General features: G+C 29.0%; 2 protein-coding genes across 3 annotated transcripts; one reads left to right on the top strand and one right to left on the bottom strand.

Annotated features, from left to right (window-relative positions):
- Nucleotides 1-16,376: 16,376 nt before the first annotated feature.
- Nucleotides 16,377-16,916, bottom strand: LOC136086135 (uncharacterized). Its single transcript, XM_065808410.1, has one exon. It carries the CDS (start codon nt 16,914-16,916, stop codon nt 16,377-16,379), a length of 540 nt encoding a protein of 179 aa, XP_065664482.1.
- Nucleotides 16,917-19,831: 2,915 nt separating this feature from the next.
- On the top strand, nt 19,832-48,147 carry LOC136085788 (uncharacterized). 2 transcript variants are annotated; one of them, XM_065807249.1, is made up of 2 exons: nt 19,832-20,004; nt 42,992-48,147. In XM_065807249.1, exon 2 carries the CDS (start codon nt 44,351-44,353, stop codon nt 48,086-48,088), a length of 3,738 nt encoding a protein of 1,245 aa, XP_065663321.1. In that variant the 5' UTR covers nt 19,832-20,004; nt 42,992-44,350; the 3' UTR covers nt 48,089-48,147. The 2 variants fall into 2 exon arrangements, 1 of the variants encoding a protein (XP_065663321.1); XR_010641177.1 differs by lacking the exon at nt 42,992-48,147 and adding an exon at nt 30,307-30,933 and having other exon boundaries at nt 19,838-20,004.
- The last annotated feature ends 23,942 nt before the right edge of the window (nt 48,148-72,089 follow it).

Here is a 72,089-nt window from a genome sequence, read left to right as displayed (position 1 = left end):
TGGGTACGAGATGTAAAAGGGCGTTTTTTAACTTCTTTTGAGAAACGTTCAAAAAACGTCTTTTTAATTACCGTGCCCGCTTGAACAAAATAATTAAAAAGTATCTGTGACTTATATTAATTCAAAGAGGTATATTTGACGAGCTGGAGTAAGTACAAATACGAAGACGAAGTAGTTTTAAATAGTGTTGCAATTATAACAGTAGGAAGTAGTTTTAAATAGTGTTACAATACCAAATATCTAGTATGATTATTATAGTATAAAATATCTAGTATAATTATTCCAACTATTTCTAGTGTTTCTATTATAATTATTCTCACAATTTCCTGGCAGTTAATTAATTGTTTGAGTATTTTTGCAAATTAACTAACAGATTATCTTCTTTTTGCTATCTGTCGCAGCTATATTTTAAATTTAAGAATATAAAATACCTGCTTATAAATCCGGGAAAAATACTAAAAATTCTATTTATTTATTTACTTTTTATTTACTATTTATTTATTACATTTATTAATTCAATTCTAATTTAGACATTTAATGACAGTTAACTCAACAAAAAAAAAAAAAAAAAAAAATAAAAACTATAAACAAACTATAAATATTGTTTATTGATATTTCTGAACATTTTTTTTCTATTTGCAATGCTTCGATTGCTTATGACGATTTTGAAAAAATACCGCTAGATTGGATAACATTTAGTTAAGAAAATAATGCAGTATTTCATTAAAAACTATGTTCTCCTGTTTAGTGGGCTCTAATCCCGTTTGTTTTCTAAACTAATTTTTGTTTTCTAATCTAATAATTTTTTTTCTAATCTCGCACAGCTCTTAAGCAATTTAAATTATGGCATAAATTGGATTAGGGTTGCTGGCAGACTTTCTGACTGCGATTGCAGTCAAATGACAAGATCTTTTAGATTTCTTCAAGGTAATCAAAAGAAAGTACAAAAAAAATTTTGTACCCTTATAATTTGTGCGCTTGGAGCATTCACTCCAACTGCTCCACGGTAGTTAGGCCTCTGGTGATAACAATGTCGATGTCTTACAGAGGCCATCACACCCCATCACACTGACGAAGAAGTTAGAGAACCTTTGATGCCGCTTCCTCTGATCCGTGACTTGTACGCTATCATCAACCAAGTTCCACTGTTTGAGCTTGGATATCAAAAGCTCAGCATTTAATTTCGTAAGCCTGAGATCCCTAATTAAATTGTTTAAGTCTTTCTGGTTAGAGAAGTACGGCTTTCTATCCCCTACTTCATCTACGGAATCGTAGTCCATATCTCCAGTATCTTGAGTGGTCCGTCAGCTCTTGCCAAATTCACAGGATAGCAAACTTCATGGCTCGCTTCTCTCCTCTGCATCAACCTGTAACATATTAATAGATAAGAATTATAATAATTTGAGGACAGAAAATTTCAAAGTATGGAACGATTTCAAGATAAAACGTATTTGTCTACAGTACACAACTCATGAAAAAACTTTGAAGTGAATTGGATCTAGAGCATTTTAAATTTTATGATAAAAAAATTAAAATACAACGATCTTGAAGCAACTGTTCAGTTTACCTTTAAGTCTTTCCTTGCAATATTCGCATGTGAAATGCGGTGCCTAAGATTTGTCTTGGTCCCCGATCGGCATGCCAAAGTATGCCTTGTAGGCCTTGCACATTATACAACGAGATTCCACAGAATACTTTTTTGCTCTTGTCTTTATGAATTATCCGCACACGTATCAGAATGAATCAGCTGGGTGCAAACAACCTCTTGATAGTGAACGGAAACTTTCGGCTTCGGCCGAAACCGAAACCGAAATTTCTGCTTCAATAATTTTTTTACTTTTCCTGTTTCGGCCGAAACTTCGGTTCAAACCGCAACCGAAATGAGCCAAAACTTTTATAAGATTTTTTTTTAAGTTTTAATTTAGAGTGGGATTATGATGGTTTCCTAATTGTAATCGTTTGTTAGTAAATCAATTTTTAATTATAACAGTTCTAGAAATTTTAATTGAAATCACGTTACATAATAGTTTTAAATTACTATTCTCAAAATCATTCTTAAAATGAATTAAGATTTAAGTAAAGTAACCCAAACCAATAGTTTCATCAAAAGTTTCTCAGTACTAAATTTTACAATGGAAAATAATCGATAAAAAACTGGTTTATGGAATCATTTTACCGTGAAAGGTAGTGATTTCAAACACGGAACTTGCAATATCTGCAATTTGAAAGTATCTCGTGAATCGCACAATCCAAAACTTCAATCACTTAGCGGACTTTCATCACATTTAAGAAGTGGTTTACTCTAAAAAATCTCTTAACTGAAAAAGCAATACAACTACCGGCAGTCCTATAAATCTCAAAAATTGATTCAAACTTCAAAGAAGGTCTGAAGTTTCTTGTGCGACCGTGGCGCTTGCCTTTTAAGCAGGAGATCCAGGCTCAAAACGAGCTTCACATATATTTTTGCGTCACGGTAATGAAGGAGGCGTGAACTTCCTGGTTAAATGCACTTCCGCGGTGCTCTGTGACAAGACCTATAGGTCTTCTTGGGGCACCTAAATAACAACAAAAAAAAAAGTTTTATAGATTTATATTAGAAAACAACATTAAAAGCAAAGTTTGATTTGGCAAAAGTAGCAAAGAGATTCCTTAGACCTCCACCAACATCTGCCGAAGTTAAAAGGTTGTTTTTAACTGCTGGAGAAATTCTTTCAAATGAAAGAAACAGACTTTTGCCAGAAAACATGAAAAAATATGTATTTCGCAGAGAAAATACTTTAATTATTACCTTTAATTATTGAAATGTCTTGACATATTAGAGTTTTTATCAAACTATGTTACATGGTAATTGGCTAGATATATGTAAAATAGTTTTTTTTTGCTTTAATTCGGTGATCTTAAAAGGTTCAGGGATTTTAAACATTCATTTTCAAATTTCGGCCGAAATTTCGGTTTCGGTTTCGGCCGAAATTTCGGTTTCGGTTTCGGCCGAAATTTCGGTTTCGGTTTCGGCCGAAATTTCGGTTTCGGTTTCGGCCGAAATTTCGATTTCGGTTTCGGCTACGGCTTCACTGAACCGAAATTTCGGTACTTTCGGTTTCGGCTGAAATTTCGGTTTCGGTCGATCACTACCTCTTGATGCCATTTCAAATAAATAACTTTTCTTCAACTACGAATCGTTTTCTTTTCAGTCTACAATAACACGAATTGGAATCTTGGATTGAGACACCTGTGCTTTTATACTTGTACAACTACTTTAAAAAACGTTTAAGAACGTTCTAGAAAGTTCTGAGAGTTTCTCGAAAATTCTGGAAGTTTTTTGAACGTTCAATAGTGTTTAGGAGAATTGTAGAAACATCTGGACAACTCTAGCAGTTCAGGAATATTATAGGAGGAAGCTCGGCAATAAAAGCGAATTGAGAATTTTTTCGAAAACTTTCTCTAATTATGAAATACTGCAACCGGACATTGGCAGCGCTCTAAATTGGTTGCACAACTGTTTCATGAATATCAATTTTGAGAAGTGCAAAGTAATGTAAGTTGGTTGTTGCAAAAACTAATTAAAAATACCATGTATTGCGCTAATCAAATCGTCATAAACGTAAATCGTTTGGATTGGCTGCTTATATAAAACAATTAAATGTAAATTGTTTGGATTGGCAGCTTATATAAAACAATTAATGTCCCCCTTAGGAATATTTATAAATAGCGTGCTTATCAGGGCCACGCTTTCTTGGAGTAACTTATCAAAAACAACGGACTCGAGCAACTCTTTTACTGTTAGCTGTGATCTACGATATCTTATTTGTGTTTATTGCATAATTGTAAACACTGATTAATTATAATAAGTTGAACTCGTTTTGCAATACGGCTCTTTACGTAAAACAACACCATGGCTGACATTGATGGTCGAGTTGACAATTAAATGCTTGGTTTTCTCAACTATGGAAAAAACTGTACCAGCTGTATATTAAATGCTTGGTCCACATCTAGATTTTTGTGCGCATGCCTGGTAATCCCTTCTTAAACCAGAATTTGCTCTTTATTATACTAGAACAATTTAAACGATATTGAACAATATTACGCGTTGTCCAAAAACGCGCAATATTGTTCAATATCGTTCAAATTATTCTACAACTACGTCTTTTCTTTTTTTACGCTTTTTTATCAAACTTAGCATATAATTTTAAAAAATGACCTGTTAAAAATAGAGTCAGCCGTATCAGTAGCGAATAGAGTGCTAGGGCGATTTAAAAAAACATTTCGCAGTCGCAGTTTTTATTTATGGCGCACTCTGTATCTCACTTACATTCGCCCCCATCTTGAGTTTGCTGTACAAGCCTGGTCACCGCATTTAAAATCAGACATTGCCATTCTCGAGCAAGTCCAACATCGAGCAACAAAAACAATATCGACTATTAAACACATGACCTATGAAGATCGACTCCAACGGCTCGGTTTAACAACTCTTGAAGAACGCCGCAAAAGAGCAGATCTTATCGAGCAATTCAAAATCACTCGTAAACTCGAGCTTGTTAGTTTTGTTGTCCCGCAAAAAATTTCAAAAAGTAAAGATAAGTATATTCTAAGAGGCCATAACCATAAACTAGAACGTCAGATGGTAAAAAACTGCGAGGAGCGGTATAACTTTTTTTCAAATAGAATTGTCGCCCCATGGAATGCGCTTTCGCAAGAAGCAGTGAACGCTCAATCCATCAACGCTTTCAAAAACAACATAAGAAAGTAACTTTATAGATACAATTGCTGCTTTGTCTGTAGCTTCTGTATCTCCATGTTCGTCAGCATAGGGGGGCCTGGTGTAGCACCTTTCATCAAATTATAAATAGATTATTGTATTTGTATTTGATCACTGAATAATAATAATAATAATAATAATAATAATAATAATAATAATAATAATAATATAAAAACCCAACTAATCAAAAGTTATCCTGAACTTCAGTACTTTATTAAAAACCATGTTGCAAGCCGTTGGAGGTGCAGGATATAGTTGATGAATCTACAGTAAACTCTTTTCAAAGTATTTTTATAATACTTATTCGGCTGCTTTTCCTTCATCAATATTAAACTTTTTATGTGTAAGTTAGATTATTGTATTAAATAAATAAAAATCTAAAACTTTTTTGTTTTAGATTTTTATTATTAAAGATCTTACAAAAGATCTTTCATCTAGCGGGACTGCAGATGAAAGATCTTTCATCTGCAGTCCCGCTAGATGAAAGATCTTACTTTACACGTTTTTGGACACCAGACCTTTAGCTCAGATTGCCGCTATAAAACCAATTGCAAAACGATCACGGAAAATTACTGCTGCTCTTAAGCCATAGTTTTAGCTTCAACCAAAATATCGACATATGATGAGCTGATGGCTTGTGTTGGCAATGAAACAAAACTTTTTGAAAAGTGATATATATATATATATATATATATATATATATATATATATATATATATATATATATATACAGTGGACAGTGGCATAGGAAGTTAAATGTTTGAAAGAACCAACTTTTAAACAAAAAGAATATTCCAAATTTTTTTACGTTCATACGTATGACAAAAAGTTTCTTTTCAACTAGACTTATATTCATTGATAAATCTTAAATTTTAAAGTAAAATATTTTAGTGTTCAAAAATTATGAACATAAAAAGTTTAAACCTCCCTAAATTTGAGGGGATTGCAAATTTTATATGGTCATAATTTTTGAACGCTTAGAAATTATATTATGAATATAAGTCAAGGTGAAAATAGTAAAAAAAATATTTCATCAGCTTGTTGCTCTCACGTTTGGGGCAGGAAGGGGGATGAGACTTTAGGGTTTCTTGTTTTCATTCTCCTTTCACAGTAATTTTTATGTGTGAAGAACCTTTCGTCATACATATAAACGTTAAAAAATTTAGAACATTCCGTTTAAAGGCCTGAAATCGCAGTGGTTTTAATTGCTTTTTGAATTAAAGCAAAACGTAGTAACAAATTTTAATATTTTAACAATACTAAATACCTTTCTACAATTTAAATTCAAAAATGTTTTTTGATACACCTAGTCCATTCACCAGAGAGAATATAAGAGCATAAGTTCTTAGAAGCATACAACTTCTTTATTTCTGGGCATGTTCATTATGTTTTTTATTGTAAAATCAAAAGCACTAATTGCTGTTACTTAAAAATTAAGGTAATGTAGTGTGTAAAAAAAACTATTTACTTTTTTTTAAAATTATGGTTGTTTATAGGTACTGCCAAGTCAGCGGCAAAGACAAAGACACGAGCAATACAGCGTTTGGGTTGCACTGCATAAAAAAGGCTGGATTTTGACAGGTAACTGCTCCTGTATGGCCAGACTTAGATCAGCCTGCAGCCATCTTGCTGCTCTATTGTTTAAATTAAAAGCTTGTGTTCAACTGGAACTAAACAAGGAAGCAGCATGCACAAGTAAATTGAGCAATTGGAACATATCAAGAACTAAGGCTGAACCAGTCCCATTGAAGCATATGAACCTCAAGCGGCTTAAACATAATGCAAAAGTACCATGTATAGAGTCTCCTGTCAATTAGATGCTTAAAGAATTCACAACACACCATGGTGCCCCTCTTTCACAAGAAGATAAAAAAATTTTAGAATCTCTTTTGAAAATTTTACCAAAAGCAGCAGTTTTTACATGTATAAACTGGTTATCAAGTAATAGTTATAATTGTGAAACAAATTCAGCTGATGAAGACGATCGCACAAATTTGCCAGAGCCCTTTACTTATTTATACAATCCATTCATTGTTAATAATTCTTTAGATAAAGTTAAAAATATTTCAAAACAGCGTTTTATGGATTATAAATAATTTAGTTATCAAAAGCAATTTGAACAACTTGCTATGGTTACCATGACACAAAGTGATAATAAAATTTGCTACTTATGTAGAGCAGGTCGTACTACAGTTTTCATAGCTAACAAGTTTTTTGCACTGATATTGAAAACCCATCATTAAACTTTATTTATGAATTAATGGAGTGTAAACAAATCACAAATGTACCTGGTTTAAATTGTGGTAAAAGAAACGAAGAACACGCCAGGATGTGCTAAAACACTTTATTAGCAGTAGAGCACAAAGATTTTTGCTTGACTGGTGCTGGATTGTACATTAATACTGAAAATCTATTTTTTGAAGCAAGTCCTTATGGGTGTTTGATTGTAAATGCCATGGCGGTGGAGTTTTAGAAACTAAATGCCCATTTAAATTTAGGAATGGTCTTGATGGATGGAAAGATGATAAAGGTGATTTGATAGTAATATTTATGTTCTTTTTTTATTTTGCCATAAATATAAAGTTAAATTTATATTTATGGCAAAATAAAAAAAGAACATAAATATTACTATCAAATGCAGCATTATGTATGCAACAGGTAAAACTTATTGTGACTTTTTTGTATAGAGTAATCCACTTACAAGAGGAGATTTTTATTGAGCCTAAATAGATGACAATTTTTGGAAGACATTACTGGAAATATGTTTTCATGGAAACGGTATTTCCAGAACGGAAATACCGTAACTATTATGCAGAAAAAATGACCCAAAAAATGAATTAGAAGAGAAAAAATACTGTCTTTACCAGAAACCAAGTTTTTATCCAATGATTGCATGTGATAGTCCAAATTGCAAGATTGAATGGTATAAAACATGCACACAAAAAATCATAGGTTTGCCCAACTTGCAAGGATACAAAACAAGGAGCAAAAACAATAATAAATAAGCTTTAGCTTCTCAGTTAAATAACAACACTATTACTCATGTTTACAAGTTCACAAATAGTAAAAATAATGTTACCTAATAAATCAATTTGACTTATAAGTAATTTAACATTCAAAATATCAAATTTTTTCAAGCGTCCAATAACTTGCTCCACGTGAATCCTTATATTGGCAAGCTGCCTAGTTTTGTCTACTTCTTTGTAAAAAGTAAAATTAAGTGAAAAAATAATATCTAAATATTTTACTGTTTTTGTTTTCTGTTTTTGTAAGACGTTTGTTAGGGCGTTTTTCGGGTGTTTGTTCCACAACCAAAGTTGATACAAGTCGAAGAAAAAAGTAGATGAGAATACAACAAAAATAAAAACATTTTTTGAAATACAATTTTTTGCGATTTTTTTCAGTCAGTATAATAAGGAAATACTTAACAATTTGCACTAGAAACATTGACAATTTTTAAATTACTTTTTTAAATGTATTTGCTAAACTTTACTGTTTGTATCAATATACAGTAAAGCGAGAAAACTAATTGTTATTTTTTGAAAAAAAAATTTGTTTTTTTTAAACAAGTTTTTATGTATAAAAAATAAAAAGTCATTAATATTAATATTTAAATATAAAATGCTTGGTTGTTTTCACTAACCCCATTGAAATAGTCTGCACTTTTGTTAGATTATCCAAATTTAAACCATATGTTTCCTGATGAACCATTGTTATTGACTTTGATCCAAAAGCTTGTCGGCTAGTGTAGGGTTGCCAGACGTCTGGCATTTACGGAAGAGAAAACAGCGCCAAACCTGTCAAAAATAAATTTCTTTACTGTGTTCACTTTCGTAAAAGCCGGACATCTGGCAACCCAAGGCTAGTGCATTGTTAATTTACTGAATTTCTTAACGAAATTTTTAGGACCCTATTAAAAAAAATTTTTTAAGTTTTAAAATACATTTTTTCAAACAGAGCAATCGTTACGTTTATTATCTCTAGTAATTTGTATTAAAGTTGGAAATTATGCAATATAAAAGAAACAAATTCAGACATGCATCAAATGCGGTAAATACTTTTATAAAAGAAACAATGTTATTCTTTTATTGAATTTATTCCCTCATTACAAAATTTATTAATCAAATAATATATATTCAGAGCCGCCGAGAGCTGTCACACCGCCTGGGACAGCAACCCTGATTGACGTCCTTATTTATCAAAATTTCCCTACATTATAGATTTTATTTAGGTACTTTCTTTTCATTTGGTGCCCCTTGGATATCTGCCGCCCAGGACAAACTGTCCCTTTTACCCCCCCCCCCCTTCTTGGCGGCCCTGTATATTTTACAAATAAATAATAATTTACTTTGTTATTTTGCGAAGTATTTAGAATAACTCTCAAATATAGCAAAAACATTTTTAAAAGCGAAAAGACGTTAAAATAAGATTTGTTAACAAGGCCGAAAGTAGCAAGGCCAAGGCTACATGTTACATGGCTAAGTCCAAGATCAAGGTTAAAAGTTACAAGGCCAAGGACAAGGCCAAGATTAAGAATTTCAAGACCTACGCAAGCATTTTCAAGACCAAAGACCTAAATTTTTGCCTTACGTTAAGATAAATTATTAACAAAACTGTAGGTAACAATTGCTGTGACAATAAAACCAAATTTTTTAAAAATAAACCAAGGTTATGCGCAGAATTCAGCGAAGTCAATAAAAAAATATACTAGTAGATATATAATATATGAAAGCCGAAAACAAAAATACATAAAAATAAATAAAGAAAACTGTTAATTCTTTAATTTTATATATTTAATTTTAAAGGCCAAGGCCAAAACAATCAAGGCTAAGGCCAAAATTTTCAAGGCCAAGGCAAACAGTTTCAAGGCAAAGACCAAGGTCAAGGTTTTTTTTTTGTTATAAAAGGTTATCTGTTTTTTTCATCAACTTGTATAAAATTATGTAGCTAAAACAACAACCACTCTAAAAAAAAAGAATACAAAAATTGTTTAAAAATTTAAAAATAATTGAAAAATTTTGAATTTTTTTTTTTTTAATTATAAGGGGAGAGTGGGGAGAAGTGGGACACGTAAATTTTTATTAAGGGTAATTGCAATACCTTTTTTATTTGATGTATAAACTAAACCAAACAAGTTTTTATGAAGCTTCTTTTTTTTTTTTTAATTTTATTTAGGTGCTCCAAGAAATCCTCACGACCTTATCACACCGTACCGCGGATGAGCATTGGATTGAAAGTTCACGCCTCCTTTCTAACCGATGTCGCAAGACTTACCCAGAGGTGGGGTTTGAACCACGGATCCTTTATTTCTGATGCAAGTGCGCTACCACAACGCCACGGCCACCTTCTTTTTAGACACCGATTCAATCCCCTAATGTTTCCAGCCAATTATAACTAAGTATATAAATTTTTGCTTTTAGAGAAACCGTGTTATTGAGGTAAAGTAGGACAAGTGTGAGTAGAAGTGGGGCAAATAAATTTAAAACAACATTTTAACAGAAATTATTAATTAGAAACTGATAAACTCATAAAATCGCCTGATCGACATTAAAATGTTCAAGAGCTTTCACCAATTGAAATAATCAAATGGTGACGAGAAGAAGCGGGGCATAAATATTTCTTTTTTCTGTCCCACTTCATCCAAATGTAAATATTTTTATGGTACTTTTCAAAATTAGTGCTTCTATCGCACGCAGGGAAACAAAGCAATTTCTGCTAAATAGAAGGGAAGAAATTTAACTGTCTACATTAAGTAACAATATTTAGGCACCACTTCTAATTAGAAATTTCAGGCTGTCCCACTTCTCCCCACTCTCCCCTAAATTTTTTAGTTTAGTTAATCATGATATTTATTTAAAACTTTGACATTGATAAATGATATTTTGATAAAACTTGATATTTTGCTAAAACTTTGTTTTCTTTTTTTTTGATTTTTTTTTTCTTAGTAGATAAGTTTGGCTTTATGCCGCGAATTATTGAAATGCTTTATAAGTTAAAAGGTGCGAACTGCTATGGTTAGTGTGTCTAAAGAAATTACTTTAAACATGGACAAATTAGGCGTCCGCACGTGCTTCCTGGGAAAGCTTGCCTTTTGTTGCAACTTCTTGTTCAATTCTTAAACCTCGGTCTGCTAATATAAGATCGCCAGTTTCAAGCCTGTTGAAAAAACCTGACTGAGTGGTAATCTGCTTATCTGAAACGTGGCCACCCAAACCTTCAGAACAGAACCTGTTGGGGTGATACCAATAAGGTATTTAATTGTATTACAATTCTCAAAAGATGATCATGACTGAGCCCTAGAGTTTAGTTCTAGGGATCTTTAAATAAATATTTCAAAGCAGTCAATAATGGAAATACATCTTTGGAAAATAGTAAAATAACAGGCTAAAACTTTTCTCATTGTAATTCGGTCAGGCCAATTTATTAGAGTCTAGGTGCTATAACAACAATCCAATATCTAAATACTTTTGATACCAATAATTTATTGAAAAGCGAGATCTTTTATAAATAATCCTCTGCGTAATCGCATTAAAACCAACTATAAATGGTCGTCTAAGAATATTTTTTTTGAAAAGCTTTTGACGAGTCTTTAATTCTTTCAAGAAGCCACATAAAGTTTTCTGCACTTATTCCCAGTGTAAAATCGAACTTTAGCATTGTTTTTTGAAATATTTTTGTATGAAAACTTTTGAGACTCCAATTTTGTAATTTTATCACGCAACTGATACAACTCTGAATTTCTTTTGATAAGTTCCATTTGCAGGCTTTTAAATTGATCATATTCATTCTGCGTACCTACAGATTCATGTTAATTTAAATACATTTTTACAATAAACAACTTTGAAATCAGAGAAATACAAAAATGAAGCAATGCATTCATTATTAAAAATATTGTTCTCATAATAGTTATTCTAATTTAATTGCAAACAATAAGAAAATCGATATTTTTTTGGTGTTGTTACGACTTTGAAATTATTCGACTGTCAACTAAATCGATTTTTGTATATTTTAAAGTCGACCAAAATCGAATCATACATTTTTAAAATCGACTAAGTCGACAAAAAGTAGATTTATAGAAATATTTGAATAAAAAATTTTACTATTATCATATACTTTTGACACTTTACTTTTTAGATGGTATGAAACAAATAGAACTTTAAGAAAGTAAACAAAAAAACTAGGTGATATGTAATACTGTTATAATAATACATGGTGTTATAACAAGAGCATTTTTTTGTTTGATTTAATTCTTTAGTAATTCTTCTAATCTACTAGATTAATTAAAATCGACTTAACAAACAAAAACGGAAATTACAAATACAAAGTAAAGAAGAAAAAAAACAAAGATTGGCATTTTACATGACTCAGCTCAACAAGACACATTTTTCAGCTAAACCCGGTTTAAGTCTATTTCGCCGTTCTGTGATGATTTCAACAGCATTTGAAAATAACTCTTCTGAAGGCATTGATGAAGCAGTTATGCAAAAAGGCACCTTCGCTACCTTTGACAAAAATTGAAATTGGCACAAATTATTTTTATAAAATGCAAAGGGACATGAACTTTCTGATACCTTTATATTCATATTTAGATAATTGATGATTTCGTCGTCCACTGATAACAAATCTTTTGACGACTCTGTTTCATCGCATAACAGTATTTTTCTTTTTTTTGATGGAATTCCTTGACGACTCTTGGCTAGACAACTGAAGACTTGTCGGTGTGAGCTGCAATTCATGGCTCAATTAAACAACTAAAGAATGAGATTCTTTAATACAAGCAATTTTTGCTGTTTTATTTGATATTAATTTAAAAGTAGGAAATCGAGGATCTAAATATGTAGCTGCGTATAACTTTTCAATTTTCACATCCTCGATTAAAACTCTCTTTGAGTTTAATGGCAAGATTCATTATTGTACGATTATTTGATTCACTCCTAAAGTTAGCAAAATAATCAGCTAATTTATAAACGGCTGGTAATATAATTGAACACGTGGTCTATTGTGATCCGCTAAAAACTTTTGTAAAATCATGTATTGGTTCTAATAAATCAGTTAGCTCGCCAATGATTTCCAGTTCCCAGCTTTTTAACAACAATTCTTTATTATCTTTGTTCTCTGGTTTGATTAAAACGTCTTTGAGTCGCTAAGTTTAAAAACTGATTGCAGCATTAAAAAGGTCAAATTCCACCGAGTATTGTCCACCGAGTACGTCTTGTTTAAATTTGTTAATTGAACTTTTATCTTCCGGATTGTCAATTTTCATATTATTTAATTCAACACAACTAACTAGCTGAGCAGAAAGTTTATTACTATATTTAAATAAGCCAACCAGTTTCCTACATTTCTTTACAATTTCGAAAACGCAATAATTTTCTTCAGTTGATTGCTCATTCTCTTTTACAAGAACATCTTTAACAATTAAATTTAATATGTAACCAAAACAAGGTATGTACAATTTTCATTCATTAGATCTTGTAGACAATGTTTGATATTCGCAGCAGTGTCACTACTTGTTGAAAGTGTTTTATCGTTTATTTTTCATTCATTTAGAGTTAATTCAATTTGCTTCTTTAAATATAGACTAGTATGAGCTTTTGGGCTGTGTTTAAATGCAATGCGAATCAATTTCAAACAAAAATTTTGATCAACAAAGTATATAGTGGCGCCAATGTATGAAAGCGAGGCTTGTGATGTCCATCCATCTGTTGTTAGACGGCAAAATTCAGCTTCGTTTAAAAGATGCATAACCTATAATTTTAAATGATTCAAATTTAAGCAGCACTATTTGATATGAAAACCTTTGTCAAGTCGGCAATTTGTACTTGCTGTCAAACGAATCTAGCATTTTGATAAATTGTTTGTTGTCAACAATCGACAGTGGTTGGCCTGTTTGAAGAATAAAGTTACACATAGATTCTTCTAAATCTCTATATTTCTGCGAGCTTGAACAATATGAGTAAGAGTTTGCAAATGCAGCTTTGATAGATAGATGACCAGTTGTTATACTTGGAAGTTTAGACTCTTTAATATTAATACGCTCGTTACCATACAAATGATTTGCCATTGAGCTGGTATTTTTATTGTACTTTAGCTCTTTGTTGCAAATTTCGTTTGTTAATGCATCTTTATATTAACATGTGGTTATTGTAGAGTCATTGTTTTTTACAAAATAATTCCAGAATTTACTTTTATGAAAATAAAAGTAAATAAAATTTATATTAAAATTAAGTCAAAGGAATAGCATAAAATCTCTTCATCGTTCTCTGTCGTTTCGTCTCTCGTAAGTTTAGTCGCACTGCTTTTAAGTGCGTTTGTTGGAGAGTTCCTTCGTGCGGAAATATTTTCCGAAGGGGTTTATTTGTGTACCAATCGTTATTATTAATAGTCCAAATGAAGCTATACCAGACTTTAATTATGTCTAAAGGGAGTTAAACCAATCGTTGATAATGTCCATTGTGAAATACTGTGTACCATGGCCTACTGTTATTATACGGCCTGATTTGTTGCCTTTTCCGTAAAAAAATAAGGGCCCAGTTTTTTTACGTCAAATGTTTATTTTATTAAGAAGGTCGAGGAATACTTGAGATTATCATCATGTAATTACATAATACTATTCAATATTTTTTGCTAACTGATTACCTGTTTCAGTATATTCCGATAGCATATGAAATACTGAAATGGGCTTTCAAATAGCTATGTATCAAAATGCTACTAAAACAAACTTACATATTGCAAAGACAACTTACAACTCTTATGGGGAAATAAAAACAAAGGTTTGTAATTTTATATGTATTAAGGATTTGAGAAAAAATCTTTTATTAGCATTAGCTATCAGTTCTTTGCCTTTTTTTAAACTCTTTTACCTGATCTTTTCTTACAGAATCTGTAATTTCTTTTTGTTAATTATTATAAAAAATATTAATAACAATTCGAGATCCATATTTAATTCCCCATTCTTGGTGATTCTCGCATGTAAAATCAACACTGCTATAATAAATCTTAAATATTTCTTCTGCAAAACTTTTAATTGATAAAGAATAACTGCAATGTTTGATTAGAATAGGAGAAATAAGATCTAGAATACTAAAAAGATGACAAATAAAATCAGACAAGGATTGACTTGGACATATAAGTCCACCTCTGGATAATATTTTTAGATATTCGTTATTAAAAACATCTTGGTCTGTAGAAACCATTTTTTGACCACAAGATAGACATTTAAATCTTTTTTTCAATTTTTTAGCAATGTAGCCTGCTATGGTAACAGCAACTTCCATGCTATCTTCAGAAAGCTGACACTCTAATATCTCTGAAGACAACAATGTAATATCTTGCACAATGTTTTCTAATGTAGAGTATTCAAATGTTTGATAAATATTTTCATCCCAGAAATTAATATTTTCCTTTAGAAGACTTCTTACTGCTAAAATCTTTTCACTGTTGCAAACTTCTAAAAGACTTACAAGAAATCGACCACCGCTCATTTGTCTATATCATTTGTCTTATCCACCGCTCATTTGTCTATCCGAGCTGATTGGATGTATTAAACATCTGCTTTGAATTAACTTACTAAAGCGTAGCTCCAAAGGATCACTTTGTAACCTGGAAGTAAGAACAAATGTATAGCTTTCTTGAAGCAAATCATCAATAAGAGATGCAGTTGCACGTAATGTTGTGATAAAATGTGGGTTTTTTATCTTCTATTACAGCAGCATTGCCGAGCTGATTGAATGTATTAAACATCTGCTTTGAATTAAGTGTGATAAATAACTTATGAAACAATGATAAAAATTGTGCTGCATCATTTCTTTCAGGAAAATAACTTAGTATCGCAGCTGTAGTTGTTTCTTCAAAAATTGCTAATGCAAGGTTAACATCTTGTTTATTGTTTCCAAGATGAGTGACCTGATAATTAATTTTCCTCGCTTTTTTCAAGTTTCCATTTAATAATTGATCTTTTTCATAAACTTTATGAAACAAATCCCAAGTAATAAAACCAGCTGGAACTTAAACTTTGTCTCTGAAGAAATCAAACGAAAAAGAAGGAAAAACAATTTTTTTTTCCATTCAACAAGTTATTCCTAACATTTTTTATTAAATGGATTATATCATATAATAGATATGTTTTTAAAACTCCATTATAAGCTGGATGATAAATAAATAGTTTTCCATCTCCAGTATATGATTTATGTAACTCTGAAAATGCATTAACATTGGTAGAATGATTGTCTATTGGTAGAATGATAACAACAGCTCTTACTTTAAAACCTGATTGGTGCAATGAGGTAATGCATTCATCAATTTCTTTTTTCAACCATGATCCTGTTGTGCAAACTTCAGGTGATGATCTCACAACATAAGGAATAGCTTTTTGAAGCCCTACAATCATAAAAACAACAATACCTTTATAAAGATTACTTTCTGAATCTTCACCAATATATTTCCCACTTTGATATTGGGCTGATTTCTGCAGATACATTTCATCCACAAGAAGCACACAATCACATGAAACACAATGTTTTTGTAACAAAACTGTTATAGCTTTATACGCATTTATATCACCACTTTGAATTTTTCTAAGTAAACTAAAAGATGGTAAAGGTAGTTGTCTAACAATAACTTATAAGCCTTTATATGACAATGAAACATAAAGATCTTTATTTACAGTTATTGGCTCAAAAACAGTTGGAATGCCTGATTTTTCATCAAAACATAGTTTATAATAAACAACACTATCATGAACTTTTTTAAATGTAAAGCCCGGTGGAGAATGTTGTTCTGTCAAAGAATCAAGATTAATTATTTTATCAACACTTTGAAAATCTTCAAACTCATCTTTTCCTAAATATCTCAAAGTTGGTGCTTTTCGGGGCAACTTTGGAACCCTTAGAGTTGACGATTCACTTATTTCATCGGTTTGAATAGTTGGAACTGGAAGAAGATTCCATTTCAAGGTGCATCTTTTTCCGTAATTAATAAATTTTTCATCAAAATGATTCACACAAATAGCTGAATATTTTGATGGAGCCCAATCTTTTCTATTAACAAAGTATATCCATCGTTCTCGCAAATCAAATTCTTCAGGAAAATGAAATGTTGACTTTATTGGACCATTAGAGTAACCAGTTTTACAGTTTGTAACAACACATTTATTAACCATTTTATTACTAAAACAAATCAAAAAAATGTAACACAGTTATTTTTAAATATAAAGTTCACTTACATTTATTATTGGAATTATCTCCACTTAAATAAAATCGCATAAAAAAGCAGTTCAACTATATACAGTAATAATAATAGACTGACTGTGTGTCTATTTCATTATTCCACTCTCTAATGGAATATAATGAAGCAGGCAATCAGTCAGAATACATTCACATAATAATCAGTTCAGAATATATTACATATTAAATGACTATAAAAGCATAAACCAATGCATGCAAGCAAATATTTATATAGTAATTGTTACAATATTATAATTCAATATTTTATTCAACACCTTTGTATAATATTCACTGGTAAATAAATTGTTATCGTTGTTGTTGTTAATAAACCTTTCATACATAATTCAAATTTTAGAAATAAACCGTAAAAAAACTGGCCTCTTAATTTTTTACGGAAAATGCAACAAATCAGGCCGTATAATAACAGTAGGCCATGTGTGTACCAATCATTACATAATGTATTGAATTTAATTAAATATAAGAATACTACTTGTAATTTCATTTGAATTTAAACAAAGAGAATTTTAAAAACGTTAATTTTTCAAATTCTCTCTGTTTAAATTCAAATGAAAATGCATAAGCAGTATTCTTACATTATTTTATCTTATATACTATCCTATGTAAAAATGTTACAAAGATAAGAAATGGTAATTTTTTAAATTCTTTACAATTAAACAATTAAAAAAAATTAATAAACAGTTTAATTTAAAAAAAACACAGGGGCGTAGCGAGGTGGAGACAGATTGGGCCGGCTAAACCTTTTTTGGGGTGACAGATTTGTTTAACTTCTTGTGCTACATGCAGTAAGCATAGAGTTAAGTTTATGCGATACAGCGAATTAGGTTCAATGTTCAGATATTTTGGCGGACTTAAAAAAAACCGTTATGAATAATATTCTTACGCATGGCTCTATCTTTATAAATAATTTATCTTTTTAAGTTAAACTACTTATAAAGATATCTTTTTACTAATTTGTCAGCATCATAACAAAATTAAAGGTTAATAAGGTTATATCAAGTGAAAAAATAGAAATAAGGATGTAAGAATGATTACCCGACTAAATCGACTTTTAGTCGATTAGTAGGAAACCCACAGTCGATTAAATCGACTATTTAAATTTTCAAAGTCGACTTATTTCGAATTTGGACTAGTCGACTTTTAATCAATTTAGTCGATAACAACGCTAGTTTTTTGTAATTACTCTTCGTGCCAGTACGCAAGTATGAAATTCGCGCCTAATCAGCCGTTCCATTTAAAACCTCAAAAAACACGTGTTAAACTTGAATTAAACTGCCACTACTAGACAAGTATTTTTTACGCCTGGATCTGGCCAAACGCGTGTCTAAACAAGTTTTAATTCTGAAAAAGGAACAATGTTCCTCTTGGTGTATATATATTATATATGTATATAATATACATATATAATATATATATAAATTATGTTAGTGTATTCTACAAATAGAGTGCTCAATGTTCTTAAAAGAACAGATTCATATTTGATGAATCTTTGTTGATGAAACACAGTGTTAAATAAAAAAAAATTTTGTTAAGAGATTTTCTACTACTAATATATATATATATATATATATATATATATATATATATATATATATATATATATATATATATATATATATATATATATATATATATATATATATATATATATATAAATATATTTATATAATTTATATATAATATGTATATATATATATATATATATATATATATATATATATATATATATATATATATATATATATATATATATATATATATATATATTATGTAATATGTATATATATTATATATATATATAATTTATATTGTAAATATATTATATTATAATATAAATAAAATATATATATAATTTATATTATAAATATATATATATATATGTACATATATACACATATATAGGTGTATATATATATATGTGTGTATATATATATGTGTGTCTATATGTATATATATATATATATATATATATATATATATATATATATATATATATATATATATATATATATATATATATATATATATATATATATATATATATATAATTGTGTATATAATATATATATATATAATGTATATATATAATATATATATATATATATATATATATATATATATATATATATATAATATATAAATTAGTTTTTACTAATTTATAATTGCTCTGATCTTTAAGAACATTGAGCACTCTATTTGTAGAATACACTAACATAATTTATATATATATTATATATGTATATTATATACATATATAATATATATATATAAATTATGTTAGTGTATTCTACAAATAGAGTGCTCAATGTTCTTAAAGATCAGAGCAATTATAAATTAGTAAAAACTAATTTATATATAATATATATATATATATATATATATATTTATATATGTATATAAATATATATATATATATATATATATATATATATATATATATACATAAATATATACATAGGTATATATATACTATATATATCTATGTATATATTTATGTATATATATATATATATATATTTATATACATATATATATATATATATATATATATATATATATATATATATATATATATATATATATATATTATATATATATATATATATATGTTATATAGTGTATATATGTATACTATATTTAACTATATATATATACATATATATATATATATATATATATATATATATATATATATATATATATATATATATATATATATATATATGTTTATATGTATATGTTTATGTTTTTATATGTATGTATGTATGTATGCATGTATATCTGTACGTAAGCATATATATAAGTATATATGAATATTTGTTGATTTATTTTCAGATATAAATAAGATATCAGAGATAAATAAATCCAAAAATGATTAGTCTCCAAATTCTTGTTGAATTTTGACTTTGAAAACTCAGTGCAATTCTTGACAATTAACATAGAAATTTTGTATAAATTGGATTGACCAATGTAGAGCTATTATAAAGCTATTACTTGATTTTATTGGTAAGCAATTTTTTTAAATTACCTTTTTTGTTGCATGTTAGCTATATAGAGTGGATAGGGTGCCTATTTGATGCAAAGGTTTTACCCTAAAACATAGAAACAAGGTTGGCAATTTTTTGCCCACCTCAAACACTTTCAGGTCGGCATTGCCGAATGCTGACCCTAATTCCTAGGGTTGCATATATATACATATATATACACACATATACACAGACACACACATATAAATGTACATGTGTATATATATATATATTTATATATATATATATGTATATATATATATATATATATATATATATATATATATATATATATATATATATATATATACATACAAATGCGATTTTACATGTGTGTGTTTCACCCCTCCCCCTCTCTTTCTTCCAAAGAAGGTGATTTTCAAGTGATAGTTGGTTGATCGCCCACAGATTTATAAAGAAAAAAAACACAATCCTGAAAGTTTTATATTGATGTGCTCCGCCATTCAATACTTATGATCAAATCAACCCTAGCTAAAATGGGGGAAATTTGATTACCTTGAGCTAATAGTAAATTTTTTAGATTTTTGATAAGCTGTAACTTTGTAAATAAATAAGGTGATAACCTGAAGTTTTGTAAAGTAATAGTTTTTCACCTGGATAAACTATTTTTAAGGTGGTTTTGACTGATTTTAAAAGTTTTTAAGTCGTAGTACCTCATAGTCGCTAAAAAAACGCAGTATTGGAACAAATTTTGGAAACTTCAAAGTGCAACAGTTCAATTTTTGGTTACCATTGTTTTGGGTAACCTCCTGTGTTAAAAATCAAAATAATGCATTTAAAGTTATTTTTAACACTTGTAGCAGCCTGGTAAAATATCACATTTTTTGAAAAATATCATAAATAAATAACTTTGCAGGCATAGAAAATAGCATTGACAGTTAAAATAAATTATAAAATTTATATTGTGTTGATTCTTTACAAAGGCAATCACAAAAAAGTTAAAGACCTATACTCTATCCTATGACATGATTGTAGCCCTATGACTTGTATACTTTTAACTTTCCCCTGATCGAAGATAATCAGTTTTCCCATAAATAATGTCTTAGTTAAATTTATTTGAAATGATTTTGGAATATGTATTTAATTTTATGCATATAATATAATCGTAATGATATTATATGAATAAAAATACATTATGTATTTACATTCAGAAGAATATATAGATTCATAATTATATATAAGCGTATATTTGTGTAATGTTATAATATATTCATAATATAATTTTAAAACTTCTCTCTTTGTGCTTTTACTTTAGCAAGTGTAGAAACGAGTTCGATCAGTTAAATGTTTCTAGCAATATCATGTTCATTTGACAGAGCAGCTAATCCAACAAGTCTTTCTTGCTGCATAGACATTCTCAAAAATGTTTTTATCAGTTTAAGTTAAGAGTAGCTTTGTTCACTGCTAGCCACAAAAACTGGAAGGGTCAAGAGAATTCTTAGAGCTATAACAGTGTTAGGGACACAATCTGTTAGATTTTTTAATATAAAAGTTAGTAAATCATGTTAGTTAGTAACATCTTGCAACTCATCTTGGAATTGATTTTAGTTCACTATGTAGATTAACTGTATCAATATCTTTGGAGTCTCCATGTTGCAAAGCTTTCTCAAGATTCAAGCAATGTTCCATAACTCCTTTGCTAGTTACACTCTAAACTGTGAACATCATAGTATAAACCGAACCGATTTTTTTTAAGCGATTGTATTGCTGTGTCAAGAATAGCAAAGTTTATTTGAATTTTTCTTTTGGATCTTGAATAGGTTCGTCGTCTCCTTTATATGTAAATTGTTTATTCTTTCTTCTAATACGGTTTGATTTGGGTTTAAAAGGTGCTGGTATCTCTAAACTAACTGAATTCAACTGCATCTACCAGTGTTTTCTTAAACTCCATTTCATTTCTGAAATTTATGAGAAACTATTTTGTTTTTTTGAAAATAATTTATGGCGCCATGCATATCTAATTATTTTGTCTGAAGTTGCTAACTAGTCATGTTGATCTCAAACAACATGTCATACCACAACCAGAGAAGCGACAAACTTAAAATTAGAAATGACGTTTGTGATAAACCATGCATCTACACATGTTGAAATACCAGATGCTTCTGTTGAATTTGTTTTAGCCACAATCTCTGTCAGAGCATCACCAAGTTGATAAGGTAGAGGTTTTAAACCATCAATTTGGCTTTCCCAACTTGTTTCACTCAATGGTTTAATAGATTAAACCATTGAGTAGAACAAAATTCATTAGAGATTAGAAACATGTAGAATACATGTAATATACTTATACAGGTTGCACCAGATCAAAGAAGGCTGTTGCTTATAAGAATCATTAAACAGCATCATTAACAGCCAAATTCAATGTATGTTCAAAGCAAGTAATAAACAATGCTTGGGGATCGATATTTAACATTTTTTAAAGGACACTCTTATTTTTTTCCTTATTATTTATGCCATCAAAATCTAAGAAATATTTCTTTAAAGATGCTGTTGCTGCAATGCCGTTTTCTGAATTTTAAATCACATCCACAAAGTGAATGATCATAGTCATTTGTTCTACATGACCAGCATCAGGTGTGCAATCTATAATCATTGAAATGTACTTAGTACTTGAGCAAATGCTAGAATTTTTTGTTTGATTGTGTTGGATAAATAATGAATCATAATATTTTGTATGTCTTTGCCTAGGTAATGTACATGTGTTTCATTATCTTTAATTTTTTGAAGATGCTCATCCACAAGTGGATGAGCATCTTCAAGCAAAGTTAGAAATTCCACAAATTTCAGAAAGTTTCCATTATCAGACGTGTTTAGTTACAAAAAGCAAGATTTTACATAGCAAGAAAGCTATTGGCATTTCAAGATTTCTGCCAAAACTGTTTTTTTTAACAAGACGTAAATGGTCGGCATTAATTATTTTATTGTGTCGCAGTCGCAGCTAAGCTCTTTCCATGACATGAAATTCTCTAGATGTTCACTGCTTTTCTCATGCCCTGATAGAATTGCAGACACATTTTTTCAATCAAGAGAACCATGAAAAGAAAAAGGATGTCACAGCTATTATGTCACTTGTAAACAGCTTGCAGGTTTTTTACTTTTTCAAATCTCTCAAATTTAGTTCAAAAGAGATTTGAAAAGATTTTGTGTTTTTTTTTTTTAATATATTTATTATCTAGCTAGTTTTTAGTGCTGCTCTAGGCGGCTGCCCTTTTGTTTTGTTTGCCTTGTTGTTAAACCAGCCCTGTGCATATTTTTTAAGATAAACATATTTTATTTAAAAAAATGCAAAAGTACATTATTTAGACAAACCGTTTGAAAAAATTTCTAAAGGTTTGTCTAAATAAAGTTTTTTTTAACAAAAAAAGTAAAAATTAGTTTGAGAAAGACAAAGTTATAACTATAAGTTATTGAGTTACTCTCATTAACTTATAGTTATTTGATTAAAAAAGCATTTTCAGTTTAAGAAAATCTTAAAATTAAATCCGAAAATTGAAAAATAAAAAATGGATACTTGCTAAAACTAAGGCTAAAAAAGCAACTTTGGAAGATATTGTTAAACAAACCAAAAATTGTTGAAACTAATGAATCTGAAAAGCTCACAATGGCTATGTCCAAGAAAAAATACTTTGTTTCTGTGCATATAAATAATGTAAAAGTTTATAAACAAAAACACCTTATATTGGTTTTTTTAAAAGGAACTCTAGAGTTTAAGAAGTAAACACAAAGTTGGACTCTTAACTGGTTGTCAGAAAGTTTTTTCTGTATTTTGTTGACAAAAAGTAAAAATTAAAATGCAAGACCGGAATTTTTTTATTACTTGATAGACTGCCTGCTCCAACCCTCCTCAGTCGATGTAGCAGCACTCCCTTGCGAGTCAGGCTATGAGATAGTTGATGTAGCAGCACACCGCACATGATTTACAGTAAAAAAAATTAAAACATTTTGTTAAAAAAAATTAAAATAAAAACATTTTTTTAAAAAACGGTTAATTTGTAATTAAATTAATGGTTTTAACTTTCTGACAACGCCGAAATGTTGGATGAAAGTCAAAAGTAATTAAAAGTGATGTATTGGTTGGCATAGGAATCAATTTTACTCCCAAATGCAACAGTTTATAGAACTCTCTCTCTCTCTCTCTCTCTCTCTCTCTCTCTCTCTATATATATATATATATATATATATATATATTTTTAATTTTTTTATTTAACACTGTGTTTCATCAATAAAGACTCATCAGAAATGAGGGATCAAATTAATAAAACTTCAATTTATACCAAAAATTAAATTACAGGAAGTCGCAAATGTCTTAACTACTGTAAATTTTCACACATTTGTGGAATTTGCTGACACTATTATAAAAAGAATTCTTTAGAAATGATTACTTAAGCTTTTTTTTTAAAAAATATTCTTTAAAAGGGGGATTTAATGTAACTATTATTTGAGCTCATTTATTTTTATAGTTTTTTAGGAGAAACTTATTTTCGTGCCTACATTTAGAAATAATTTTTTGTTTAATAAGCATTCTTGGTTTGCATGTGTAATTATTTCAAATTTTTCTTGTAGGCATAGTATGCATTTTGTGGAAACAATGTTATATGCAGGCACTGTTTAAGGATGGACCAATTTAGTATAAAATCATGAATATTTTTACCTTTTTATTCCCATATATATTTTGACAGCATGGTGTCTTTCGAATACTTTTAACTTTTAAAAGATTGCTTATGATTGGCTAAACGTTTTTTCCATTCACCCTCTGTTATGCCAATATATTGTTTATCAAGTACTTTCTTAGAGGAAACAACACATTTATAAAAATTTTGATAAGTGATTTTCTACTAATTTATAATTGCTCTGTTCTTTTAGGAACATTAAGCACTCTTTTTTGTAGAATACATTTTAAAGTTGTTTAAATATATATTAGGCTCTTTTATTAACATTTTTTGACAGGGATGTGGAGTCCCAAAAAGGACTCTGGATTAGAAAGTCTCAAAAAGATTACTTTATCTTAGTTTTTGGTATCCAGGAGCTCTAAAAATATAAATAAGTTTATGGACTACTAATTGGAAAAAAATTAGGACTTTTAGGTTAGAGGAACAATCATTTTTTGAACCCAGAGTCCTTAAGTATAATGGGGCAAAGACTCTGGGCTTAAAAACATCAAGTTTCATGTCATTAAATCTCATGTTTAAAAATCATATATAGAGCTTCTGAACGCTACAGACTTGGAAAAAGTAGAGATAAAGCCGGAGTCCTTTTGGGACTCCACATCCCTGTTTGTTGAGCACTCTTAATTGTATTTTAACATTCCGTGTTAATATGGAAACTAATAATTTCATTTACTTGTTGAAAAATATACCTATACCAGATGAAAAAAGTTATTCTATTTCTTTGATTGAAAAAGTTAAGCATTTTATTAAAAGAATTTGTTGGAATGCCCATTTTTTATTAAAACCAAATACAAACACAGATGATGTATTTAATAATAACCAAGATAATGATAATTATGGATTTAAAATAAAAAATACACCACTTTTTATACCTGATTTGGAATATTTTGAAAATGACCTATTGCATTTATTTAAAACAATAAAGTTTCGCCCTATAAAAAACAAATTTCAAACAGAATTAAAGTTACATGTTGAAAAAATTAAATCAAACATTAATATATTTGTTTTTGCTGATAAAACAAATAACATTTACCAACTCACAACAGAAAACTATGAAAAAATTTTATGCTACAATATTACTAGTTTTTATAAGAAAGCCCCTAAAAATTTGAAAAACGCAATTAATTTAGAAGCAGGAAGTATTGCTAGAAAAATAAACCTTGATAATAGAATCAAATCAACTGCCCCTGCCCAAGCCTTTGTAACACTAAAAGACCATAAGCCAAATTTTCAAAAAAAACTCCTTTGTAAGTTGTTGGTTCCCTCAAAAAGTGAGATTAGACATGTAAGCAAAAATAAATTGGACAAAATTAATAAATTCTTTTCAATTTGCAGTAGTGGAAAAATACCACTGATGTTATAAATTGGTTCTCCATAATCGAAAATAAAAATGACTTTACATTTATTCAATTTGACATAAATGATTTTTACCCCTCAATAAATGCAGATTTTTTAAATAAAACAATTGAATATGCAAAAAGCCACACAGTTTTTCCTGATGAAACAATCCATATAATAAAACATTGGAGAAAAACCTTACTTTATTTTAATAAGGAAACTTGGAAAAAAAAACACGCATGACTGCTTTGATGTAACAATGGGCAGTTATGTCGGAACAGAAATTTGTGAATTTGTTCTCTGGTCCACAGCACGATAAAATTAGAAAAAATGTTATAAAAAATTTTTAAAATATTGGCTTTCATATCGAAATAAACATAAGTTTAAAAATTGTGAATTTTCTTGATGTCACATTTAGCCTCTCTAAAAATTCATATAAGCCTTTCAAAAAACCAAACAATGAATTTTGTATATTAATATTAGCTCAAATCATTCACTCCAAATTCTAAAACAAATCCCGATTTCAATTGATAACAGGCTAAACCAAAACTCCTCTAATGAAAATGTATTCAATTCTTCTAAATGAATATTTAAAGATGCCCCTAAAAAAAGTGGTTTTGAAAATTTTGAACTAAAATTTGACCCTGAAGAAAAGAATACAAAAAAGCGAAATAGAACTAAAAATGTAATTTAGTTCAACCCCCCATATAGCAAAAATGTTTCCACTAACATAGGAAAAGTGTTTTTAAAATTGGTAGATAAGCATTTCCCACCCTCTAATAAATTACATAAAAATTTTAATCAAAATACAATTAAAGTTAGCTACAGTGGCACAAAAAATATGGAAAGAATTATAAAAGGTCACAATAATGCTTAACTAAACAATACAGAAATCCTAAATGAAAAAACTACAGAAAATTGTAATTGTAAACAAAAAAACAATTGTCCAATGAGTGGAAGTTGTTTATCATAAAATGTAGTATATAAATGTGTTGTTTAGAGGGTGAATGGAAAAAACGTTTTGCCAATCATAAGCAATCTTTTACAAATTAAAAGTATTCAAAAGACACCATGCTGTCAAAATATATATGGGAATAAAAAGGTAAAAATATTTATGATTTTATACTGAATTGGTCCATCCTTAAACAGTGCCTGCATATAACATCGTTTCCACAAATTGCATACTATGCCTACAAGAAAAATTTGAAATAATTACACATGCAAACCAAGAATGCTTATTAAACAAAAAATCGGAATTAATTTCTAAATGTAGGCACAAAAATAAGTTTCTCCTATAAAACTATAAAAATAAATGAGCTCAAATAATAGTTACATTAAATCCCCCTTTTAAAGAATATTTTATAAAAAAAAAGCATAAGTAATCAATTCTTTTTATAATAGTGTCAGCAAATTCCACAAATGTGTGAAAATTTACAGTAGTTAAGACATTTGCGACTTCCTGTAATTTAATTTTTGGTATAAATTGAAGTTTTATTAATTTGATCATTCATTTCTGATGAGTCTTATTGATGAAACACAGTGTTAAATGAAAAAAAGTTTTTGTTAAGTGATTTTCTACTAATTTATAATTGTTCTGTTCTTTTAAGAATATTGAACACTCTATTTTGTAGAATACATTTTAAAGTTGTTTAAATATATGTATGTGTGTGTGTGTGTATATATATATATATATATATATATATATATATATATATATATATATATATATATATATATATATATATATATATATATATATATATATATATATATACATACAGACAGACAGGCAGACAAACCTGGTAAAATCATTAGAAAACTTCTAAAAATCATTAAAAGAAAAACATTAAATTTAGCATTCAGCATGTGTTTTTTTAGCAAGAATACCCAAAAAGAGCAATATCAGGTTGTTTATGAGATTAAAGTTGTATGCTTTTAGAGTTTCTACTATTGTATCCAAGTTTTTTAAAATTTTTATGAGTTTTCAGTCATATACATGAGATCTACATATATGAAACTACATCAGTTCATAGCGTTTTCTATCTAAACTGCATTGGGTCATGGACTATCAATAGCTAATAGATCCAACAGTCAATACTTGTGTAAGCACTATTGCTGCTGATTACTTGAGCCATGCGCTTAAGCATTCCCTGTATGAAATGCGGAAATATGTCGCGGATGTCTTGATTGTGATTCCATACTTGGAGTATGCATTCGATCAAGCAATGCTTAGTGGTGGGTTTCATTGCATTGACCTTACATTTGATTAGACTTCAGAATTTCTCAATAGGATTCATGTCAGGTGAGTTTATTGGCCAGCTAAGCTAAGGGACTTTTGTCTTCAGGAACTCAGTGACCCATTTTGTTGTATGGCGAAAAGCTTCCTCTTGCATTAAAATTCCATTGTCATTAGAGAACCATGCATGCACTTGGGGTAGCAGCTTGGACTGCAGGATTTCAATGTATTGGTCCTGGCGCATGATCCCATTCACGATGTGCATACAGCCTGGACCTTGGAAAGAGATAGCTCCCCAAACCATTACAGAAGTGGGTTTGCTTGACGGTTGCAGAAACACATTCTGGAAGAAGAGCTTCATTGCTTCGTCATCTAACAAACAGTGATGATTCCTGCATGATATCAGTTTTGCTCTCATCACTGAAGTACACCTGTAATCACAAAACAGTCTAAAGAATATATTGCTCAGGATCTGCATTTACAGTACAGCAAATCATGTATTATGCAATTATGCAAAAAAGTACCACACTGTTTGTACTTAGCATAACGACAAGGCATCCAAAATAATTAATTTCTATGCATACGTAAACCAAAGTGGAAAATGAAAAGGAAACGGTACTCATTATTATTTAAATAAGATAGAAGCAGATAATAGCTTTGTCCAGTCATAAGAAATCCATTCTTTGTACTGATTTGCCAAGGTCATCCTCTTTTTATCAGGACCGGTATTAGTTTAGCTTTCTTCATAGGACGTCTCGCAGTCAATCCACATTGCACAGCTGATGATGTACAGTTCTGGGTAAAACTAACATGCCATAAATCTCTGATATCTGACAAGTGAGATCAAGACTTGTTGCTCTACGATTAGATTTGCAAATTTTGATCAGAGTCTCCTTGGTGAGAGCCAAACCTTTGGTTTGATGCAGCTATGCTTCCTGTTCTTTTTTCTTTTTCCACAGAAATCCTGACCAATTTTTATAACATATATATACTTGCACCGGAAAGTAAGTTGACAGTGTATAAATGTATGATATCTTTCACTATGGGTTATTCTGTAGCTTGCGTATGTAGTGCAAACATGCTGAGTCATTATGAATGACGCACTTAATCAGAAGTCAAAGTATTTTAGTTTTACTGTTACATCCGAAGTAGGAAGGTAATTATTATTTGTTTGTCAGAGCTTTTTCAGACTGGTCGGCAAAAAAGACAAAAATATGTCTATTTAAATTTTAGAATTATTAATTCAAATTAATCTATGTCTATATTTGTGATAATATTTTATTATTAGACATTTTAAAAATTATTTCCAAGTAAGGAGGGTGTACCTAAATAGAAATTTTGAGTTCCGGCCGGAACTGGATTTGCCGGAATTGTTAATAATATTCCGGCTGGATCAAGAATTATATTTATGTAATTTTTTACCTTCAAGATTGAAAGCGAAAACCTGCACCTTAGTATCGTGGCTATATAATATATATTTATAACCTATAAAATATATAATCTATTTCATTAATTTGATTCATGTTTCATTTAAATCTAATATGTTGTTTTTGTTTGTTTCTTATAATTTTATTTATTTTAAGTTTTAACCTGCATAATATTTATATTTAAAAATATTTCTTTGTTTTCTATTTTTCCATTTAGGTTAAAATTGAAATATTTACTGTATTAGGCATCCTATACTTTTTAATTATTTAAAACCTTAGTAACATCTAATATGAGACTATTCTCAGAGGATTTAAAACCTTAGTAACATTTAATATGAGACTATTCTCAGAGACAGGTAAAATTTTTGATGAAAAAAGAGCTAGTTTTTTTACCTAGGTTTATTTAAAGTTCTTCATTGCCCTGTAGGACAATGATTTTTTAATTTAATTTACACAGTCTGTTTCACATGTCTTGAAAAAAAGTAAAACATAAATTCCGGCATTCTGGCCTGAAATATTGTAATTCCGGTAAATCCCTAACTCCAAGTAAATTTTTTAAAATTAGAATGTATATTATAATTATATATTTATTTTAGAATACTGAAAGTTAGAGTCTTAAAGCCTCACCTCCGACAAATAACTTATGAGCGAAGAAATGCCAGTGAATCTTTGTAAAATATTGCCAAGGTATTCAATATTTCAAGAGCAGTTGTAATAAAGTATAAAAAAGTGTTCATAGAACCGGAACTATCCTCTTTTTTTTAACAAAGTGGCCGAAAACAAAGGACAATTTCTTGTCAAGACCGATTACTTGCGACTGAGACAAAGAGAAGATTTTTTTCATTTGTTTTATCACAAAAGCTGAAAGAAGTTTTAAATTTATCAATTGGTGATATCTAAATCAAATCCAGATTAAATAATGCTAAATTAGGTAGCGGTGTGGCTAGGAAACCATTTGTTTCAAAGATTAATGCCACTAAGCATCTGTTTGTCAGAAAACATCCAGATAAGCCTCGTTAATTTTAGGAGATACTATATAGAATATTTTTTATATTTAGAAAAGCCATAAATATATAGAGAAGCAGAGAGAAATGAAAATGGTCTGTAATTTTCAGGATTAGAAACGTCTCCTGATTTAAAAATGGGTATGACCCTTGCAATTTTAAGTTTCTCTGGAAAAATAACTAGTTTTAAAGAGAGATTAAAATTATGTAAAAGAGAGATTGTCGAGTATTTTATCGATTTTTAATTACATTACTACTAATATTATCAAACCTCACACTTTTGTTTAGTTTTAAAAGATATACTGCATTTAAGAGTTCCTTTTCAGTAATTTCATAATTATCCATCTTAGAGGTCTTATTAGGAGTAAGATATGACTCAAAGTTTACTTCAGTAGTTTCTATTTTTGACGCTAAGGTGGAACCTACACTGACAAAATATTGATTAAGTGTTTCAGCAATTAATGATTAGATTGTAATAGTTTTATTTTCAATGTTAAGATTTATAGGATAATTATTTCCGTCAGTTTGTTTTGTACCAATTACTTCCTCAATTATGTTCCAAGTATTTTTCGGATCACTTTTATGTTTTATTAAATGCTTGGTATAGTAATATTTCTTTGACTTTTTAATAATCATCTCAAAAACACTTTAATAATTTTTGTAATTAGTTTCAATATTAAAGTTTTTTTTTTGAGAAACTTATTGTATAGTCGTTGCTTTTTTTTTTTTTTTTTTTTTTTTGACGACTTGATAATTCCAGGCGTTATCCATGGATAACGCCTGTAATTTTGTACTACAGGAAACAAATTTTGTACTACAGGAAGATATCGTTATGGAAGATGACAATTAAAATCAAGTTTCAGATATAATAGAGCATGATCTGTTTAGAGAAAGTATATTAGGAAGAATGTTATGGAAGAAGTTAAAGGTCATCCACATATTACGTACGCACCAAAGGGCGGAGGGGGTTGTCTTAGATTGAGTAAATTTGCGTACAACAAATTTACTCAATTTAGGACAACCCCTTCAAGGGGGGAGAGGGTCCGACAAATGTATGTACGCAAACGAAATTGAGGTGGCAGTTCACGTTCACTTGCACGTTAATAAAAGGTGAATGCCGCTCACGTTCATAACCTGTTAAGGTTATAATAGTTGAACAGTGCAAAAAGAAAAATTTTGATCACGTTCGCATGCGTAAATGGAATTAAGGGAAGGGGAGTTAGATCACCGAATTTATGAAACTTATATGAGGCGGGGGGGGGGGGGAAAGACCTCCAAGCGTACGTACGCATGGAGTAGAGGGTATAAAAAATGTACGAAATGCAACAGGGGAGGTTGGGGGTCCAAATCAAAAGATTTTTGCGTACGTAATTTATGGATGGCCCCTTAGATAACTTGTCTACAGTACATAACTTAGAATATAACTTTTATAGTTACGCCTGAATATAACTTTTATAGTTACGCCAAGGGCGGTTGCAATGAAAGTATTATATTAAGTTGATTGGTACGTTGGTATCGATCAGTTAGGCAATCAGTGTTTTAGGTCATTAAAGTTTAGTACAAAGTTAGAAAAAGTAGCTCAGTTCATTAGGTTTTGAGAAGCCTCGTAACTTTGAAAAATAATTTCCAAATGCATCAGCCTGAGGGCGGAGTGTAAGAGTAATGGTATCTGACACTCAAAATTCACATTACATCAAGGACTCCATCAGTCAAAAAGAATCCCCCCATGGGCCCTATAGTGAACAAACTGTTGAAACTGCTCATCATCATTTTTATCAAAATTGCTCAAGGTATAAGCGATACAATAATCATCCATCAGATTTTAAAGAAAGATTGTTGCGCTGTATAATTAGTCTGAATAGTAAGCAACTTTAAGGAGCTGGTAGTATAACTTAAGTTATTAGAGATTAGGCAGCAGCTTACGGTTATAATGAACATTTTTACCATCTTAATCCTTAAATGTTATTAGTTTAATAAACTATTTAGATATTACATTTAAAATTAGTATCGTAGAGTCAGTGCCGACAATTTTTAGAAAATGACGGTTGTGCCCCTCCACTTCAAAACCCGTGTCGTAGGCCATGAGAGTGCGCTAACAGAGTATATTGAGCTGTTTTTTATGGAGAAAATCAAAAAGCATGTCTTAAAATGTAATCAGATGCTATTTGATGGTAACGCAATGTAAAGAATAGGATTTAAATAGCTATTTTTTCACATATTTTTGAAAAATGTATTTAAGGTTTCAAGAGTCAATAAGAAATTTTTTTAGCAGACGTATTTTTTTGTTTGTTTTACCAACTGGTAGTCCAGATTATTGGACCAGGTTTTGCTTTTTTTTTTTTTTTTTCTTTTATGTGTTTTTTTTTATTTTGCATTTTGGCAGTAGTTTATACATTTAGAAATGTTGATATGTTCACGCTATGCATAAACTAATCACGAAAGTAAATAGCAAATCAATATTTTAGTCTATATAATAAAAATGCAGGACCGAAGGCAGGATTTTATGATGTTTCAGATATGACACTTTCAGACAATGTGCAAACTCCAAACTTAAGTATGTTGATGCTTATGTAAACTAAATTAGTTAACTTAAAAATAATAAACTACCAAATTTTAAATAAGAGTGTTTTAGAAAAAACTGCGGTGGTTGGGGCATGGGAACAAAAGTACCCAAAAAAGTGTGCTCCCCCCACTACGAGTATGAGAGCAGTCAATTATTAAAATATGTTTTTTTAGAATATTATATTAAGTCTAAATTTATCGACAGGTTTTTAGTTTATTTAATAACCATGGTCATAACGTTCAAAAGTTATGACCATGTAAAATTTCCGCCCTCCCCATAATGAGGGGGTTGTAAATTTAACCGGTCAATACTTTCGAAAACTAAAAAGTTATTAAATGAAAAGTTATTAAATCATAAACCTGATGATGAATTTAAATTTAGTATAATATTCTAAAAAAATACATTTTATTAACTCATTGCCCTAACACTCGGGGTGGGGGAGCACACTTTTGGGTATTTTTGTTCCCATGCTCCAAACACCGCAATTTTCTCTAAAACACTCGTATCAATCTTATTTAACATACCTAAGTTTGGAGTTGGCACATAGTCTGAAAGTGTCACATTTGAAACATCAGAAAATCCTGCCTGAAATAGTACATTTACTAATAAAACAGTTAAAATAAAAGTTGTTGGTATTACACAGTAGAACACTCATGAAACTATTATTTTGAAAATAGTGACCGAATATCGCAGTAATCCGTAACGTTCTGAGGCATAAGTAGCAAAAAACTAATAAAATTCAAATTAAAAATGCCATAAGTCCTTAACCGCCTAACCAATCAACTGAACTTTTATCCAGAGTTTTACTAAAGGGTACATTTGCACCAATTTTTGTCAAATTATATAGATTGGTTCTTATTTTGTGTTTTTATTGGCGCACTACGATGTTAAAATTTTACTCAATTTGAACATTCGAATTAAATTTTTTTTCCGCGATAAAAGTTGAAAGATTTTAAAGTTTGTATCACAGGGTACCTTGATGTGTATACGATATCTCTCAATATAAGTGGCGCTCTTGGGTCAGTTAGGTTGACATTATCAGGAACAGTGATATCCGTGTACAATTTTTTATGAAAGTAAGTAGTTTATATTTTTATGTATTAAAATGTACTTAATTAGTTAACTAAAGCAAGCTAAGAAAATATAAAATACCAATATTTAAAACCACAAAAAAATTATTTAGGAGGAAGGAGAAGGTTGTAAAACGTGTTGATTTGTTTCTTGGAGGGAAGGGGGCCAAAATTGTTTTTAATTGCGTGATGTAGTATTTGGGCGACCCCTTTTATATTTTATAGTTAAACCTGATACTTCTACTTTGGAAGTATCTAGAAAGTATCAATTTCCATCATAAGATTGGTTACTGAAGGTGACTTCTGTAAAAGAATAGATAATCTAAATAAGTGTCTCAAATAAAAACTTTTTATTTAATTTTAAAATGTTACATTAGTTATTTATAGTATTATATTGCAAGTTAATTTTTTTAAGTACAATAAAGTTTTAAATTAATTTTTTTTAAATATTTCAAATAAATTTTTAAATACAATAAACATAGATCGTTGCAGTGCTGAATATCGAAGCTGTTAGCTTTTTTAAAACATCAAACTGATTGTTAGGGACTCCAAAACGTTTTGTTTTGATATTTTTTCGATTATGAGCTACACGTTGATGTTTTGAAATTAATACATTCCAGTTTTATTCTTTTTCTTTTTGAAGTTTCTAACATCTTTTGAAACATTTATTAAAGTAAATGTCGAAGAAATATAATAAACATATAAATAGATAATAAGTAAAATTAAATAACACTTATAATGCAGAAAATATATGCATATATAAAAAATAAAAATTGCCAAAACAATAATTTAATTAAATTTGCCACCATTGAAAATCTACTTTTTACGGTACTATTTTTATTATTAAAACCAACTCCAAGAAGAACTGTTTATAGTCGTAATTCAGCGAAAAACATTTTCCTGTCGCACAATGAGTGGAAACTTGAAAAACCTGGCTAAAATTCAAAAAATCCTTGTAATCACTTAAATATTTGTAGGTAGTAAGGTTTTGAACTCCCAAATCTAAATTTGGCATTAGATTTTTAACATAAAATTTTACCATTGAAGATATTGCATGATCTAACGATACCAGAAGTCTGCAATAAACATCATGCTTTTATTTTTTCTGGAACTTTTTCTTGAAAAATCTTCGAGATATTTTTTTAGGCTTTGTTTCTTGAATCTGACCATCCACAGATAGCATGGCATGATCTTGTAGCTCGAAAACTCATCTGAGATGCAAATGCTATCTCAGATGAACTAAATGTGAAAATACATTTCAATAGTTTTTCGGTACTTCGTTCATTTACTTGCTTCATCAAAGTTATAGACGGTCGACCTATTGCAAAAGAGCTTCTCTTTTTTTGTGCTTGAAAAATCTAAAATAACTTAGATGTTTAATACAGATAAAAATAAATACTCACAATAAAATTAAAGCACACAATTTGTGTATTGATTTTACTGTTGTGGCTTTGGTGCCGGAGGTTTGTGAACTTTATTTTTACTATGTGTTTTTTTTTTGTACCAGCTTTCATTACAGATTGCATTGTTACTTATTTTCGAGGGACAGGAATTAATGTATAGTTGTCTTCATTAAGAGCACTATCTATTAAATTCAGTTTATTTTGGTATGTCAGTAACCACTTAGGATTTTTGTTTACACTCTCACTCAACATCTTCATTGTCTTCGTTACATCGAGCTAAATGATGCTTTCAACTCGATAGATTCTATTTCCTTTGCTTGTGTTTGGCATATACACATACGTAATAAAAGTTTTCATTTCATTATCAACCTAAGATTTTCTTGCTTAACATCTATTTGCAAAGAAAGTAGAATCTATCGAGTTAAAAGCAACATTTAGCTCAACGTTGTGTTGTGTGCTGTACAAGCTAAATAACTTATCTGGATCCAAACTTTTGGATCTGGAAAACTTCAAAAAGAGAGTAAATATTATCTGCTAGGTATGGAAACGCCATACCTGGCAGATAATATTTACTTGCAGATAATATTTACTAAACGACTTACCAGATATCTCCAAATATCTGGTAAGTCGTTTGGATCGGACTCAAAATATTCATGGGAGAAATTTTTCATTCGATAAGCTATGCATACCTTTACCTTAAACTAACTTTTGCTTGACTATATGAAGATGAAATGTGTAGGAATATTATAATCGAACTGGAACGAAATACCTACTAAGTTAAACGATATTCACCACAGGGAAGTTCTGTCAAATGTTTTATTGGTAGGCGGAGGGGAACTTGATTTTTAATTCATATGTAGTGGTTTAACTGCAAAAAAAAAAAAAAAAAAGAATGTCTTGTTACTTGCAATTATAAAGCCACTTCTTGAAGTTACAGTTGATGACAATAAATGTAAACCTACAGTATACAAGTTATACGGTTTGACAATAAGAGAAACTAAAATTGTGAAACAGCGTTTTGGTTTTTTTATACCAATGTCAAGTTCCGCAGGTGGAGTATTGTAGCTTTTGCGTACATAAGTGGTACAGCGCGAGTGGATGCATCAACACTCTATGCATTCAATACAAAGTTGTGTCCATTGAAGATTGATTCATTTAAATTTGAAATGGGTATTATTTTTAATGTAGTGAAGCCATCTGTTCAACCACGCAACACAGCACGGTTATCTTCGATGATATCATCCAAAATTTATCTTGTTCTCAAGATGCTTGGAAAAATAGAACTGAAGAAACAGTTAAGAGAAAAGAAAGCGAAAACGCTGTAAAATTTGCATCAGCTATTTGCAGATCACGGATATTAACCAAGACAAACTTGCGAGTAGAAATTTTTCCGTATGGTAACGACCCATGGGATTTTGAAATATTTCAAGAACCACTTAATTAAATTTTTTCGTTGTTGTTGTTTTAAAGCAAATTTAGTTCTTTTTCAAATAATAAAATTGTAGTTTTAAAAAACTCTATTGTATTCAAAGAAAATTTATTTGCAAGGAAAAATAAGAAAGTTCTCTTTGGAATAGTTGCTTTCGATTTGTAATGTTTTTACTTCGCTTAAAAAAGTATAAAGTTCAAAGGTTAGTCGTACCATCGAATAATGGAGTGAAGGTCGCAGATTGGAAGAGAGTCGAGAAACGAAGAAGGAGGTCCGTCAAGTTTAAAACTTGATCAAATAATTATGTGTATTGATGCGAATCCAGAGTACTCCGTTCGGGATATCGAAAAAAACCCGATTGTTTCCATGTCTACAATTCAAGAAGTCAAAAAGTAATATGGTTACAAAACATACAAAGTACAGAAATATCCTAGAAGATTTCAACAGCAATTCAGCGATGGCCAAAAACGTGGTTGAAAATTGTTACGAAAAAAATTTCAAGGAAATCAAAAGTTAATTATAATGGATATTATAATGAAACATAAGCTGCAATGTGTACGTGAAAAAATGTTTAAAAGAGTGATTTTTGCTTTTGATCCGAAAACATGATCCACCTATCTTCTGGCCTGATCTTGTATCTTTTCATCACTCAAAGTGTGTAGTTGAATGGCATAATCAAAATGGCGTTGATGAACGTCCCAAAAAACATGAATTCAAAAAACGTGCTACAACTTCGTCTAATTTAAAAACTGTAAGCAAAATGAAATGTAAGCTGCGTAAGAAGGAAAAAATTGCGAAAGACATCAATCAGTTTCGCCGATTTTGGGGTGTAGCATCACGAAATTTTACGAAAACTGTTGTCAAAAGCTTTTGGATAACAGCTTTCGTTTGTGCAATATAAATATTGTACAAAAAGTATTGTGATCAGCTCGAAGATAATGTTTTCTTGAAGCTTTACTGTTTTTAGAGAAAAATAACAATAAAAAACAAACAACAACAAAAGTTATAAAAATTGATTAAGTGGTTCTTAAAATATTTCCAAAATCATATGTCATTACCATTCTGGACAGTCTTAATCAGATTCTTGTTTTAAGTTTGTTGCAGCTCAACTTGTTCAACGCATGTTATTAAAGAGTGTTTTAATTGCTTAGGAATCTGAATAGGATGAATTTCAGTTTTTTGTTAGTTGTTTATAAACAGCTAACAACAAGTATATTTTTACTACAAGAAATAAAATTTTACTAGTAAATGTTTTTGACTTTTAGTCGTATTTGAATTACGTACGTAAAATTACGAACGTAAATTAGTAATACTAAAATGACTTACTACAACAAATATAGTAACAAATATAATTTTACTAGTAATAAAAAATAAAACCTAAATAAAATTAAAAAAACTATTAGCTAAGCTCTGTGAGTAAACACAACTTAAAGGTTCCTTCTGGTAGTATAGTATAAAATTTAAAAATTATATGCATATATGTGAATAAAAATTATATGCATGTTTGAGTATGTTTATATATTACGCAAACACACACATATATATATATAATTTTTCAGCTACTTCCATGTTATATATCTCCACATGTTATAAGTGCAGTTTCAATTGATTTTAAAAATGAGAGCTGATCAGCTCCCTCTTTACACTTGTCCAGCGTAAGCAGTCGCTCCGGGGTCAGGGCGTTTGGAGAGACCAACCAAACACTCATGTTGGTTTATGATCTAACAACTAGTTGTTCGAGTATGAATCAAAACATAAATTCTAGAACCTCTCTAATATAAATTATAAATTAATAAGCATGAGTTCATTGAGTATTAAATGATTAAAACATAGTTGTTTTGTTATTTGATTACTCTTGTAATGTCAAGATGACATTGTCATCAGGACCATATACATTTTGTGGATCAGTCCAGAATATTGGATCATGTCATATAGGAAATTTCCTTGTTTCTTTAGATTTACTAGATGAATACGACCCGTTTCTAATAAATAATTTAAAAATATAAACACTTATGTAAACTAAGGTAAAAGTAGCACTTTTTACCTATCAGCTAACATTTGCGAAGAGTTCAGTAAGCTTCTTAATGGTTCACATTTACAAGTATTCGGTAGCTATATATCACTTTTACAGTTTTATTTGATATCGTTCAAAATTTATTTAAAAAGAGCGCTTGACAATTTTAAAGCATTTTTTTTATTGGCAAATTTCTTTGGTGCAGTTATTGAACTTAAAGCTGTCAAACTTTATTCAATTATCGTTGGTTCAAACATTTTTACGTATGTAAAATATAAATAGTATTTATAAATGTATTTTATATATAAATAAATATATAAATGAGTTAATGTACGGTGCACGTATATTAACTCATTTGGAAAACTAGTTGAACATTTTTTATCATTCATTCCAATAATAGATCAGTCAGCAGCTGATAGACTTGATCTTGTCAAAAAAATATAGTATTGGATTCCTCGTTTGTCTTCCAGATATGTATTCTGTTGCAATCACATCGCACGCCCAAGAACTTTTATAAATCTACACAAGAACTTTTAAAAATCTACACAAAAAATGCAGAAATTAATTTTCCAAATTAATGTCTGCATTTTAAAAGCTTCATTTCCGCTTCAGTTGAAATTGGTACCGGTGGTACTAGAAAATCATATCGGATTTACTTCTGGGTATTAGATCAAAGAAACTTGAATTGACATTTCCTAATGTCTATATATGCTTTAAGAATGTTTCTCTCTGCTGCAGATACAAATTATACCGGAGAAAGGCCCCTTTCAACTTTAAAAATAGTGAGGAAACGCTACAGTTCTAATAGTGGACAGAAACGCCTGTACGTTCTAATCGTTTTTCAAATTAAAAAATGTTCCTTTAAAAGAAATCATTGTAGAAGTTGTAATCGATCATTTCGTTGATTTAAAAAGCAGCAACAAGATATTAAAATAAATTATCTACTTAGTTATGTAATAATGTAACCTGTATGAAAAGTGTATAATCTTTAGAAATGTCTTAGTTTTGATTTACCCTTCCGAATTGTTTTAAATATATGTAAAATACAAAGATCTGATTGTCCCTTGTTTTTTTTTTTAGAATAATTTATTAGCTCAATCTATCACTATTACTTGGTAATTTTTGATTTAATGCAGTAAAATTTACGAGCCTGGAGCTGATTTATGTACGAGTATATAACACTTATATAACACTCGTTGTTTGTTTATTGTTGTTTACTATTAGATTGAGCCTCGAGCTTACCAATAAATTTATTAGATTAATTTATATATATATATATATATATATATATATATATATATATATATATATATATATATATATATATATATATATATATATATATATATATATTAGAATAAAACTTCTTTTTGTGGATTAATTTCTATTTGTTAAAAATATATAGAGATATATAAATATATATATAAATATATATATATATATATATATATATATATATATATATATATATATATATATATATATATATATATATATATATATATATATATATATATATATATATGTATATATATATATATATATATATATATATATATGTATATATATATATATATATATATATATATATATATATATATATATATATATATATATATATATATATATATATATATGTATATATATTAATTTATAATATTACTAACTAGGTTATTAATTTACTCAGAAGAATGTTGATCTTTTTGACTTTTTACCACACTTTCTTTTATATAACAAGCAAATCTGTTGAAACGGTCTAAAGAATATAATTTGACTATTTATTAAATTTAGACTATTTTTAATCTGTTGAAACGGTCATTTTGTTGATTTAAAAATATTTTAATCTGTTGAAACGGTCTAAAGAATATAATTTGACTATTTATTAAATTTAGACTATTTTTAACAGATTTTTTACTTTTTTGTTAATGCTGTATTGCTGTATTGCCAACTAGTTTAGGTCTAAAAGTGAATAATATACTTTCGCAAAAGTAAATAACATTACCTCTCCATTAACTTACGAAAACCCAAAACGCTAAAAAAGTTTTATTTTTGTCTCAGGATAATAATATTGATACAAGTTTATTATTTATAAGCACTATTATATTTGTACTTTAAATAGAGAATTATTATATTTTATGTTCATATAGTTTTTAATGAAGTAAGCAAAAACATATTGATGTTATACGCCATCCAAATAATTTCATATATGCTTTAAAATACCATTTATTGTATTTTAAAGCATATATGGTCCCCTGATATTTTTAACTTTTTTTTTTCGTTTGGTCGAAAAAATATATTCCGTGATAAAATTCCGTGAAAAATATATTCCGTTGTTCGGCAAACTCAGAGTTAGCGAAATCGTGTATTGCTTAAAAACTGTTTAAAACTTTAGGTTTAAGTAGTTTGTCGTTCCCAAGACAAGCTTCGCGCTTCAAAAGTGCGAGTCAGTATAAACAAGATCTTCACGACCCAGTATGAATAGGGTTAAAGAATTATTTGTTATTTTTAAAGGCTATCAAATAATTATGTAATTTTTTTAATTTAATTAAATATTTATGTAATTTTTCAAATCTAATTAAATATTTATGTTAGTTTTTTAGTCTAATTAAATATATTTATTACATACATGGTTTTAGTTTAATCTTAATTTGTTTGTTTTTAAAAAATATTTTTATATATTTATATATATATATATCTTTGTTATATTTGTTATATATATTTGTTATATTTATATATATATCTTTGTTATATTTTATATATTTATATATATATCTTTGTTATATTTTATATTTTTATATATATATATATCTTTGTTATATTTGTATATAGGGGAAAGGCGCCTATGATGGCATACTTAACTTTGAAGCTTCATTATTCAGTATCCTGAAGACCAATAATAAAAGTTTTGATATAGATACATTCCTTGTTACATCTAGAACAATAATTACCTTGGGAGTTTTCATCAGTTTTATTTTTTTTTATAAGTTATTCTTAATGTAAAAAAAAGCACAATTATGCCATCATAGGCAACCACTGCTCCTATGATGGCATAGGAGAGGATGGGGCTAGTTAGGATCGAGAGTAACTTAATGATTTCATTTAACCTTAGAGTTTTCCCTTAGAAAAGTCAGAAATTACTCGAAACCATCCTAATTTACCATTTCATGCTACACACCAGCATTGTAAAATTGTGCGCATGCGCATAGGATATATTGCGTTTTACGTATATTTTTGACCAAAAAATTTGTTGGAGCATCGCTTTCTTTTAACTTTACTTAAAAATAAGTTTTTCTTATAAAAAAAAAAAGGTTTTCCCAACTCGTCAATATTTCAACACCCCTAAATCGTCAGTATGCCATCATGGGTAAAGTTCATCATTTTCATTAAAACAAGCTGTGTCTGCTTTGTTCAAAAGATAAAATTAAAGTAACTATTGCACTAAATGCACAAAACTTGAATATAAAATGCATGAAAATTTCATTTCTGCCCAGTTAATAGTAAAATCACAATCTTAAATATATGAAGGAAATAAAACTACAACAGCACATCCCAAAATCGATTTTTGTTGATTATAAAAACAATATTTGTGCACAAGGGACGTTTTTTTACTAAAACTAATGTAAAGTCAGTATAGTCATGTAGGTCTAATCATTTTTTTACCAAAACCAGTTTTAATAGAAATATGACCGGTATGCCATCATAGGCGCTATGCCATCATAGGCGCCTTTCCCCTATTTATATATATATCTTTGATAAGGCTGTGTCTGGTTTGCAAAAATGATACATAATTATTTTTAGGAACAAATACTACTTTGCTGTTGTTATAATAGAGTTTGAAAAATGGAGACTGCGCAATATACTTCAAGTAGTATATTAGAATTGCTTAGTAATACACAAAACGGAACGCTCACTGCTGGCGGCTTGAAACATTCACTTCACGGTAATATGTTTCAGTTGGCACTTTTAACTCTTGCTGCTGTCAAAGCTAATGAATCAGCAAAACGTTTTGACCTTATTACAGAAGCAAACGAGTTTGAAAAATTTAATGATTTAGTAATCGACTATGGTGATCATATTACTTTTTTGCAAGCCAAACACACTGAAATAAAAAAAAACTTTTCTAGAAATGATTTTATGAATGACGATGGCGATGCAAGCTTAGCTAAATATTTTGATTCATGGAATAAATTAGTAAAAAAAATCAGAAACAGGGACTTGGTAAAGCCTAAAGAAACTAAATTTATTTTTTTTTCAAATAAAAAGTTAAATGAAATGGATGAGTTTATTGAGGAAATACAGATTGAGAATGACGAGTTTGCATTTCTCGATTGTCCAAGTTATAAATTCATTAGAGGAGAGAAAAGGAAAGATTTTATAGAAGCGATTTATCATCATTCAGAAACATTAATTCCACAAGAATTTAACCAATTAAAAGTTGATGATTTAATACTAGAAAATATTCGATCAGAGATTAAATACGCTACAGATTTTCTAAGTAAAAAATTAGGTGAAACTAGCAAAAACAAAATAAAAATAAATTTAAAGAGTCTTAAAAAATGTAAATTTAAACATGTAGTGTTAGCTATAGTTAAGTTAGCTTTAGATAACAAAGAATTTGCATCGGTTTTAACCAAATATTCTAATAATGGTTTATGGGATCAAGTATCTGACAGATTTGAAATTAAGAAAAGCGTCAATGCTTTTAAACTTTTGATAAAATTACAATATCCAGCAGATACCACACAAATAAACCAATTTTTAGACGAGTTTATTATAAAAACTGGTCAACCAAATGTCAATGAAATACTAAAACTAGTTAGACAAGAAATAAATGTACAGTTTTCTATTGGAGTGCAAGAAACGTATACTGCACTTATGCAGTTCATGCTTGAATGATTTAGAGATAGAAAAACTTGTATTTTAACGAGGGATAAATTTAACGAATGGAATGAGAAGAAAAGTGCAGACTTGCAGCGCTTCTTCTTTCTTTCTTACACAAAAGCATTCAAAGAAGAGTTTTATGATTATAAGTCAGATTTTAAACAATTCATAAATATTAAATTGATTGAATTTTTGACAAAAGAAGAAACTGAACAAAAGTTTCAGATAATCATTGGGAATAATGCTAAACCTTTAGTTTATTCAACAATTATACAAATGGAAGAAACTCAAAATTTAAAAATAGATAATTGGATTTATATAGAATTTAATGATACGATAGTGCAAGATATTGTGGAAATATTTAAAGGTAATGAAACGAAGTTTTTAGTTATAAACTGCCATAACATTAATGAATTTTCTGATCAACAAAGTCTCAAAGTTTGTAACCTTATAAATAAACAAGATAACGTAAAGGTAATTCTTTTAATTAAAAATAACGTTTTTATTCCAAACTCTTTACTTAAACTAAAGCCTCAAGAAAACTTACTTGAGTTGCTTTCAGATGAACAAGTACGATGTCTATTTAAAAAATATCAAAATAACTATATAACGCTGGCAGGAAAAGAGTACAAAATTAATGATATTATTGACAAAAGGCTTGGAAGCATTTACCAAATATTGAAGAACATTCAATATTTTCCACAAATAACTGCGCATTCTCATGAGAAAAAACTAGATGTCAAATCTGGAATGCCATATGGCATATATATAGAAAACCAAATGTTATTTGGCGAAGGGTATTACGATTTATCTATCATCTTCAGGAGAAATACTAGGCATTATATTATAGAAGGAGTAAATTATAATGTACTTTTAGACGAACTAGATGTATTGTTTCAAGAAAATCAAATGAGATTTGCTGAAATTAAAAATTTGGAAAGCGATTTAGAAAAATGGGAAAAAGCTGAATTTATTTTATTAAAAAATCCCGAAATTTATTCTTCTCTTTATTTAAGCAACAATGGTTGTACTAAAACTTTTATCTTTACATGTAAACCTGTAGGCTTTAATGAAAAAGTATATATTCTACTAAAATCAGTTAAAGGCTTTTCAACCGCAAGGTTAAAGGTGGCTGAAAATCCAGGAAACATATATCTACCTTTTGCACAAGGTATAGATTATTCATATCGTGGGACACAAAAAGATTTTATGAAAGATATACGCATTAATAACCATTTATCAATACTTCTCGGACCTGCAGGTTATGGAAAAAGTTCGTTTTGTACAAATATACTTGATAAGCATAAGTTTTCCAAAAATATATCACTTCCTATTTGGATAATAAATATACCGCTTCGTAGTCTACAATTTGATAATCAAGGTCAGCCAAATTTAAAACCATTTTTAAATATGCATCATAACTGGGAAAAAGAAGCATTTGAAGCAGATATGCGCATAAAGGGTAGTGTTTTGCTCATTTTTGATAGTTTCGATGAAATAAAAGATGTTAAAACTATCAGTTTGATAAATAATTTTCTTCAGGAAAAACCGATAGAAATATCGTGTTTACTCACCACAAGACCCTATGCTACGAATAAACTTTCCTTACCGCCAAAACAACAACAAAGCTTGGCAATTTATAAACTAACAGAGTATACCGAAAAACAACAAAAAAAATACATTACACAGTACATGAGAGCTGTTTTGAAAGAATACAAAACTTCAGAAAAAGTGTTTAATACTTTTGTTGAAAAATTGAATCATTTTTTAACTGCAAGGCTCAATAATCATACTTCAAAAATTCTTGGTATTCCTTTGGAAAGTTTCCTTTTTTGCGAATTATTAAAACCACATATTTTGAAATATATTGCAAATAATAATAACCAAGTACCGGAAATTTGTAATATTAACTTAGAGGATATTGATATTAGCAATTCTTCTAACCTCTATCAAGAATTTATACGCTCTAAATCAATCTTATATTTGGAAAAACATGTGGGTGTTAAATCAGAAAACATGATTGATAAAAAGATGGTATTTAATTTAATGGGAGCATATAATCAAATTATGGAGATGCATGCTCTATGGCAATCGTTTAGTGTTAATGAAGATATTAACAATTATACTAAAACCATCAGTTTTGACGTAAGCACATTGAAAACGCTAGAAGATACAGGTTTAGTAAAATTATTTGAAGATAAAGAAGGCGTAAGATTAAATTTCAGTCACGAAACATACCAAGAATTCTTTTCAGCAATAGCGATAATAAGAGGATTTGTAAGCGAAAATGGTTGTTTGTTTGATTTAGTTGAAAATTTAGTTTTTCGAAACTGTTATGATCCAAAGTTTCACTTTATTTTTTCAATGGCAGCACAAATTAGTTTAGTGGGCAGTCAGATGATCCCGGGGTATAATAAAGAAAAATATATGTTAACTTTTTGGAAAGCATTAGGAAATAACTCTGATATAATTGGCTCAGGAGCTGTAAGAGTATTTAAGTATTGTCTTGCAGAATTTTTTGATTCAGAAAATTTTGCTGAACAAAAAGTTAAAAACCAGTTTATAAATCATGTTCAATTTTTTTGTCATCAAATAAAAAAATATCCATGGGAAAAGTATATTAAATACGTACTCAGTGGAAGAGATCAATATCAAAACCAATTTGAAAAAGATGATGCTCGGATAAATGCTGGACTCATTAACGACGATGGGAATGAGTTACCTATTAGTCTGAACACCATCGACAAGTGCTTTAGTGATAAAAATGATATTAAATGTAAATTTAGTTCAATTGCTCGTGAGTTTCGGTATTTACAACAAAACAATTTATTAGGTATAGATAAGGTAAAGTTGTTAGAAAAAAAAGCTGAAATGCATAAAGACAAATATGATTATTGGGCGCTTAATGAAGGAATTGAAGCAATAGGTTACACAGGAAACTTATTCAGCAAACCGTTAGCAAATTTTCTAATAGACAGAGCTGCCTTTTGGTATAATAATCGTAAAACTGCAATCTCAGCATTAAAAGAAATATATAAAAGTTTAAATGATGAGGATGGAGGTGATGTCAATGCTAAGCAAAACTGTTTTTATGTCTTGCAAACAATAGTTTTATCAAATGAATACGATAATGAAATGCATACTTTGTTGCATCAGGTCAATGAAAACTTTATTACTTACTTAGTCAACGAGTTAAGTTCAGATTGGAAATGTTTAAATGACGATAATTCTTTCACTGAAAATCCCTTGATAAAACAAAAAAAGTTTCAAATAATAAAAACTATATTATTTGTAGCTGAAAAATTACAATATGCGGTAACATATGAAGATAATTATATTTTACTCGTCAAAAATTGCAGAATCCCCATCAACTTTGGCAAAGGAAAACTAAATGAAGATTTCGCAGAAGAAATATCAAAGTATATTGATGAAATAAAATTAATTGATAAATATTGGCCTGGTTTGTGGAGCAATTTATTTGTTTTAAATGAATTTGATCGAAGTTTAATACGATTTAAACATCGTATTGAAAATGTTAATCTAAGAGATAACGCGGAATTTGACAATTTTTTTCAAGAAAGCGGTAAATATAAATCCAACGTTTGTACATTATATGCGCACCTCTTTATCAATAAATTATTAAACAAACATCACGTAGAAGAGTTAGTTAATATCAGCAAAGATCCTCCTAAAGGTGTACTTTATTGGGATCACGATGGAGGAATTAAAGCAATAGGGTATACAGGACAATTTTTTAATATGGAACTAGCTCAGCATTTGAGTGAAGTATCATTTTGGCCAGAAAATTCCAGTTCCAACAATGAATACCAAGCAGTCTCGTCATTAAAACAAATTTTTAACGCCCTTACAAGGAGTAATGTAGAACGCGATAAAGATTATTACAGAGCGGTTGAAGCTTATAACTATTGTAGAAATAAATTTGCCTCGTATAAGTTATTAGAAATTAAGTCGTATTATGGCAAAAGAAAGCAAACATTCCAATCAAATTTTTAAAAAACTGCACCAGACTTTAATTGTAGTTTTAGCTTAAAAGAAAGCTAAATAAATTTTAATTTTTACATTTTTTTCTAAATATTTATACCATAATTTACATTTAATAATTGTTGATAGATCAACAATTATCAAATGTGTTCTAGGCTATAAATATAAAAGTCAAATTATTAATAAATACATAATTTATTTTTTTATTTAAACGGCTTACGGTTTAAATTACATTTAACAATTTTAGCTTGGAAGAACGCTAAACAAATTTCAATTTGTTAATAAATTACATGAATTTATTCATACGAAAATAAAGGTCGTAATTACTACTGCGCTCTTACATAGGTGGAAAAAAGAAAGGCGTATCTGCACTTTTACGTAGGTGGTCGTGAAAGCTTAATCAAAATTGATAATTTTCATTAAGCTTTTTACGTTTATTTCATTACTTTAAACGCCTCTATGCAGGGCCCCAATTTCTTAAAAAATTTTCCACTAGGTATTACTAAAAAGAAGAAGCTCTTATAATTTCCAAAAGGACCCCTAAATTTGCTGCTCCCCTCCCCCCGAATTGGGTGATATGGGGTAGTCTAGCCACGGTTATGCTTCAAAGCAAATGCTTGATCGATTCTATCAAAGTTTATTCCAAAGATTAATAGATACAGATATTTTTAAGTATTTATAAATAGACCTTTATTTCATGTTGTGAATAATAATGGCTTTGTCTTAAATGTCTTAAAAACTTGTTTTGAACAATACAGGTCAAATAAAAAATTACAATTTAAAACCTTATACATAAATTTTTTTTGAAAATCTATTTTTATTACAAAAAAAGTAAAGTGTCCTTTGGAAATCTTAATCTATTTCAATCATACCTGTAAAATTAGTCAAGAAATGTTACGACTCAATTTTGTGATGAATACATAATTAATAGTGATTAATAAATAATAATAAAAGAAATTCTCAAAATGAACCAGTACCACTCATGCATATTTTTGACTATTGTCAAACTATAGTCAAGCAAAGTAGTTTTATGTAGTTTTATATGCATGTTTTACATAGTTTTATACGCAGTTTTATATGCATTAGGGAACTAGATCGTGTTGTCTCTTTCAACATAAAATAGGTTTTACCACTTGTCCTGTTGCATGTTATTGATGTTTAACGATGTTAAAGCTTCTTTTACGCAACTTTTATCTTTAATTACATTTTTTTTGGGGGGGAAGGGGGGGCCAGTTGTTCCAAATAAGTCTTATGTAATTTACTTTTACATAAATTACTTTTGAGAGTAAAAAAACTTATAATTATAAAGTACAAGTCATTTTCAAAAAAAATTAATCACTTATAAGGAAATGAAAATTTAATTCGAACGTTAAAAATTACTTATGTAATTTACTTTTCATAAAAATTAATTTACTCGTTAATTTTTAACACCATAACTTCTTTTATTTATTGAATTAAAATTTTTAAACATGTTTTCTTTCATATCATGGTACTCACGATGATAAGTTTTATGGTAAGTATTCTGTTAAATTAGTCTAAAAGCTGTGACACCCCAGTAGTATTAGCGGAGTTATAAGCGTACGTAAGTTATTTGTTTTAAAAACTATAAGACATCGAAATTAAGCATGAACAATATTACTGCAGCACACGCAAGACTAGCTGGACTACCATCACCACCAATGTTGATAGAGCAGCCGTAGCGCGGTGATTGGCGCGCTTGGCTCAGAAACTAGAAATTCTTGGTTCAACGCCTCTCTTTTTTTGCTTCATTTATAATTCCAGCTTCAGTCTATTTTTCTGTAAAGCATGTACACGAAATAAATGTGAAAGCATAAGCACGTCATTTTTTTTCAGTAGTTGTATTAAAATCTTTTTAATTGTTTTGTATTTTGTTTACAACGTGTTGTGGTTTCAAAAAAATATGTTAGTTTTTGGATTTAACTTAAAATTAGTTTTAAAAATGACAAAAGAAGAAGATGTAAGAAAAAAAATGATGCACAAATATTTACAAAATCCTAATAGTAGCTACAATTCGATAGCAAAATCGTTGCAAATACATCCATACACCGCACAGTGGCTCAAAATCCTTAAAAAGTGGCAAAAAAGGAAAAAAAATAAAGTCTTTAGTGTCTAAATACAAATAACTTTTAATGATGGTAAGGCCAGATGCATAACAATTAAAAACTTTTTTTGAAGCCATTGCAAGGTTATGTATTAATTTAAAGCACTTTATTGATGCTTTTTTTATGACGGAAAAAACCCGGAAATGTTCGATAAAATAGTCAGTTTTTATATAAATAGAAATTTATTTTATGGAGACGTAGAAGTTAAAGTGTTAGTATTTTTTATTAATTTATTAAAGTTGTGTCAATTCACAATGTAAATGAATGATTTTTTTCTAAAGATTATTAGGTATAAGCTATTACTCAGCATGAAGAAAAATATTAGTAAAAAATTTTTTTTTTATTAGTAACACATTATTTGTGGTACAAGAACAAATATGTTCCACATAACTCCACGCTGATTTTAGTGTTTTTGAGTACTGTCAGCAATACACCATTTAATGGAATAAAATTTACATGCTCCAATTTGCTCCAATCTAAAATAGAGCTTTATTTACTCACTAAATATTATATTCAGCGAGTATAGGATAAAAGGTTGTACAAATAGTTTCAATTGTATTCTACAAAATAGAGTGCTCAATGTTCGTAAAAAAACAGAGCTATTATAAATTAGTAGAAAATCACTTATCAATTTTTTTAATCCTGATGAGTCTTTAGAGATAAAAACACAGTGTAAAATATAAAAAAATTTGATAAGTAATTTTTTTATAGCTCATATATATATATATATATATATATATATATATATATATATATATATATATATATATATATATATATATATATATACAGTGGCGGCGTTAGGGTAGGGCCTGGTTGGGCAATGGCCCAGGGCGCCGAATATAAAGGGGCAAAACTAATTGGTTATTTTACCCTTTGCCTTTTTTTTGAATGGGGTTAAATTGAGCTAGGGGCGCCGTAGAAATCTTGCCCAGGGCGCTGGTAGTGCTAAAACCGGCACTGTATATATATATATATATATATATATATATATATATATATATATATATATATATATATATATATATATATATATATATATATATATATATATATATATATATATATATATATATATATATATATATATATATATATATATATATATATATATATATATATATATATATATATATATATATACATATATATATATATGGGTTTTCAAAATACTTGTAGCTATTCGGCTAAAATGTAAATGACAATAAGATTGTTAAACTATTGATAACTTTTGTGTGTTATGTTATAGATAATATATAAAACATGAAAAGAATTGATCTTCTTCAAAAAATTAAAGAGCTAGGTTTCAATAAAGTTAATCTGCTTAAATCTTTGTTTAAAGAAGTTTATAACCTTCATGTTTATAACCTTCATGAAGATGACTTCGATAAATCAGAGCTTACCAACTTAAAGAATAAGTTGTCTGTTTTTAAAGCAAAAGTGGGAGCTAAGTTAGATAAGCATAATAGAAACTATGACAGATTGATTTTAAAAGAAGATGTTTGGCTGAAGGTAAAGAAACAGAGTTATTTGTTAATAATTTTATTTATGCAATCATTCTATTTAATTAAGCTTTTATTTACAGGAGGAGTTTTTCCCCGATCTTGTTAAAAGAATTAAATTTAAAGAAGATCCAGGTAGAAAAAATAAAGTTTGGGAAAATCTTGGAAGAAAGAAGCTAAAGAGCTAAAATTTCATATTTAGCTGAAAACAATCTCAAAGCACTGGCCTTAGCTTCTTTAAAAAGTGCAGCAACTGAATCCAACATTAATAGAAACAATTTTATTTTTATAGTAAAGAAGACTTTAAACCCAGATAAAGCAAATGAAGTTAGGAAAAACATGTCTATGCTTGAACCTGTTAAAATGAAAGTTGAAGATGTTCTCAGCCTAAAAATTCAATGTGATCTGTCCGATGAACAATACCAGATAATCAGAAATAGCTCCTTATTACAAAATGCAAACATCTATCCGTCTCTTCATAAAATTTTAATCGAAAAAAAGTGATGCTATCCTGATAATATGATTTTTTCAGAAACATCTGCAGTTTGCTCCCTTCAATCTCTTTTTAATCACACACTGTGTAGAATCTTGACTCTAAATAGTTGCAATAAATATTTTCTGAATTATCGGTTAAAGATATCAATCAACATGGAATGATGCATTTCAAAGGCGGTTTTGATGGAGCGTCCAGCCAGAGTCTGTATAAACAAAAATATTTAGATACAACTCTAGATGAAGTTATTAAAAATGAAGAGAGTATTTTCCAAACATCTATTGTGCCTCTTAAACTGACTGTTAATGATAGAGTGATATGGTACAAGAAAAAAACTATCTAGTACACATTTCTGCAGACCAGTATGTTTGCAGTACAAAAAGGAAACAGATTTGCTAATTAAAGAAGAAGAGGAACGATTACGAATTGAGTTTCAGAAACTTGAACTATTTGTAGTAAGTTTAGAGTCAGAACCAGCTGATTCATCTATGATGACAGCAATTATAAAGTATAATTTGGATTTGACTAAGTTTGATGGAAAATTTGTTAATGCACTGACAAGTACTACCTCTTCTCAAAGCTGTAGTGTATATTCAGCAAAGCCAACAGAGATGAATGACATTAAATTGATTAGATCTAAACCTATCAATAAAGAACCTTTATCTTTTGGCCTTTTACCTCATCACCTTTGGATAAGATGCTTTGAGTACATTCTTCATCTTGGATATATATTGAAAATTAGGTCATTTTGTGCTAAAACCTCTGAGCAGAAAGAATCAGTTAAGAAAGAAAAGCATTTATCCAAAAGAAATTAAGGGAAGAACTAAGTCTTATTGTTGACATGCCAAAACAAGGTTTTGGAAACACTAATGATGGTAATACTGCCAGAAGAGCCTTTGAGAAATCGAATACTTTCTCTGAGATAACTGGTGTAGATGTTGACATCATTTCTAGACTTAAAACAATTTTAAAAGCAGTTTGTTCAGGATATGATTTAGATCCAAGCTCTTTTCAAAATTATTGTAATGATACAACAGATAAAACTCTTTCTGAATATAATTTTTATGTTATTCCTCCAAGCGTTCACAAACTTTTAGAATATGGTTTACAGATTGCCGATGCATTAGAACTTCCCATTGGAGTTTATTCAGAAGAATCACTAGAGGCTCTTAACAAAAAAATAACAAAAATAGTAGTGTACTGTGTGATCACGCCTGATTACAAGTTGGAGTGAGTTAAAAAGAGATTTAAAAGTAAATTATGTATTATGCAAACTATTACTTGATTCGAGAAGTGAAATTAAAAAAAAATCTGCTTGCGCGTGTAAAATTTCATACGCGCGAGTTTTTTAAATACGCGCACGTTTTGCTGGTTGTTGCGCGTAAAAATAACTTAAAATCACATAATTGATTTTTAGACAAAAAAAAAAAAAAAAACCATTCATTTAATACATATTAAAATGCGATGGTTATATAATTTTTGCCGTTTTTTCTTCACTTTGAGTCACTGTGCGCCGACCTCGCATGTCAATTTATAAAATCGTGACTGCAAGTTTATAAAGAAAACATACCCGGTAAGCTGTGATGCAAATCTTTCCGTATGTGACCAATTTTTTAATAGGAATGAAATAAGCTCGGTCTTGTTGGTAGCATCCTGCAAATACTTTTGCCTTACAATGTCTTGCTTGTTCTCTCCGCTGAATCTTAAAATTTAGAGATCTTTATTGACTTCTTCGAGCATGTTCGAATGATTTTATCGAGCCAGGTTGGTATTGGTCTGTCACAAAATATATTGTGGATCCTTTCAGAATTGGATTTAAAATAAATTCTGAAATATCTTCTAAAGTTTTAAGTTTAATGTTAGCAAGCTGTTGAAGAATTGTCATTTCATCAAAAACATGTGCAGCACTTTAAGAAACCAATAAATTTTCTTTTAACTCATCAGGTGCTTCTATTCCAGAATAAATATTTACCAAAGAATCTCTTTGCTCAAAAGGACCCCAATTTGTTATTAGTATCAAAGCTCTCTCTACACATCCGTTGTTGAAATATTTTCTTGATGGTTCTAGATCTTTTGGTGTTTGTTTTTTGATTGTGATTCTCATGCCATTTTTTTAAATTGAAATACATTTTGAAACAGTATGACTTGTAAGTACCCAGCGTTGAATGGTTCCTTCAGACGTACTATAACCTTTATTCCCCGTTAGCATTTCTGATCACGATTAAATGCTTGTTCAATGAATTGATCAGATGGAACTTTGTTAAACGTACCGCTCGTTCTTCTTACGGAGAAGTTTCCATCGCTGTTTTCAAAAAGATAATAAACTATAAAGATTTAATTTGAAGCTATTTTTAAAACTAAAACTTGTTGAAATCCGAACAAAATTTTTTGGAGTATTCTGTGCCCGATATACTAGCTATTATATCCATGCTATTTATTATTGTTTCCGTACCATTGTTTTAAGCAGTATATAAATAAACAAATTGAGTTGGACATTTAATTTGTGACTTACAAAGCATTCTTCACTTTCGCAAGCGCATTTTCAGTAAAACCACGCAGTTTGTTATTATTATGACCAACTTCTCTTTAATGAAGTATGCAAGCATTTTTAATTTCTTTTTTAGGAACTAGATTAAGATGCTGCGATTTTTTGCTACTCGTCATTATTTACTTTAATAATATATAAAAATAAATAAAACTCATTTTTTTAGTAAACAGTTTTTGAAAAATAAACATTTTTTTTCGTAAACAAAGAACGGGAACAAATTTTCTATTTTAGATTTATTAAATTATAAGTATTTTATAATTTTAATACAATATTAAGAAGGAATTATAAACAAATTTGCTTTTAAAAAGGTTTATGAAATTATAACTACATAGATTTGAGTAATTATATTTAAAACATTTAGTTTTATAAATTTTTAACCCTCTGTCAATAATTTGTGAAAACTAAATTAATGCTTTGCGGTATTCGGTTTATAAACAACATGGCGGATATTATATACTTGAAATCTTTTCAATAAGTTGCATCTATTTTTGTCTCTAACTAAAGTTATAAGCAGTTTCCAAGTGGCACGCAAAGATTTTTAAACTTCTTAAGTTATATGGAACAAGTCTATACAAAAATTAGAATGTCCACTCAAAATGTTTAGTTTTCCTTTTTTTTTTACATGTAGCGACCAGACTATAAAATTTAAGTCTTAATTTATTATTTACTGAAAATCGTTTTAATAAAACAATTTCTTTTAAATTTACAAATTTTTAAATCATATTTTCACTATAAAGTATCTAGGTTTATAATATCAATTTATGACATAAGTTAAATATTGCTAATAATATTAGTAATATGAATGTTATATATAAAAAGTATATATATATAAATAATCAATGGACCCCTCTGTCTCCCGCGCTTACATCAGGGAAAATGTAAATTAAGTAAAAAAAGTGCAGCAAGAAATAGGATGACTGCTACATAATATTTTTCGACAAAATTTGGCAGGTGCATAGATAAATGAATAACTTAAAAATAAAAATTGAATAAAAAAAAAAAAAAGACTAAATCCTGGACATTAATTTCACCACAGAAGTACGACCATAACTTCGACATCAATAAACTCGTTAATATATCAATTGAATATAATTAAAACCAAATCGAAAATAAGCTTCAACTATTCTTCTTTCTAAAAATAATCTATGTTGATAACGAATACTAAAAAGTTATTCCAGAAAGCCTTCCTCAAGCACGCTAACTTAATATATATATATATATATATATATATATATATATATATATATATATATATATATATATATATATATATATTAATAATAATATATATTTAATAATAATATATATTAATAATAGTATATATTAATAATAATAATAATAATAATAATATATATATATATATATATATATATATATATATATATATATATATATATATATATATATTGTTCATTTAACAATATTAATATGAAGAACACGGAAACTCGAAGAGGATTGTATGAACCTGTCACCGAGAACCGGTTAACAATACAAAAATAATTAACCAATTATTTCAAAAAAATATCAAATGAAAAGTAAATACCGTTTAAGAAAACCTTCATACAAATAAAATAAGGTTTCTCATACAAATAAAATCTCAATTATAAAACACCGTCTAAAAAAATAATAAAAAATAAAATCAAATATTTTAAATTACATTTAGATAACACTTATAAAAGAGAAACAAGATCAGAAGAACTCGAAAATATTATCTATTGAGAGAATAACTTTTTTCAGTTTGTTTTTGAAAGTAGAAAAACTCCAACTTTGGGAAAAATCAAAATTTTTTAAAACTGGTTTTAAAATTGGTTCCACAAAAAAGCTCTGCGATAAGATATAAGAGACCTTCCAAAATTTGTATGCGAATAATGTTGATAAATAAAATTGTCATTTCTTAGATCATATTTGTTTTTGGGCTTTATTGCATATATATTTAGAAAAGATATAGGAGTTAAGTTTATCTAACATTTAAATATAAAGCAAAGAATGTTAAAAACATTTAGTTGGTATATATTAAAAATACTTATTTTGGATAAAAGTGGTTGTGCATGAATAAAACTATCTTTAAAGTTTATTAGTCGTGCTTGATGCTTCTGTTAAATAGGATCTATTAGACTTTTTTTGCCGATAAAGAGGATCTAATTGACTATTTTAGCACTACCCGATGCGATATTTGAATAATTTAGATGACATTGCATAAGAGAGTAATAAAGTTGAATTAATGCGTGTCTGTTTACAAAACTTCTCGCTTTATATAATACTCCAATATTTTTTGTAACTTTGTTGCGCAAGGTTTCAATATGATTTTTCCACGTAAGGTTTTCATCGATAAGAACACCAAAAAAATTTATATAATATGTATATCCATATGTACTTTTATACATGTTTATATGCCTGTTAAAGAGATATTATATATGTATATATATATATATATATATATATATATATATATATATATATATATATATATATATATATATATATATATATATATATATATATATATATATATATATATATATATATATATATATATATATATATATATATATATATATATATATATATATATATATATATATAAACAAAATATCAAATATATGAAATCGATAAAATAAACGTAATCGGAGAAAAAATATCAATAACATTAAAAGTTTACTTACATTGTTTGGCATTTTATTAAAGAGTATTTTTCCGCTTCTGTTAAGCGATTGTGCTTAGATGATTTTTTCTCTCTAAATAAAACTAAGATATTTGGAAAAATTTATGTTGGATAAGGGGTCATTCATAAATAATGTCAGTAAATATAGGGGGGGAGGGAGTGCTGGAAAGTTTGACACTAACTGACAATGGGGAGGGGGTGTTGAGGCCAAAATGATGTCAATTTAAATTATTTTTTTACTTTTAATGAGCAGATTTTAATGGTATTTACATCTACTAAATGGTATAGAAATGATGTTTTGTTTGTGGGGAAATTAATATTAAATGCGGGGAATTTGATATTATATTTTGTTAAATTATTTATAATATAATATTATAAATTAATATAATAAGTTTCCCAGAGACATTAAATGAATAACAACTACTAACGTAAAATAAAAATTACTATCGTTTTATTAATATATTACCATTTGACTGCGAATCAAATTATGTTAGAAATATTAACTCTTTGTATAAAAAATTCACAATCGTTATTCGCTCCCTAGCGGATTATAAAGGGTGGTTTAAAGTAAACTCATAAAAGTAAACTCATAAATTTGTCATTTTTTGAAGTTAAATTGTCGTTATTTCAAATACGAAAATTACTCTCTAGTTGATTGTAAAACGTGATGCAATGCAAACACATAAAGTCTATTGAAAATTCGAAACACTAATTTCTCCCTAGCGGGTCGAAGAAACTTTTTTAAAAAGCTTGCACTAACGATTATAAAATCAAGCTATAACGATTACTAAAATCATTATTCTGATTGTGATGTAAGCATTACTAATAAATCAATATTAAAATATGGATAAAACCGCATTACTTAATTTATTGATGGTCTCGTATGGAAATGCTCATCCCGTTAAAAAAAAGGCTTATATCCAGAAAGAAGTCCATAGTATATGGAATTCATTAAAAGAAGAGAAACTGGTGCATGAGGATCTTGAATCAAGAGTAATGTATTTAATCAATTTATTTAATGAAAAGGCAATGAAGTTCAAGAGCAAGCAATTATCATTTTGGGCCAATACTCCAAAACAGTCTACCCCCACGTATACTCCACTTGAATTTAACAAGAATTCCTCACAGTTTGTTGAGCCCACCAATGAGCGATCTGTTATTAATGATCAACAAATTGCATTAAATTTGACTTTGTTGACCATGAAAAATCAAAAAAACGCAAGAACAGTGGCTCAAGATCGACTCAATTTTGAGATTGCAGCTTTAAATTGTGAAGTTGCTGGACTGAAGACTAGAAAGAGAAGTGGATTAATCGCTGAAGCTGAAGAGGATGATTTGAAAAAGAAAAAGAAGAAACTAGCTCATCTATGTAAAGAAATGGCCAAAAAAAAGTATAATCAAGCTCAACAGAAGAAAACTAGAGAACTGAAAAAAGTTATGAATGGAGGAAACCTGCTTGGAGCATCCAGAAGCCAAAGAAAAACTAAAAATCAGAAAGAAACCTGGTCGACCGTCATTAGAAGTAGATTAACCTCTTCTTTTGAAGGCGATTATGGATACTGCTCTCCGTGGTTCGTCCGCTAATGAAAGACGTTGGTCAGATGTTCTTCGGGTAATGATAGCTTAGCTATGTTTGTTAATATTGTATTTGTTAGAATTTTACTCTTAATTAGTACTTGCACTATTGTAAATATCCTTGAAATGTTAACAACTAATTTCAAGATTTGATTTGAATACAATTTACGAAATAAATCCCGTTTTCTGTAAAAAAGTTAATTATATCCAAATATATTTCTTTATTATTTAGAGCATTAAAACTCTCGACGAATTGACATCCGAGATGAAAAAAATTGGATTTGCAATCAGCAAGAGCGCCCTCTATACTCGTCTACTTCCGAGAAGTTACAGAACATTAGATCTTGAATTTTTAAATAAAAAATGTATATAAGCGCGATACAGGTAGAACCATGTTTTTGTGTTGAGTACGCACGAGGTTTTGCTATAGTACGAGGATAGTACGAATTAACAAAGAAACACAAATTATGTGTACATATTTGATATAAAATTAAAAGGGCGGACTCAAGATACAAACTAAAGAATAAATACAATTTAAGTTTATTATTTATTCAAAAATATTTAGCCGCATATATTTATATCTATAGGGTTAATACATATAATTGTTCTAATAAAACTTTTTCTTACAATAGCATGGACTCAAAAAGAACTTATATGAGTGGAGCCAGAAAAAGGAAATTAAAAAAGGAGGCTAATGATAGATAACGTAAAAACAATAAAAAGATATCCTTATTTTTTTCATCAGTAGAACAGAAACCTAGTGAAGAAGTTGCAGATAAAAATATCAATGTCGTTACTACTACTTCTCAAGCAACCCAACAAGAAGAAATGCTATCTGTTTCAATTAACTTAGAACACAAGGAAATTTCGAAAGATCATAATGAATCTCGTTATAAAAGTAATGCATATATTTTCGCAAATCCTAACAATTTTACCACTGCAATGCAAGTTGAAGAAACAGATCCAGAACCGAATATATTTCAGGAATTAAATACATTAACAACAGATATGGGATATTTTAAAGGAAAATTTCTTGATGATGGCACAAAAAGATTTATTATTTCCTCTGAAAGATGCAAACCAAAAGGACCATTTAAAAAAGATCCTTCACAAAATTTTAGACATTTTTCCACAAATTATTATTATTGTGCATATAAATTTGGTCGAACACAGCGATTTTGGCTCTGTTATTCCAAAATTCTAGACTCAGCATATTGTGAACCATGTTGGTTATTTTCAAATGATAAAAATAACCAATGGCGTACGGGAGTTCGAGACTGGAAAGGGCTAAGTAAAAAAATAAAAAGTCATAGCCTAATAGCCTAAAACATATTAAGCTAATAGCCTAAAACATATTAAAGCATGTCAAGTATACGATCATTGGAAACAAAAAAGGACACTTAATGAGGATACAGAGACAATAATTCGTCATAAAGCTTCATTTTGGAAGATGGTATTGGAAAGGTTATTTAACATCACTTTAATGTTAACAAAAAACTCACTTGCATTTAGAGGTCATAGTGAAGTGTTGACAGATGAAATTTACAATGGCAATTTTTTGTCTCATGTTTATTTGCTGTCAAAGTACGACGATACAATGAAACAAGTACTCAATAAGCCTAAAGGCACTATAAAATATCTTAGTCCAGCTATCCAAAATGAAGTGATTCAATGTTTAAGCCAAAATTTAGAAAAAACATTATTATTCGAAATAAATGAATCTGCCTTTTTTTCTATTATAGTTGACACAACTCAAGATGTATCTAGAAAAGAACAATTAAGTTTAATTTTTCGATACGTTCACATAATGCGCAAAAAGAACACGCAACCTTGTCAATTAGAGATTAAAGAAACATTTTTGGGTTTTTATGAAATAAAGGATCATTCGGCAGTAGGTTTAACCAATCAATTGTTATTATTGCTTGAAAATAAAGGAATAGATTTAAAAAAGTGCCGTGGTCAAGAATATGACGGAGCTAATGTGATGAGCGGCATTTATAACGGAGTTCAGAAAAAAATAAATAATATTCAGCCATCTGCACAATATGTTCATTGTGCGAGTCACAATTTAAACCTGGTTATAAATGACGCTGTTTCTGGTTGTAGAGAAGTAAACAATTTTTTTATAATTTTACAAGAAATTTACTCCTTTTTTGGCAACAGTATTAAAAGATGGGATTTGCTATCAAATTTTAGCGGGGAGTCGGAAGTAACATTAAAAAAATTAAACCCAACAAGATGGTCTTCAAGAATTAATTCTTTATTAGCTATAAAGTTACGCTTTTTAGATATAGTTAAAACTTTAACTGAAATTTCTTTAAAATATTCGAAAAGAGTAGAACAAACTGAAGCTCTAAAATTAAGGGACAAAGTATCAAACTTTGAATTTGTTTTTATTTGCGTCATTATGTATCACATATTAACGAATGTAAATTATGCTTCAAAAAACTTACAAAAAAAGTACATAGATCTATACGAAGCGGCCACGTTATTTGGTACACTGAAATTCAAGTTAAAAGATTTTAGATCAAATTACGATTTATTTAAATTAGAGGCTGTTACTATTTGCAGTAAGTGGAAAATAAAACCAATATTTAAGGTAAAGAGGTAATCCAAATATGCGAGACATTTTGATGGTTTAAGTGAAAGTGATTTAAACGAATACGCTGAAAAAAGATTTCAAATTAATGTTTTTTATAGAACCATAGATATTGCTAACATGCAAATAAGTGATAGATTTACTGGAATGGAAAAACTTTCAAATCTTTTTAATTTTTTGCGACCTCAAAATTTAATAAAATTGTCTGAAGATGATCTAATTAAATCAGCTAAATTATTGCAACATAGTTACCCAGACGATTTGACAAAACATTTTCCAACCCAATTAATTAATGCAATCACTTTTATTAAAAATGACATCACAGAAGCAACTACATTAAAAGATTTAGCTGACATACTGCTCATCAAATACAGTTTTATGGAGTGCGATTTTTCAGATGTAAACACAGCAATATTGCTATTGATGACAATACCTGTGACAGTTGCAAGTGCTGAAAGATCTTTCAGCAAATTAAAGATTATCAAATCATATTTAAGAAATAGCATGTCTCAGGAGCGTCTCAAACATTGTGCAATTTTGGCAATAGAGAACGAAAAAGCACAAACATTGGAATTAGATAAAGTAATTGCGGAATTTGCGAATAAGAAGGCAAGAAAAGTTTATATTTAAAGTTGTTCAACAAATACAAAGTTTCTTAGAATATTCTTCAATTTTTTTTTTCTATTCTTGATAGCATTCTAAGAATTACTGTCTTAAGATAGTATAGTTATTATGAAAATAAAAATTCTCCCATAGGCATAAGTGAGGTAAAGTTAGTTTTTGCTATTAAGGATGTTCGTTCTTTTTTATAATTATTTTGTGAAAAGATTCTAGATTATTTCTCAAATTTATAAAATAAATATTTTTTATATACTTAATCGTGTTATATTAACTCAATATAAAAACCAAATATTGGATATTTCATCTGTAAATATATTTTGAAAAAATTTAAAGTGGGAGGGCCCCTTTTCGTTTTTTGCGGGGGGGCCCAAATTTATAGTTACGCCACTGATTAAATTGCTTTAATAAACAACGGAATGAATTTTCAAAACGAATTATTCAAAAAAACCATAAAGGAAACGAACGAACTTAATGAAAAACTAAAAAATCATATCAAAGAAAATGAAAAAAAAAATTCAAGCGAACTTTTTATCGACAAAATATCTGAATTAGAAGATCGTAGCAGGAGAAACAACTTGAGGTTCGAAGGTTTTAAAGAAAAAGAAAACGAATCATGGGAAGAAAGCGAGTCGAAAGTAAAATGTTTTATTAAAGAAAAATTAAATATAAAACATGACATTCAAATAGAAAGAGCCCACAGAACTAGAAAACAAAAAGAATCTGGACAAAAAAAGCGACGAACAATAGTTGTAAAGTTCCTTAACTATAAAGATAAAGAAAAAATATTAGATCATTATAAACGGCTAAAGCTTTGGAATGAACGAATATATCTCAACGACGACTACAGCGAAAAAACGATTGAAAATAGAAAAACACTCTTTGCAAAAGCTAAAGAATTAAGATCCTCAGGTAAGTATGCAAAAGTAGTCTATAACAAACTGATAACACGCGATTAATAATAACAATAACAAAAAGAGATTCTTTAAACCTATGCACATGAAAAAATAATTATAAAAATGAATGACTTTCAATCGCTAACCTATAATTTTTACGAAAAATACATTATCTCAGATGAAAACGCAGACCCAGATGTAAATTTTTTTAGTGATATGTACACGGACAGTTTATATCATTACCCCAGCACCATTAAAGAATTTCTTTTTAAAAATGTAAATGATATAAACAGTGAAAAAATCAGAATCCTCCACATTAATATAAGGAGTTTAAGCAAAAATAATGAAAACTTTCGGCATTTTCTAGAAGAAACTGAAAACATTTTAAATATTATATGTGTTACGGAAACTTGGTGCTCTACTTTCAAACTTGAAAATAATTCTAATTTTCATCTTAAAAATTTTGAATTAGTCTCATTAGAAAGACAAACAATTAAACGCTGTGGAGGAGTTCTGATATACGTTAAAGAAAATATTGCATATAAAGTTAGAAGCGATTTGAGCGTTTCTGACAAAGATAAAGAGATCGCAACAATTTAATTAATTATTAACAAAGGAAAAAACATACTTATAAGCAGCTGCTACAGGCCACCTGACGGCGCGTGCGAAAATTTTAGCTCTTATTTGCAACGTAATATAGTTCACGTTGGTAACAACGAAAGAAAAAAAACTTTATAATTTGGGATTTTAATATGGACTGTTTTATTTATAACGACGACAAAAAAGTGAGAAGTTTCTGTGATGAAACTTTTTTAGCAGGCAAAGTTCCCCTAATCAATCATCCAACTAGAGTAACTAAGAATTCTGCTACCCTCATTGACAATATTTTTACTACAGACATCTTTAATAACTCCATCCAAAAAGGTATCATAAAAACTGATTTATCGGACCACTTCCCTACTTTCCTAACCTTTAACACAACATTATCTAATAAAATTAAACAAAATATAACTATAAAAAAACGTATTTACAACGACAAAAAAATAAATGATTTTAAACACCAACTATCATTACTTCATTGGGGGCCTATCAACTTAAATGAAGATGCAATTACTATTTATAATAAATTCTTCGAAACATTCTACTTAGTATATGACGCAAACTTTCCAGTATGTGAAAAATTTATAAGTCATAAAACCTTCAACAGTTCTTGGATTACAAAAGGCTTAAAAAAATCTTCGAAAATAAAGCAAAAGTTGTATATAAAATATTTAAAGACTAAATCTTCTGCAAATGAAAAAATATATAAAAATTATAAAAATTTATTTGAAAAAATTCGTAAAAATCTAAAAAAAAATATTATACTAATCTGATCAATAAATTTAAAAACAACTCAACGCGAACCTGGCAAATAATAAAAGAAATAACAGGAAAATCAAAAAATCACTTAAGTTCTTTACCACAAACTATAAAATTTGAAGATGTAAATATATATGAACCGAGCAAAATTGCAAACATTTTTAACAAATTTTTTCCTGAAATTTGAACCAATCTCTCTAAAAAAGTTCCTATGACTAAAAGTTCGTTTGAAGACTACTTGTGTCCTATAAATAAATCTTATTATAACAATGAGTATTCTTCTGAATTATCCCAGGACGAGCTTGATAGAGCCTTTAAATCTCTAAAAAGAAATAAAAGTATTGGTGCTGATGAAGTAAGTGGTAACATAGTTATAGATTGTTATGAAAGTCTGAAAGATATTCTTTATAAAGAATTTAATGCATTTATAAAACAAGGAGTTTTCCCGGATCAATTGAAAATTGCGAAAGTTATACCAATTTACAAACAAGGCGATAAAACAAATATTAACAACTATCGCCCAATTTCGGTTCTTTCAACTTTTTCAAAATTATTAGAAAGAATAATATATAATAGAATATTTAAATATTTTGACCAAAATAATATACTATATATCAAACAGTTTGGCTTTAAAAAAAATATTTCAACTGAGCACGCAATTATTCAATTTGTTAGGGAAATCTCAGAATCTTTCGAAAAAAAACAATATACCCTAAAAGTCTTTATTGATCTTTCGAAGGCTTTCGATACTGTTGACCATAAAATATTGCTTAAAAAGCTCGAATACTATGGAATTAATAACAATATGCTAAAATGGTTTCATAGTTACTTATCAAATAGAAAGCAATTTGTTACCTCTAATGATGGCCTGCAAAGTGACTATATTGAAATAACCTGTGGTGTTCCACAAGGCTCTATTCTAGGTCCTCTTATGTTTTTAATTTATATTAATGATTTAAGTAAAGCAGCTAATCTTCGGAGTATTATGTTTGCTGATGGTACGAATTTGTTCTTATCAAACAGTAATATTAATGAGCTGTTTTCTGAAATGAATAAAGAACTTAAATGCGTATCTGAGTGGTTTAAATGTAACAAACAAACCTTGATAAAACAAAATAAATTCTGTTTCACTCTATATCTAAAAAACTTTTTTACCAGCAACCATGCCAAAAATTCTTATTGATGAACTTGAAATAAAAAGGGAAACTTTTACTAGTTTTCTTGGCATTTATCTTGATGAGAATCTTACATGGAAACCGCATATTGACTACATTTGCAATAATGTTTCTAAATATAGGAGTCCTCTATAAGTCAAGAAATTATTTAAACAAAACCATTTTAATCCAACTCTATTACTCATTTATACATAGTTATATTAACTGTGCAAATATTGCTTGGGGAAGTACAAGCAAAAGTAAGTTGCGTACTCTTTATCATCGTCAGAAACATGCAATACGCTTAGTTTGTTTTGAAAATCGACTTATGCATTCAAGGTTTTTATCTAAAAATATAAAAGTACTTAATATTTATGAAGTGAATGTATATAAAATATTATGTTTTTTGTTTCAATGTAAAATCAATCCGCCATTACACATATTTAAAGATTTTATTACCTTAAAAACAAAAAATAAGTATACACTACGAAATGATAACTCACTCTATGAACCCTTTTGTCGAACAAAATTCAATCAGTTCTGTATTGCTTATCGTGAACCAAATCTCTGGAACAAAATCATTTTATCTAATTTGGATTTATCAGTTACCTTCCCAGTCTTTAAAAAGAAATTAAAAGAATTCATTAATTTTTAATGGCAATATTTTGAAATACTTTTAAAAATAAGAAATTTATATAAATACGCTCTTTTGATTTTGTATTTTGTCATTTTTATTTGTTTATATTTATTAATAGCTTAAGTTATATTTTATTATAACGATATATGGTTCTGGCAACAAGATCATTAGATCTTCCATCAGATACCAAATTTTTATTTAAACTTTCTTTTTGTTATTTTATTTTTAATCTTATTGATGAGGTGATTATTATATTCTCTATTATAATTTATTAAAAGTATAAAAATTCCAATATTTGTAAATGTAAAACTTTATATTAAAAAAAGAGGACAATTTATACATACAAAGTGTATGTATGTATGTATGTATGTATGTATGTATGTATGTATGTATGTATGTATGTATGTATGTATGTATGTATGTATGTATGTATGTATGTATGTATGTATGTATGTATGTATGTATGTATGTATGTATGTATGTATGTATGTATGTATGTATGTATGTATGTATGTATGTATGTATGTATGTATGTATGTATGTATGTATGTATGTATGTATGTATGTGTGTATATATATATATATGTATGTGTGTAAGTGTGTGTATTTATATATGTGTTTACATACAAACAATAAAAAAAAAATTGAAAAAAAAAAAAATTTATCAGACCGGAACACATTGGTCAAAACAGCAATTTCTTAGTACTTCTGTAACTTCAGCAACTTCTTCAACTTTAACTTCAAGCAACTTCAAATCAACTTCTTTAACTTCAACTTCAAACTTCAAACCTCAACTTCTTCAACTTCAAACTTCAGCAACTTCAAATCAACTTCTTTAACTTCAGCAACTTCAGCAACTTCTTAGTACTTATCTACGTCTTTATTGATTGTCGAGAACTTGAGACGATTTAAAAGAAGAAGAAGAAGAAGAAGAAGAAGAAGAAGAAGAAGAAGAAGAAGAAGAAGAAAAAGAAGAAGAAGAAGAAGAAGAAGAAGAAGAAGAAGAAGAAGAAGAAGAAGAAGAAGAAGAAGAAGAAGAAGAAGAAGAAGAAGAAGAAGAAGAAGAAGAAGAAGAAGAAGAAGAAGAAGAAGAAGAAGAAGAAGAAGAAGAAGAAGAAGAAGAAGAAGAAGAAGAAGAAGAAGAAGAAGAAGAAGAAAAAAAAAAAGAAGATAAAATGAAGTGTTATTTTATTAAAACTGAAAAACGAACATTGTGATGAAAGGAGAAAAGATTAATAATTTCTTAAAAAACTGAAGATTTGGATGTTTAACTGTTTAACAACTAAAAATAATTGTGAATTTGAACAAAATTATAACCGGACATAAAAACTCGAAAAACAAATTTCTAAGTAAAGACACACAAGTTCTGCAAGTAAACATTTTCACCACAAACAAGTTATAAAGATAAAAATGTAAACTATATTATGGAAATATAATAAATAAAAAGTAAAAAAAAAAAAAAAGATTTCTTCCGCTACCTGTCCCTGTCAACCAAACGAGAGACGGGCTCAAAGCATAAGATGTCTCAGAAGGAGCAAAAGAATTGTTTCCATTATCCGTCTTTATGCTCATTGCATCAAACATTGAAAGTATTCCTCGTACTGCCAAAGGATTTCCAATTTTGCCGTATGATGCGTTTTGTCAATCAATTCAGTCTAGCCTAGCTGATGGAATCTGTAAAAAGTGCAATATCCACTTTGCCTCTCAAGCTATGTTGAAAAAGTACGCTTCTATCCATTCTTCTGCTATAACACTCCCTCTAATCAAAAGGGTCCAACCTGTTCGTATCGCTGCCAAGCGTCAGACAGAATTTTAGGCAGTCATCGCCTTGCAGAAGAGTTCGGAAACTGCTGAATGGTTAGATAAAAATGAAGTTGATGCAACGAATTTGATTGTACCTCAAGAATACGATATCCTTTTTGAGCGCGGAGAGCATTCACTACCTATTGTTTCAATCGATGATCACTTCAACAACCCATGGGAAGATTATATTAAAGATATATAATACTATTTGCTTAGTTGATTATTTAATGAGTTATCGACATCATATATAACGGGGGTAGGCCAAAAATTGACAGTTTGACAAAGGGGGAAGGGGGAGTCAAAAAATTGAGAAAAAACACTGACATCATTTATGGATGACCCCTAACAAGCCTCAAAATTTGTCATTAAAATACCGCTTAAATTTATATTGCATATCAACAACTTTAATTTTCACTAAAAAAAGGTGTGACATCATGAAACAATCTAGCGAAATTTCCGTAATATAATAAAATAGCATTATTTTAAAATTTAAAATGTGGTCTTATGCAGCAATATAATCTGTTTTATATGAATGGCCGATATGATAACCGCATCTATTTTTGCATGTATTTATTAAAAGAGCAAACCACATTAGGTGGAATGGTTAAGTGGACCGCATTATAAGATGCGCATGTGGGCCTTACCAATCATCAGTTTATATATATTTTTTTCTCCTTTTATTTAGCCGTACAAATATTTACAAGTTCCGTGTTTTATAATATATATAAAAATGGCAAGGACGAGAAGAAGACATATTTGCCTTATCACCAAGTCCCTTGTTTTTTCTAGACATTTATATAAATACATTGTAACTAAAATTAAAAATTAAAAATCAGAGAAAAAAGCAAAATGTTTCAAAGAAGTTAGTATAAAATGCAAAATAGCTAAAGTCTTTCAAAGTTGTTTTTAATACAAGTTAAAGAAGTAGTTTATTCTCAATAACATGAAGATTAACTTACGGTCATGCAATGCTATATATATTCAAATTTCAAAATTATTCATTAAAGTAAAATTTTAATAAATCATTCAAGGAAACCAAAACCAACAGCATAAAAAGAAAATATGGAAAATGAAAACATAAAGGTTAATTTATAATCAGAAGACACTATATATACATATATATATATATATATATATATATATATATATATATATATATATATATATATATATATATATATATATATATATACATATATACATATATATATACATACATATATATATATATACACACATACATATATGCATATATACACATACACACACACACACACACACACATATTTACACATACACACACATACACACATATACCACTGTGTCACGAAATGACTTTTAATTCGAACCTCTTGTCCCGAGAAAACCCTTTGGAGGTTTGAGAGTACACATGTGTAGAATTACTCTAGAGTTGGTTTTGAAATCTTTCATCATCGTCCGAGAAAGAAAAATCAGTTTAAAGTTTTTAATTTTATGCTTATTTAATAAGGTCAATAAACTAAGAGTTTTTTTTTCTTTCTCAAAAAAACTGTCTATTTTGGTTATTTGTTTTACAAATAGTACATACAAAATATTTTAGCAAAAAAATAATTAACTAAAAAATTCCGGGAAAAACCTGCAAACAGTTTAGAAACCGTTTTAAAAGAACAAGGTGCGCGTCATTTTTCAAAATGCCTAACCAAGCAAAAACTCATGAAGACAACAGGAAAACTGTCTGTTTTCTCTGTATGAACAAAGCTAACAGGCAGCTGACTGATTTTATGATTAAACGCAGCCAAGAAATTTTGGGCCAAAGAATCAACTTTGAAGACCAAAGAGTACCAATTGGAATCTGTGAAAACTGTCGAGTAAGTCTCAGAAGAAAAGGTGAAGGGAGAGATGTCCAACTTCCTTCCTTGCCAGACTATCAAAACATAAAGATCCGTCCTGCAACAAGAGAATCAGCATGTGATTGCTTGATTTGTAGTGTGGGAAAAGCAAAATTCAGAAGCCCTCAGATAAGTGGAGCAACAAACACTGCCAGTCAGCTTATAGAACAGCTGTCAAAGGGCATAGCAATAAAATATACACTATGAATTTCGGAAATGAGACAATGGTAACTTTCTGTAATTTTTTGCAGGTCCATCGCGACAAAGAGAATTATTTCCTTCATCTAAACCCACCTTGACTGCACAACATCTAGTACAAGTTCAAAACCAGATTGGTCTTTCAAATAGAGGAATGAATATGCTTGCTTCAACTCTAAACAAAGTAGTTCCACAGCGTGTTGTGGAGAAAAATTTCAGAGAAAAGTTTGAATCTCTTGGAAAGCAACTTTCTGACCTTTTTGTCACCTCAGAAATTACTGATACATCCAAAAGCACTAGCCAAGAGTCTAAACATTTATTGGTGTACTGCAATGACATGGAGGCATTAAGAAACACTGTTGCTGAAGTCAGAGGCCCTCAGTCAGACCAGCTTATTAAGGTGGGGATAGATGGTGGAGGCGGGTTCGTGAAAGTTTCTTTTGGTATTATGAGCTTAGAAACACCAGATACTTCTCCTCCATCAAAGAAACCTCTCTTTAAAAATTTCAAAGACTCAAGAGTGAAGCGTCAACTTTTGGTGGCCATTGCAGAAAATGTCTCTGAAAACTATGACAATGTCAAACAAATCCTGGATAAACTGTGTTTAGAGAGAATGTCTTTTGTGTTGTCATGCGACATGAAGCTTGCTAACATAATTTGTGGCTTGCAATCTCACTCTAGTGCACACCCTTGCACCTGGTGTGACATTGAGTCAAAGAATCTTCATCACAGTGATGAGCTTCGAACATTTGGCTCCATTCGTTCTGATTTTGAAGGCTTCCAAGCAGCCGGTGCCCAAACAAAAAAGGCAAGGGACTTTCAAAATGTTGTTCACCAGCCAATAATAAGACTTTCTGATGATACTCTTGTCCTAGATTTTATTCCTCCTATGGAACTTCACCTTCTTATTGGTGTTGTGAACCACCTCTTTAAGAACCTCTGTCAGGTTTGGCAAAATGCAGATGAGTGGCCAAAGATGATCAACATTCAACAACAACCTTTTCACGGAGGACAATTTGCTGGCAATGAGTGTAGAAAGCTTTTGAGAAATGTTGACTCACTTCAACAACTTGCAGAGAAGCATGCTTGCTTTTTGGCATTTCCATTTATTGAAACCCTCAGAAAATTTGATACTGTTGTTCATGCCTGCTTTGGGAATACACTCCAACAGAACTACTGTGAGCTTATTGAAGAGTTTAAAGCTTCCTATCTCAACTTTCCAAACACAAGTGTTACCCCCAAAGCACATGCTGTTTTCTTCCATGTGACACAGTTTATTGATCGCCACAACCACTCTCTAGGCATCTTTTCTGAGCAAGCCACAGAGTCACTTCACCACAACTTCAGTCTTCATTGGCAACGTTTCAAGAGGCCAGCCATCCATCCAGATTATCCCAGGAATCTTCGAAACTGTTTGATCAAGTATAACAGTAAACATTTATTTTGATTTCTATTTGTGGAAGAGACATTTAGAGTTATTAATTACATATGCTATGTAAGAGTTTAATAAAGGCTTGCTCTTAATCAATTGAGTAGAATAATTTGTATAAGTATCTAGAATCATTAATGTTTTTCACAGCTTGAATTTCAAAGCTGAAAGTAGAAAACTGTTTGTCTTTCAAGAATAGTTTGTATGTATTTTTTTTGGTTTTGCTTTGTTTAGAGTTGCAAACACATTATATGTTGAAGAAATTTATATGTTATAATAGAGAACAAGATTTTTTTAAAAAATTATTTTTTTGTAAAATTTTTATTCTGAGCAATAAAATTAAAAACTTTAAACTGATTTTTCTTTCTCGGACGATGATGAAAGATTTCAAAACCAACTCTAGTGTTATTCTACACATGTGTACTCTCAAACCTCCAAAGGGTTTTCTCGGGACAAGAGGTTCGAATTAAAAGTCATTTCGTGACACTGTGATACACGCCCATACACATACACACACATATATATATATATATACACACATATATATAT

Source organism: Hydra vulgaris, chromosome 10 (assembly GCF_038396675.1).
Source record: "Hydra vulgaris chromosome 10, alternate assembly HydraT2T_AEP".
NCBI classification, from domain to species: domain Eukaryota; kingdom Metazoa; phylum Cnidaria; class Hydrozoa; order Anthoathecata; family Hydridae; genus Hydra; species Hydra vulgaris.
The sequence above is the reverse complement of the archived record's forward strand: the minus strand, read 5'-3'. Positions and strand labels throughout refer to the sequence as shown.

Excerpts from the sequence above, each read along its gene's own strand:
- LOC136085788 (XM_065807249.1), top strand. The coding sequence starts at position 44,351 with ATGGAAGAAACTCAAAATTTAAAAATAGATAATTGGATTTATATAGAA.
- LOC136086135 (XM_065808410.1), bottom strand. The coding sequence starts at position 16,916 with ATGGTTAATAAATGTGTTGTTACAAACTGTAAAACTGGTTACTCTAAT.